This window comes from Palaemon carinicauda, chromosome 27 (genome assembly GCF_036898095.1).
Source record: "Palaemon carinicauda isolate YSFRI2023 chromosome 27, ASM3689809v2, whole genome shotgun sequence".
In the NCBI taxonomy this organism is placed as follows: Eukaryota; Metazoa; Arthropoda; class Malacostraca; order Decapoda; family Palaemonidae; genus Palaemon; species Palaemon carinicauda.
In genome coordinates, this window is record NC_090751.1 from 78,608,470 (window position 1) to 78,680,558 (window position 72,089).

General features: G+C 40.3%; 4 protein-coding genes across 4 annotated transcripts; all 4 read right to left on the reverse strand.

Annotated features, from left to right (window-relative positions):
- Positions 1-18,852: 18,852 nt before the first annotated feature.
- On the reverse strand, positions 18,853-19,671 carry LOC137620984 (uncharacterized). Its single transcript, XM_068351426.1, has 2 exons — positions 19,395-19,671; positions 18,853-19,343 (listed from the first exon to the last, which is right to left on the reverse strand). Exons 1-2 carry the CDS (start codon positions 19,669-19,671, stop codon positions 18,853-18,855), a joined length of 768 nt encoding a protein of 255 aa, XP_068207527.1.
- Positions 19,672-25,733: 6,062 nt separating this feature from the next.
- On the reverse strand, positions 25,734-27,026 carry LOC137620986 (uncharacterized). Its single transcript, XM_068351427.1, has one exon. It carries the CDS (start codon positions 27,024-27,026, stop codon positions 25,734-25,736), a length of 1,293 nt encoding a protein of 430 aa, XP_068207528.1.
- Positions 27,027-32,965: 5,939 nt separating this feature from the next.
- On the reverse strand, positions 32,966-34,258 carry LOC137620987 (uncharacterized). Its single transcript, XM_068351428.1, has one exon. It carries the CDS (start codon positions 34,256-34,258, stop codon positions 32,966-32,968), a length of 1,293 nt encoding a protein of 430 aa, XP_068207529.1.
- A 21,409-nt stretch (positions 34,259-55,667) lies between these two features.
- Positions 55,668-56,972, reverse strand: LOC137620988 (uncharacterized). The gene has a single exon (XM_068351429.1). The coding sequence runs from the start codon at positions 56,970-56,972 to the stop codon at positions 55,668-55,670; it is 1,305 nt and encodes a 434-aa protein (XP_068207530.1).
- Between the last annotated feature and the right edge of the window lie 15,117 nt (positions 56,973-72,089).

Consider the following 72,089-nt stretch of genomic DNA (forward strand, 5'->3'; position numbering starts at 1 on the left):
CTTTTGTAGATGCACCTTTAGCTACTAATAATGCAGCATATACGACTTTAGCCAACATTCTATTGAAAGCTCAGGTTCTCAATATAAGTGACAAAGAAAAGGCTGTGAGATGCCTCAGGAGGCAAGAAAAGCTCTCCATCTAGCGATGCATATCAGTGTATTGAGCAGTTATCATATCCATAAAACCAGACATCTGTTGTTGTACATTTACCTTCATCTCTTCTATGTTGATGCTTAGTCTCGTCATGTCATCCCTGGATTGCCTGGCCCATGAACCATTGGGATTTGCAGTCTCGACACATCTTGGACATTTATAAATGATGTTCCTGCTTTTTGAAAGAGTACTTGTACCATCCCTTAAATTAGAGCAAGCTACTTCATCATGGTACCATCTTCGGCATTCATCGCATTGTATCCCATCAGCGACATAGGACTCACAGTGCCCACACATGCCATGATTGCCCAAGTCATCACATTCTTCATAAGCTGCTGCCATTATATTTTCCTCTTTTCCTTGGAGTACTGTGTCGATTTCAGTCACAAATAGATCGAAATCATTCACGGGATTAAGTTTTACTTTTCGTTTTCTAGAGAAGGGCATATTAAGTCGTTTTTCAATGACTTTTCAAGTAGCCCCGCCCCAACACAAAAATGCTGGGTCAGGCCTTTCACTACAGACCTCACATACAAGGAAACCACTGATTTTTAGCACTATATTTCACTAATATCAATACTAGCAAACACCCACAAAGAGATTTTTCATAGTATAAACAACGTGATACACAATGATTCCGTTTAAAGCCAGATTCGATACAGAGCATTGAAACACACGTCCACACCCACGGACGACTACACAGTGTATGAATTCTTTGGTCTTTTGGATCTATAAAATGATGGAACTCCCGCCTAGCAAAGACAATTTCATAGGTTACAATATTCATATCAGAACCTCCGATAGCCTCTTGGTTGTATAGCTTATTTACTGTAACCGCTGAAAAAAAAGATATACCAACTAACCCTTGTCTTTGATGACCATTTTAGGGTACTGTTTATCTTGCCGTGACTAGAACTATATATAGAAATTATTTACAAATAGAGCAGTTAAACAAGATGGTAAGTTCCCTTAAATAAGCTAGCACTATAATTACCGATTCCTTTTTTTTTTCTTCTTTTGTGTAGGTAGCCTACAAAGCTACCACAATAAAGGACTTTTTCTCCTTGTCATAATGTAAAAAGGTAACATGCAATTATCACACAAAAACACCAGTCTGTATAATACTGTGAGATTTCAAATACTCCAAGAAGTTAGATTTATTTGATAATATAGTTACTTTTTAATAACTATTCAGTGATAGGTTCAAATCATGTAAAATTTAGCTTGTAACTTTGAGTTTTCGTCATGCTAGGTTGATAACAAGGTCATGACAAATTATTGTGCATGGGGTTTTTGCAATCCCGTTTTAAATAATTTGACTGCTACGGTGCATGGTATCCTTAAGCATTTTTCCACCATTGATTTTTTATATCTCTAAAAAGAGAATTTAAGTAAAATTTAATGAGCTACTGTAACGGGTCCCTTAGACTGCCAGGCTCAAGGAATCGAGGACCATTTCTCTTCATGCCTTGGCCTTGAACTAACAGAAACACACATAAAACATGTTTTCTATGGAAAATATAATGATTTCCTGAATAATTTTTCTAAATAAATGATAAAAAATCTATTTTTGTATCAGAGCATAAAAAAGGATTCAATTAAAGAAATAAAAGAATGCATTATAAGAACTGGAACCTATGGGGGAGTTTCTTCACTGTCAAATCTTACAGTTCAAAGGCTGCTGTTAACCTTAAATTTTGATACTAAAATATGCGGTGTCTCAGAAATTTCTACTTATAAGTTTTATGTATTTCCATTTACCTACCATATGGGCTTTTTTTAGGATTATGGTCCTCAAAATAATATTGTTTAATATATGATATTTTTGCTTTAGCGTAACTGGAGATTTATGTTTGTTAATTTTGAATAAAGAAAGCAGTGAAGATTACATCATGGCCTGTATAATCGAAACCTACCCTGGTCAAGATGGTCATATCAGATCTGTGAAGGTACACACCTCTGACAAAATATACGATCCCATTAACCATCTCATCCCCTTTGGAGTTAAATATCGCATTTTCCTATATCACTGAAATGAGTTAAGGTGGCACTGACGGGGTCCTTATGACTGACCAGGTTCCAAATCCTCCTTCTGATGTCCCTGATACCTCTCAAGATAAAGATTTTTCTGATAAAGCCATTCTGCATCATAAACCTGATCCTGTGCTCTCTTGAGGTTAACCTCGTAGAAGCGTGGCACATAAAGCCCGTGCCCTGTTCTAGGAAGTGCTTTAAGCCCTGTCATCAGGATCAAGCATGCCCGACGGGCAAACAATGATACCAGGGCACAATAGCTAGTGAAAATGAGGGTTGATGACGTCAGAAGCGGGAAACCAAAAGGCAGGGATCTTGCAACACTGTATAATGTCAGATCCATAACTGTGGTTTTCCCGCTTCTGACGTCATTACCCTCATTCTTACCAACTATCGTTGTCTGGTATCACTGTTTGCTCGTCGGGCATGCTCGATCATGTGGACAGGGCTTTAGATTAGTAAAACCGCTTCCTTAATCCACTCACCCTCATTTTGTACACCCCCTTCTCTCACGCTTTTACTTGGTATGGTGTGAAATTTTTTTTCATGCTTTGATTTAGTTACTCCTATTATTCCAATTTTTTATTTTTTATGTTATTCCCTGAGTTTTGCACACCACAATTTTACTTTGTTTCCTTAGTAACCTTCATTCCATATACCCTTATTAATCATTTCTTATACCTTTGCTATTCATTTCAGCTGACGTGTTCATCATTCCCCATTTACTGTCTTACATTTCATCCCCGCACTCCTCTTTAGATAATATTGTCTCATCTTCTTGAGCTCTGATATGTACGTTTTAGCAATAAAAAGTGCTGATGATTTGAAGGACACTGAGTTGTGTAGTATTCTGTTCATTAATACTCATGTAACATTGGACGTTTTAAGTAACTCGTTAATTTGCATACTTCATTAATTTTAGCTAGTAATTATTTACGTATCTGTACCCATTCATAAGTCTGATTAGCTAGGATTGTTAACAGTCATAGCCGTTGAAGGCCACTCAATTCTTTTGTTAGTATTAAAAATTCTTATGCTAGACTGTAGGATTTTGTTCTATTTATTTTCTCCTGTAGCTGCAAGAATACTCCTTGCATTTATATCAGCAGCAATCAGCCCTTTGGGAAGAACAAAATTAGAGAACCATATTTTGCCCTGTTGATCTTTCCTAAGGCTCAATAACGGGAAGCTTCAACGGCCCAATTCAAGTCGTGACCCAGTTGCGGCAGGTTAATAATGGTTGATAGGCGGTAATTTATGGTGACCAGAAGTCCCAAGAATGGTTTCCTTTCAACGGGTGACAGTTAAGGGTCTTGACATTAGTTTCCTTCAACAGGCGCCTGACTTTGCTTGTTGTTGGGAAAAGGGGCATTCATTATTTCTTACAGTTCGTGTGGTCCTTTATACAGCTGTTTCAACCTTGACCTCTTGTTGACCCAACTGGTGCCTGACTCGCTTGTTAAATCCGGGCATCCTTTCCGTTGCTTTAATTTCGTGAGGTTAATCATGAATTTAAAATGAAGTTTCTGAACCCGTGTTTCTCAATAAGATATGATTAAGGTGAGTTTTATGTTTTATTGAGAAGAAACGTTATCGATGTCAATCCCATTTTGTATTGCTCTATAGTATCGCCTCCCAGTAGTCCTCAGAACGATTAACGTTTACGGTACTGATCCCCGTAAAGCATTTCTCTTCACTGTCTCTTGTTAAAGTACTCTGTCTCATCCCACTTGATTTGGGTTTACTGCTCTATTCCCTGAGTAGTGTAGAAACATCAAGGGGATATTGGGGTTGACAGTCCCAATATATCTTTGGACTTGAGCGTGTGTAAGGTTAGCAAACCGTGTTTTCTCTAGTTCTGGTTTGTTGAATGCAAGAGTATTGGTGCTCTATTCCTCCACACCCAGGTCTGGAAATCAGATCGGGGAGGCTTTACTGAAATTATTTGCCACATTCTTTTGTAAGGGTCATTTCCTCCAAATTTCTTATTGTACCGATTTTTATTTTCTATTTATAAATCCTTCCTGCTCTTCCATAGTATTTGTAGTTATGGTTATAGTTATATAATTTACATTGGCACCCCTAAAAGCACTTGAATGTATTGTAGTTCTAATCTATTGGCTGTGTGTATATAACATTGAGGCATACAGCATAATAATATCACTATTTACCGTATCTAAACAACTCTGTTATGCTGTTAACTTGCATTTTGTTTATTAAAATTTAGTGTTTTTTTAACAATTGGAGTGTCGATTACCATAACTCATAACTATTTAAGTTATCATGTCAATATTTGTGTAGAGAACATTGGCTATTTCTGGACATTATTATCTCATAGGTTTCTTATTCAAAACGAATAGAAGTCTAAGCTAAGCCTCTTGGTTTCGTTTGTTCAACATTAAGGTATACAATACATTATCCCAATGTTTCAATTATGATATATTCATGAAAGAATAGGATAGAGACGTTTCATTGACTTACTCAATGCAGTCAAAAGTTCAGTATTTCACACATCTCGATAATCTCTTTAATAAGAATGCCAGAATGAAAAGGTGATATATTTGGTTGGTGGTTTGAGAATATTTTTGGAAGATCTTTTCTAATCAGTTCGAAACTAATATGTTTTATCATAACCTTTTGGTTACATGTTGTTAACATCGTGTAATTCAATAAAACCACTAATATTTTAATTATGACATTCATGATAATAGTGTACGGTACCAACGTACCTCCTGGATATTAATTCTGAAAGAAGGAAATTGAAATTAAACCAATGTCTAATATTCAAACAGATGTTTGGACACAAAACATTACAATTCCCACCTTGTTTTATTTATAATTTTCAAAATTTTCAGAAATATTTCTTTAATTAGAGCATTAGTATTGAAATATGATATACGTTGTTACCTCAGTCATATTTCCTACCTTAGTTGCATAGGGAATAAATTTCAATTCAAAACAGGCCTTTCAGTTAGAGCGATATCCAAGTCCTAATGTTATAAGCCTATACTGCTAGCTCATTAGTAGATTGTGTACATAGTTGGGTCATATGATGTAATCATGCCTTCCCATTTGGAATCAGTGATAGAGATAGTTTAGGTTTGAACCACTGTGTTTAGAATATAGAAGCTGCTAACGTTAAATGGTAACCAAAGACAGGTATAGGTTCGAACAATATAAGACATATGGCTATACGTACTTGCTCTACTTTGACAGCTGCTTTTAGTCTTGGGGCCGCATATTTAAAGGCTCTGGAGCCTACAGTAGATATATATCTAGGTTCCCATCGTTTGAAGCCATCTGTAACTATTCTTGTGGTGACACGATTTGTTGGCTGCGCAATATGTAGCAATTCTCTTAAGTATTTTGGATGACTGATTTTGATAACTTGGTGGGTTATTGTACATATTTCAAATTCAATTCTCGATTTTTTTCGGCAGACAGTGTAAATCAATTGGAATAGGGTGACCGTTTCTCTAAGAGGAACACCTTTTACTAGTCTTGCTCTTCTGTTTATTGTGTTTTGTAATTTCTTAAGGTGCACTTTTGGTAAACTGTAATAGATGAAGTTGCAGTAGTCAATAACACAGTTTATCACATTTTTTTTTTACAGAAATTCCATCTATGTACTTTCTTAAAACGCAATATTTCTTAGATGATGAACAGCAGTTTTTATTACATTATTTATTAGGGCATTGAGAAAAAGGATACAGTTAAGAAATACAACTAGATCTCTAGATATCGGCACTGGGTCATTATATGTGTTCATTTGAATATCACCCATGTTTCTCACGCTGTTTCTCTAACCCACCACCATGAATTTCGTTTTGTTCTCATTTAATTTTAGTTGTATAAATGTCATCCATTCTCTAACACTATCAAGGATTTGATTCACAGTTTCAGTTGTGTTATATATATAATTTATGGAGAAGTAAAATTGTCTGTCATCCCCATATAGTTTGAAGTTAACAACATGCCTTTTTAGTATTTCCGATAGACCTATAGTGTAGAGGCAGAATAAGATTAGGCCAAGAACACTCCCCTGGGGTACCCCTCTGTTGAAGGGTTCATATGATGAATAAGAGTTTTCAATTTTTACACAGTAATTTCTACTAACTAAGTAGTCTTTCAGGTATTCAAAATCTTGATCTAAAACGCCAATGGACCGTAGATCATTTAGTAGCAGTTCATGCACAACTGTATCAAAAGCAGCACTGAGATCGGGCAATATTAAAATACCACATATATTTTCATCCATCATTCCCAGCATATCATTTCCAACAGAGTAGATAGCTGTCTCCATAGAGTATAGTTTTGTGTAAGCAGATTGGTTGTCAGGCAAAGCTTCTATCACTTCTAAGTAACCTACTTGTTGTTCAGGAATTACGTATTCATGCACTCTTGAAAAAAAAATATATGTTCGGAGGAGGTTTTATATGAGCCTAATTCTTGGTAGTCCAGTGCATTTCTCAGATTTAGGAAACTTACATTCATCAATGTTTTCATTTGCCATTCTCATTATTATTTCGGCTCGACTAGAAAAGTTTCTCTCTTCAATTACTCCAGATATTGGCATAGGATCGATCGCACAGTTTTAACTTTTCGAGTTTTCGTATGGCTAGGTTAATAACAAGGTCGTGCCAATGTCCTGTGTGTGGGGTTTCTGCAATCCACTTTTAATTGCACGTTTTGGGGTTTCTTGTCAGGTCTCGTTGACTTTAGTTTTGATGGGCCCATGCCAACAAGAGATTTAAATTTGGTTAATAGTATACAAAAGGTCTGCCCAGATCACTCTCCTGGCCTCAAATAAAGCAATTAGAACTGTTCGCCTGGCTTACCTAAGATTGGTCTGACTGTTTACTTCTCTCATACCCAAGCCTCCTGATAGAAACAACGTTGAGATTTTCGTATTTTTTTTTTAAATGTTCATAATGATTACTGTCTCTGTAAAGTACAATGGGTGTGAATGCGCCCATTTTTTATGTCTAAATGTTTCAACAAATAAATCTAACTTCTTGGAGTATTTGAAATCACACAATTTTATACAGAATGGTGTTTTTGTGCGATAATTGCATGTTATCTTTTTACATTATAACAAGAAGAAAAATTTCTTTTATTGTGTTAGCTTTGTAGGCTACCTACACAAAAGAAGAAAAAAAAAGAAATCGGTAATTATAGTGCTAGCTTATTTAACCCTGGATAGGTACGCTCCTCGGACACCCCTTTAAGGGTATACTCGGACGCGAACGACCCCGACGCCAAAAAAAATTCTTGAAAAATCAGTTTTTGCAGTAACCTCCTTTTTTCTTTTGACAAAAGAAATTTCAATGAATGCTTAAAACAACTGTAAAAATAAATACTACTCATCTGCAGAAAAACTATTTATTATAAATATTTTAAAAAATTAAGTAGAAAAAAAAGACCTGACATAAAAATTCATAAAAAAAAAAGTTTATACATATATACACAAATCCTTTTAGGAATTGATTCTTGAATGTTTAGGACACATCTTGATGTATTTTGGATGAAGTCAGACCCATGGAGGTGAAGATCTGAAATGAGAAAAAAAGAGTAACTTTTTTTGGCCAAAAAAATTTGTCCAAATTTCATGAATTTTTTTGGGTACCCAAATGAAATAGGAAGTGGCTAATTTTTTTAGGGAATAAACATATGTTATCCTAAAATAGAAATATGTAAAAAAATCTTCATTATTTTGTAAATTACATTTATATCAGGGGCCATATCTAAAGGTAATTTTTTGAGTACTTAAAAATTTCGTAAAAAAATACATATATTTAATATATAATATGATATTTATGCAGGTAAAAATATACCAAAATATCAAAAATTCTATAGGGAACAAGAATATATATAGATAGGGCAGCTTACGCTTCGGATATGTCCACAAAATGGCCGCCAACCACACTGACTCAGACTCCCTAATCTGCCACTTGAAATGTAGGAAGGGTATGTCAATTTCAAGGTGTTATTTACTAATCTAATTATTATTGGATATGCATAAAAATTGTATGGTGGGTTGCTGGATAATTGTCGATTATTTTACGACTATAAAATTGAAATTCTGACCCAAAAAAATTTTTTTGAAGGGAAATAAAATCGAAAAAAAAATGTAAAACAATATAATATTTTAGCTAAAAAAATTTGATGATATTCAATAAAAAAAAAAGCAAAAAAAATTTTCCGACAAATAAACATCTAGAGGAATCATTACTCTGTGATAGTTCCTTAGTACGTAGTAATTTTGAAAGAATTGGGAAAAAACGAAAAAATAGCAATCACCGGAAAATCGAACACATACCTATATATACGCCATATCTGGCTAAAAAAAAGATAGGCATGGGTAGCCAGATCATCTAGAAACACTTTCCAACACTATAAAAATATAAGTTTTGCGACACTACTTGCCAATTCCTTACGGTAACATGACTAAGCAAAAAAATGCAAAACAAATAAAAAGGGGCACTCGCGGAAAAATGGCTAACATTCTAATATACGGCATTTCAGAAAAAAAAAATTCAGCCACGTGCTAGGCAAACCATCAAGGCACATTTTCCGACAAATAAACATCTAAATGAATCATTACTCTGTGATAGTTCCTTAGTACGTAGTAATTTTGAAAGAAATGGGAAAAAACGAAAAAATGGCAATCACAGGAAAATCGAACACATACCTATATATACGCCATATCTGGCTAAAAAAAAAAAAGATAGGCATGGGTAGCCAGATCATCTAGAAACACTTTCCAACACTATAAAATTATAAGTTTTGCGACACTACTTGCCAATTCCTTACGGTAACATGACTAAGCAAAAAAATGCAAAACAAATAAAAAGGGGCACTCATGGAAAACTGGCCATTCTAATATACGGCTTTTCAGAAAAAAAAAAATTCAGCCACGTGCTAGGCAAACCATCAAGGCACATTTTCCGACAAATAAACATATAAATGAATCATTACTCTGTGATAGTTCCTTAGTACGTAGTAATTTTGAAAGAAATGGGAAAAAACGAAAAAATGGCAATCACAGGAAAATCGAACACATACTTATATATACGCCATATCTGGCTAAAAAAAAAATAGGCATGGGAAGCCAGATCATCTAGAAACACTTTCCAACACTATAAAAATATAAGTTTTGCGACACTACTTGCCAATTCCTTACGGTAACATGACTAAGCAAAAAAAAGCAAAACAAATAAAAAGGGGCACTCGCGGAAAAATGCCCAACATTCTAATATACGGCATCTCAGATAAAAAAAAAGACATGCACGTGTTAGCCCAACCATCAAGGCACACTTTCTAACACATAAACATGAAAAAAAATCAATATTATACGGCAATTCCTTACTACGTAGTAAATTTTTACAAATATTGAAAAAAAAACAGAAATTGGCAACCGCAGTTAAATACCCAATATACCAATAACTACGTCGTATCTGACAAAAACAAAATCACGCATGGGTAGCCAGATCATCTAGACACACTTTCCAACACTAAAAAAGCAAAAGTTTTACGACACTATTTCGCAATATCTTACGGAAAAATGACTTGGCAAAAAAATGAAAAAAAATGAAAAAGGGGTACTCGCGGTAAAATGCCCGACATTCTAATATACGGCATCTCAGATAAAAAAAAAAAGACATGCACGTGTTAGCCCAACCATCAAGGCACACTTTCTAACACATAAACATGAAAAAAAAATGAATAATATACGGCAATTCCTTACTACGTAGTAATTTTTACAAATATTGAAAAAAAAACAGAAATTGGTAACCGCAGTTAAATACCCAATATACCAATAACTACGTCGTATCTGACAAAAACAAAGTCATGCATGGGTAGCCAGATCATCTAGACACACTTTCCAACACTAAACAAGCAAAAGTTTTACGGCACTATTTGGCAATATCTTACGGAAAAATGACTTGGCAAAAAAATGAAAAAAAATGAAAAAGGGGCACTCGCGGTAAAATGGTCCTCGTGGTGATGAACGACATTTTAACTAAAAAAAAAATCCTGCACATGGTAGCCAAACAATCCACCAAGACTTTCCACAACTGATAACCTATACAAGTTGCACCATTCTACGACAATTTCATAATACGTAATAACTTTGATAATTATGCAAACTACCTTAGAAGGGTAAACTAGGTCGCGCTCGACCCCGACGCGTCTCAGAAATCGGGGAAGGAGTACAGCTACAGCAATACACATCTGGACACTACTAGAGCGTGTAGGGGAGACACCTCCTGCAGGTCGATCACCCACAAATTCAGTCACGGGGGTGAGTCACGTGAGAAAAACCTGTTTTTTTTTGACGCTCGGGGTCGCGAACGACCCATCGTACCTATCCAGGGTTAAGGGAACTTACCATCTTGTTTAACTGCTCTATTTGTAAATAATTTCTCTATATAGTTCTAGTCACGACAAGATAAACAGTACCCTAAAGTGGTCATCAAAGACAAGGGTTAGTTGGTATATCTTTTTTTCAGCGGTTACAGTAAATAAGCTATACAACCAAGAGGCTATCGGAGATTTTGATATGAATATTGTAACCTATAAAATTTTCTTTGCTAGGCAGGCGTTCCATCATTTTATAGATCCAAAAGACCAAAGAATTCATACACTGTGTATCGAACGACAGTAGAAGACCGTTAAGGAATGGTCGAGGAGGCTTAAATGGGGGATGAATATTTTTTTCAAGATTTAGAAGTAATTTTTCTCGATACATATCCTCTCAATCTCCTTTAACACTTTTTTTTTTTTTGGGGGGGGGGACTATATAGACCACAAGGAAATCATCCCCGACCTCCTGCTTTTGACTCCGAAGAAGAATCTGCCAATTCTTTAGACAATTAAGGCAAGATAACAGTTTCACTTTTGTATACATTGTATTTATGTGAGGTTAGAATATCGTCATGGAATATTATGTAAATCCATAATAAATCATTCATCATTGCTTGATCACTTTTCACAATTCTCTCTATTCAATTACAGGGACCATGCAAGCCTCCACCAATCCCTCAATTGTCAACCCTGACCATAAATTTGTCATATATGCTTTTTTTTTTTTGTTGCTTACGGTAACTTTATTCCCTACGGAAATGTTCTCCGTTATGTTTATGTTACATTTATTTGAGTTTGGGGGAGGTTAGGTTATTGTCTTGAAATCATATGGAAAACCATTACAAATTATAAACCCTACATGGTCATCTTTCATTGATACTTTATACCATTACAGAATCCATGCAAGTATATACCCGTTTTCTATCACCTAGATTTTGCAGTCTCTCCGATCTTTTATTTTTTAGATTGGTTCACGTTAGATTATGGGAGTGTCTACCAAACTTCAAACCCTTGCAGTGGCTACTTTCCTCTTCGTAAGGCTAGAAGAGACTCTCTAGCCATGGTAAGCAGCTCTTCCAGGAGTAAGACACCTCAAAATCAAACCATTGTTCTCTAGTCTTGGGTAATGCCATAGCCTCTGTACCATGGTCTTGTACTGTCTTGGGTTACAGTTTTCTTGCTTGAGGGTACACTTAGGCACACTATTCTATTTAATTTTTATTCCTCTTTTTTTGTTAAAAATTTTTATAGTTTATATAGGAGATTTTTATTTTGATGATGTTACTCTTCCTCAAATATTTTATCTTTCCTTGTTTCCTTTCCTCACTGGGCCATTTTCCCTGTTTGAGCTCCTGTAGCTTAGCAAGTAACAATAACAATAACAATAACAATATCAACAATATCAACATTATCATTATTATTATTATTATTATTATTATTATTATTAATAGTAATAATAATAATAATAATAATAATAATAATAATAATAATAATAATAATAATAATAATAATAATATTATTATTATCATTATTATTATTATTATTATTATTATTATTATTATTATTATTATTAATAATAATAATAATAATAATAATAATAATAATAATAATAATAATAATAATAATAATAATAATAATATTATTATTATTATTATTATTATCATTATCATTATTATTATTACTAGCCAAGCCACAATCCCAGCCGGAAAATTAACTATAAAATATTCTAAAAACAGTAAAAACATCAAAACAGATATGTCATATATAAACCATAAAAAGACTTATGTCAGGCTATTTAACATAAAAACATTTGTTGCAACTTTGAACTTTGGAAGTTCTACCGAATCAACTACCCAATTAGGAAGATCATTTCACAACTTGGTCACAGGTGGAATAAAATTTCTAGAATTTTGTGTAGTATTGAGAATGATCATGAATGGGAGGTAAATCAGTTGTTGTTTGCGGATGATACTGTACTGGTAGCAGATACAGAAGAGAAGCTTGACCGACTAGTGACAGAATTTGGAAGGGTGTGTGAGAGAAGGAAGTTGAGAGTTAATGTGGGTAAGAGTAAGGTTAGGAGATGTACGAGAAGGGAAGGTGGTGCAAGGTTGAATGTCATGTTGAATGGAGAGTTACTTGAGGAGGTGGATCAGTTTAAGTACTTGGGGTCTGTTGTTGCAGCAAATGGTGGAGTGGAAGCAGATGTACGTGAGAGAGTGAATGAAGGTTGCAAAGTGTTGGGGGCAGTTAAGAGAGTAGTAAAAAATAGAGGGTTGGGCATAAATGTAAAGAGAGTTCTATATGAGAAAGTGATTGTACCAACTGTGATGTATGGATCGGAGTTGTGGGGAATGAAAGTGATGGAGAGACAGAAATTGAATGTGTTTGAGATGAAGTGTCTGAGGAGTATGGCTGGTGTATCTCGAGTAGATAGGGTTAGGAACGAAGTGGTGAGAGTGAGAACGGGTGTAAGAAATGAATTAGCGGCTTGAGTGGATATGAATGTGTTGAGGTGGTTTGGCCATGTTGAGAGAATGGAAAATGGCTGTCTGCTAAAGAAGGTGATGAATGCAAGAGTTGATGGAAGAAGTACAAGAGGAAGGCCAAGGTTTGGGTGGATGGATGGTGTGAAGAAAGCTCTGGGTGATAGGAGGATAGCTATGAGAGAGGCAAGAGAGCGTGCTAGAAATAGGAATGAATGGCGAGCGATTGTGACGCAGTTCCGGTAGGCCATGCTGCTTCCTCCGGTGCCTTAGATGACCGCGGAGGTAGCAGCAGTAGGGGACTCAGCAGTATGAAGCTTCATCTGTGGTGGAAATTTGGGAGGGTGGGCTGTGGCACCCTAGCAGTACCAGCTGAACTCGGCTGAGTCACTGGTTAGGCTGGAGGAACGTAGAGAGTAGAGGTCCCCTTTTTTGTTTTGTTTCTTGTTGATGTCGGCTACCCCCCAAAATTGGGGGAAGTGCCTTTGGTATATGTATGTATGTATTGAGCTTCATGGTGGAAATGGCCTGACTATTAAAATTAACTGCCTGCCTAGTATTACAAACAGGATGGAACTGTCCAGGAAGATCTGAATGTAAAGGGTGATCAGAATTATGAAAAATTTTATGTATCATGCATAATGAACTAATTGAACGACGGTCCCAAAGATTAATATTTAGATCAGGAATAAGAAATTTAATACACCGTAAGTTTCTGTCCAACAAATTAAGATGAGAATAAGCAACTGAAGACCAGACAGGAGAACAATAAAACAATTAAAACACTTTCAGAATAGATTGATCACCGAAAATCTTTGAAGACTTTTTCAATAAGCCATTTTTATATTTTGCAATTGAAGAAGACACATACCTAATGTGTTTCTTACAAGTAAATTTTCTGTCAAGAATCACACTTAGAATTTTGAGAGTCATACAGAGTTAAAGGGACATTATCAATGCTGAGATCCAGATGTTGAGGAGCCACGGTCCTTGACCTACATACAATCATACTTTTGAGATTTGTTAGGATTCAGCTTCCTATCCCATAATCTGTACCATGCACTAATTGTGGTTAGATCTCTATTAAAGGATTCAGCAACCCCAGATGTACCTTCAGGAGTTAGAATTGATGCAAAGAGAGTAGCATCATCTGCAAATGCAACTAGCTTGTTTTATAGGTCAAGCCAAATATCATGTGTATATAGTATGAAAAGATATGGGCCAAGAACACTAGCCTGTGGAACACTAGATATCACATTCCTATACTCACTATGGTGCCCATCAACAAGAACTCTTTGAGATCTGTTACTCAAAAATTCAATAAGAATGCTAAGAAACGACTCATCCATTCCCAACTGTTTGAACTCTTTGAGATCTATTACGCAAAAATTCAATGCGAATGCTAAGAAACGACTCATCCACTCCCAACTGTTTGAGTTTGAAAAAAAAGGCCTCATGATTAACATGGTCAAAGGCAGCACTAAAATGGAAGCCAATCATACGAACTTCCTAACCACAATCAAGGGATTTCTGTACAGCATTGGAGATTGTAAAAAGGGCATCACATGCTCCAAGGCCTTTACGAAAACCAAATTGCAAACTAGGGAGTAGATGATTACCTTCAACAAACCAATAAAGACGTTTTGCCAGAAGACGTTCAAAAACTTTAGATAGTATGGAGTTATGGAAATCGAGCGGTAATCCGTTGGGCTTGAGCTACCACAATCACATTTACATAATGGAAAAACATTACAAATTCTCTAACAAGTGCTAAAAGCCACTCTTCTTACTAACCTGCATAAAATAACAGGTAATTTTGGATCTAAGGAATCTGCAGTTTTTACAAAAATAAAAAAGCAATGAAAAACACCTTTTGGGTCTACACCTCCATAAGCATCAAGGTCCATCAATAGAGCTTTAATTTCATAAGATCAAAAAGCTAAGCTAGTTAGTTTAGCCTCAGGAAAACAGTAATGAGGAAGTTCGAATTATCCATTACTCTGTTTACTGTCAAACACATTAGCCAAAAGGGTTGCCTTGTCATATGGACTGTGAGTGCCTGAGCTATCTGGTTTAAGTAAAGGAGGAACAGTTGCATCTACACCAAAGAGTAGAGATTTAATAATAATAATAATAATAATAATAATAATAATAATAATAATAATAATAATAATAATAATAATAATAATAATAATAATAATAATAATAATAATAATAATAATAATTTTTTTTCACGTTCGAAGTAAAGTTTAGACAGTTCTATAAAAGTGTTCCGATGACAGAATCTTTTTAGGGTCTCCTTATTGGTGGGTGTCAACGCCTTCATAAAAGAATTAGTGGTCAATTGTAGATGGGTTATTCGGGCGTTCCCCATGGAAGTTTGAGAGCGAAGCCCCCGAAATTGAAAATGAATGTGTGGTTTATTGTGTTGAATGTTGTCACTATCACTTTAAAATGGTTTGTTTTCCGGTGATTTTGAGATATTAGTGATGTTTTTTTAAAGGAGATTACTGAAGGGTGGTTACAAAAACATCACATACAATTATTGTAAGTTTTCGTGCATTTCTTCTTCTGAGTTTTTCCGTTATTAGTAGTTTTTTTTCTTATTTAGAATGTAGAACATTTTTGAGCAGTTAGAGTGGCGACTATTATGACTCTAAATAAACGGGTTTCCGCCACTTATCGACATTAGCCTCGTTCGAAACGTCCAAGAATGCAATATGTACCGGACTTTCTACACCTTAAAGCGATATTTGTTATTGTAAATTACTAGAAATTTCTAGAATTGCAAAATTATAGAATTTATTTTCACAAAGAGCAGCTAGTTATATAGATAAGAGCTAAGTAAATTTCGCAGTTACTATAAAATGCGTTCAAATTAGAGTATTAGGACTGGCAAATTCTTTTTTGTATAGTATATGTTTAAGTGTTAGCATGAATCGTTTTCTATAAACGTGAATAGCCATAATGCCTTTTTAACGGAAACTTAGATAATTTTATTATTACTGTTCCAGAAGATTATTGGGTAAAATTGTAATGTATTACAGGGTCTGATATCGGTAAAGTTATATTGTATTACAGGGTCTGATTTCAAACAGAATATTTGTTTTCCTGTAGTAAATAACGTGATTTAACCGAATTTGACCTTCACTTCAACCGTAAACCAACGGATCAACCAATTCGACTAACTTTAAGTTGGCAAATTGGTTGCTGTTATTACGGATGAAATGAATCTAAAACCAGTTAAATCAGGTTATTTGCTACAGGAAAACATATTTTCTGTTAAAATGATTAAATATAATGTCTTTTATTATATATATTGTGTTAAAATACTTAAATATAATGACTTGTTCAAATTCGGTGTCACTTAACTCACGTATGTACTGCGAACAGTAACATTAGCAACGTTACCAACGGTACACAGCGTTACCAACGTTACGGTGGTACACAGCATTACCAACGTTTCGGTGGAATTACTGACGTTAGCAATACATACATATACCAAGGCACTTCCCCAATTTTGGGGGGTAGCCGACATCAACAAATGAAAAAAAAAAAAAAAAAAAAGGGGGGACCTCTACTCTCTATGTTCCTCACAACCTGACAAGGGACTCAACCGAGTTCAGCTGGTACTGGTAGGGTGCCACAGCCCACCCTCCCCAGTTATCCACCACAGATGAAGCTTCATAATGTTGAATCCCCTACTGCCGCTACCTAGGCAGTCATCTAAGGCATCGGAGGAAGCAGCAATGTCTACCGGAACTGCGTCACAATCGCTCGCCATTCATTCCTATTTCTAGCACGCTCTCTTGCTTCTCTCACATCTATTGTCGTGAATTTTCTCCGACTTATTGAAATTAATGATTCTAGGCCCGATGGAATGGGCCAATGACAAGACCTTGAAGAGGTTTGCTTTCCAAAACTATTCAGGATTCAATAAAATATGATCACAATTTTCAAGTTTATTACAAAAATAATCATTTGATAGAGAAATAACACACAATGACACTTTAAGCTAATTGAAAAATAGAATTGTCCCCCTAAGGGGGTCTGCAACATGTGCTCATGAAACACAGAGTCCACGTTGGACTAAATAAGACTAAGTTTTCGTAATTACAACAATTATTCCTTGGTAAATCATATACCAAGGTCCACATGCATATTCTGATGCATAAAACTAATCCCCAGTCCCAGGGATGACAATTTTACAGATCAATACAAAGTTACATACAAAACTCACAAAAGGAACCGACCAGGTATCAGGGTGGCTTGGAGCCGGAGACGGAGACCCTAACAATATAGTTTAACTTACTCGGTTGGATGTTTAGGCAGGAATGAACGAGCGTCGTGCTGGACAGCTCCGAGGAAAACTACGATCTCCTGCGCTAACAAAAGTGTCCTTGTGAGATGCGAGGGAACTCTTATGTTATTTATTCAAAAGGGGTTGGATAAAGCTTCTTTATCGACCACAAGACAGAGAAACAATCAAAGTGTTACTTTAGATCAAAGGGTAAACTTAATAGTTCGGCTGAAGGCCATAATTTGCCGTAATCAAACAAGCTAGAGAGTCCTTGGCTCTAAACATATACATCAATATTTTTGTTGTGGTAAACCAGTACAATATTATTTTTGTAATTCGTAAATAATAAATACTTTGTCTCTCTGACACCCGCTCCTTCCCCACCAAGTGGTTGAAATTTATGCCACAATACCGTCGCGTATTGGACAACACTCATTCGCAAAAACGACCGCGAGATCTTCCAATCTTATCTTAATTTAACGCAACGTTCGTGGAGTTAAATGGCGGGGATTTCGAATGATCAGTTCGAAACTCCCGACATCCTCCACACCCGAAATAAAGGGGCGTTGAAACGTCGGTCAATTAGGCAAGACTGAACTCGGGGGAGGAGTAACCACCCCAAGACTCTGCTAGGCTCGTTGCGTAGCGCTCCACAACGACTCTAACGGAGTACACACAATATACATCAACAGAAATATTACCCTGGGGCAATCAACTCTTACAAGTGTACACACAGAATGGCAATGCAGAAAAAAAATATAACCAGACATATAATACATACATGAATCAATCAATGGAAAGGCAAGTAGGCAATGGGCCTGCAATAATATCTCAAATAAGCAATGTATATTAGTACAATCATAAATTGAATAAACTTATGCAAACATATTAAATCATAAGGCAATCTGTCCTTTATCGATCAAGGGAATTACCCTTCCCACACTGCCACACCTTGGCAATTACTCTAGGGGAAACAAGAGGGGGGGGGAGGTGGCTCTGTACAATGCTCAACTTGTATGTACGAGAGAGACCCTCCCATCCCCGTACTCTACACCAGACGCACTTCCAACCTCTGTGGATTCAAACTCACCTACACTTACTTCTTTCCACCCTCCCTACCTACCAGAAGGGACTCTCCCATTTTCATTTACTGATTGTAGTTATGAGTTATATGTCCTCATTTTGAAGTAATCGTTCCATCAAATCTCGCTGCTTCGCAGCAGCCTTTCTCAATGAGCGTGCGGAATGTCCTTGTGCTCCCGTTGTCTCTGATTCTACGTCACTTTCACTCATCTCACTTACCGTATTGTTATCACTATTTGCGTCACTATCTAAGACCTCTGTGGCTGGTTGTCGAGATGTCGTAGCCTGAACCATCTCCTGATTGTCCCCAGACGTCTCAACGATCCCTGACAGTCCTGCTGGGGAACTGTACGCACCCTTCTCTTCAACGTCGCCATCGTCTTATCCAACACCATCATCGTCATCAGAGGGGGCAATTTCCAGGGGAACTAGGTGGCTAACAGCTCGCAGGGACTCGACATCCTCGGATAACACCTTGCTAAACGCACGACTCCGTCGTCGTCAAGATATGTCTCCACGAAACGTCCAAGGGTCCACGTAGCCCTTTTTTGATTGTCTTGTTTGACCAGCACGATGTCTCCAGGGTGCAGCTTGGAAGGTTCCCCAGATCGACAATTGTGTTTGGCTCTCAGGGCACTCAAATACTCTTTTCTCCTCTCTCGGAAGGCTTTCAAAGAGTCTGTCAGCTTCATATAACGATCACGGAGCCTCCGGGAAATGAAGGTTGCATTGAGGTGGGCATCTGGCAAGATCGGTGCCTTGAGGTTGATTGGGCTTCCTCTCACTAAATGGGAGGGGGTAAGGACCTCATCCTCGCACTTATCGCCGCTGTACATTAGAGTCCTGTTATTAACCACCGCCTCGGTCTCCTTCACTAATGTTAGTACGTGGGCGTCCGGCAGGTACTTCTTCCCGGGGGCTATCTGGAGGACACGATTTGTCACTCAGATTAGGCGAACGAAGAACCCACCTTTCCAAGGTGCACGGGTTGTCTGAAAACTCCATTCAATTCCAGTTTTCCTCATTAACTGCTGGACTTCATCCTCTTCATAAAGTCCCTGAAGGAGGTTGCTGGCAGTCTTGAACGTTTGATGATTTTCAGATGTGATGAAAGACGGAGCACCGTGGGTAGCACAAAAACGACGTAAGGGTAAGAAAAATTCCTCCGCTTCAAGGGAGGGGCAGAAATCGAGGTACACGGCCCTGCTGGCCATGCAAGTCACGATCAGTATGTAGCCTGGCTGCATTTCAGTCTGTATGGCCGCTGTGTGGTTCACTCCGACTGCTGTAAAGGGCTTCGTTGGGTTGATCCTTTCCTTCGGTAAGGGGTTTGTGGTGGCTGTTTCAACAGTAGCTGGAAGGCTAGCACGCATTTAGACACTGCCGCACGGTTTGCCTCGCAATGGAACGTAGGTCTGGCGACCAGCTTTTCTGTTGAAAGATACCCATTAGTGTATTCACACCACAATGTAAATGCAAACTATGCAAATATCTTAGATAGGCCCTAACTAAGTGCCCTTTGGCTGGCAAAAGAATCAAATGTTTCATTTCCTCTACTTGGGACACTCGTCCCCTAGTGCAAATTAACTTATTATCTAACACTAGATTTAATTCTCTGACAAAATTAGTAACTTCACGAGGGGGTCTGACTCCACCCTCCAAGTAAGCATAAACTGTAGGCAAATAATGTTTTTGCTCTAATTGAACAACAATACTGAACGGATGCCGTTTTAATTTGGCAAATTTTAGGATTATCCTAGTAACTCTCAATAAGAATCAGAACTATTTCCCTCAGTAGAATTTCCCATATCTCTCCTGGTGGAACAGGTCTTATTTCCTCCCTCATTTCTTGTACCGCCACCACTACGGTTCTTTCATTGGTTGGATCGTCCTCCTTGTAAGGAATAGGCTCTCCCGTGGTCCTTACGAACTCTGGACAATTCCGCCAAAGAGTGTTTTGTAGCAATTGTTGCGTTGTTGCTCCTCTGGACAGGACATCAGCAGGATTCTGTTTGCTTGGGACATGGCTTAGGCTGAAACGGCAAACCTGATGGAGAAAAACAATCTCTGCCACTCTGTCATATATAAACACATTTTTGTTGTCCTTGGTATCGGGAGATGCTACCCATGCCAACGTGACCTTACTGTCGGTCCACATGACTATCTCTCGTGGCTCTATCAGCCCTTTGAGTGTCCTGCCTAATCTACATCCTAACAACAATGCTAATAGTTCTAGCTTGGGAATTGTCAACTTGTTCATCCCCTTTGGAGTGATCCTCATTTTACTAGTGAGAAGGCTTACTTGATTGCAATTGTCCCTAGTATATGCTACTGCGCCGTATACCTTACTGCTGGCATCGGTGAATACATGGAGCTCTAAACCTTTCTTGCCTACCGCTCTTGGAAATATGATGTTGCTTACCACTTTCATTTCACACAACAACTCACTTGCTTCTCTAGCTTTCTCTCTCTTTAACGCGTCATCCCAACCTACTTTATCCTCCCGAAGTCGTTGGAGGAAATGCTTTCCTCGAACAGATGATGGGCTTATCAAGCCTAGAGGATCATAAATGGAGACCAACATGGAAAGTACCCTATGCTTCGTAGGTACCCATCCCTCCCCCAATTCACTGATTCTCTTACTCTCTTTCACACACAATTGGTCGACGTCTCGGGCCCATCGCAGCCCAAGTACGTTCACATTCACCTGCTCACTCCACTGCTTCTCGCTATCGAAGGCTAAGTTATTGGACGCCCACCCTTCTAAAGGCATACCAGCCCCTTTTAAGATCTTGTTGACAGATTCATGCTCCTGCCTCATGCTCTCTACATCCTCGAAAGTACTAAGATAATTATCTACGTAAAAAGACTTCGCCAAATCTGGCCTACATTCCCTTTCGAAATGACAATTTAAAACTTGTTGCAACAAAAACGGAAAACAGACTCGCCGTGATGCCGAACACCACGACTCTAAACGCGAAGGTGAGCGCTCGACCTGCTACCTCGCGCCACATAAATCGTGTGTATTTGGCATCTCGGGGATCTAACAAGACACGGTGGAAGGCCTTGCTGATATCGGCTATCATGCCATATTCGTTCAATCTGAACCTAATAAGCAAATGCTATGCTAATTATACTAGATTGGGGCCGGGTCAGAGGCATTCATTCAACGATTTATGACCCTTAGATTTTGCTGAGGCATTAAACACGATTCTGAGGGGGGTCGTGCGGCTATCTTTCTTAATTCCAAAATGTGGCATGTAATACCCTTCAATCTTGGGTTCCTTTACTTCTGATATAAAGCCTGCTTCTAGATACTTATTTATCACTCCCTGATACTGATCAAAATATTCCCTGTCCTTCCTGAACTTAGTTTGCAACAATTCTAACTGCGCTACAGCGTTTCGATAGTTCGTATCTGGCCTAGCATCCGACCCGAATGGTAGGCTAACCTGATATCCCTCAGGCTTCTTTAAGACACTTTGCGACACCTTTCGCATGGCTTCCACTTCGCGAACAGTATATTGCTCTGATGGGGCGATGTCAACACGGTCCAAATGCCACCATTCATCTACGTCAAACTGGTTTGGTTCACTCGTAATTCTACAGACACTGAGCGTTTTCACATGTTCGATCTTTTTTCCTTCCAATAGCCACTGCGGCACTTTCCCATATGGCGACATACCATTATGAGTCAGGAAAAGACTTATCCCATCAACTTTCTCGATGCCTATGATGAAGTAGCTAAAATAATCGGCACCCACTAAAATGAGGACTTTTTCAACTCATCGGACTTATTCTCTGGATTGGCCAACGTGACTCCCTTACTAAACAGATGCTGTCTTAACTTGTACATAACCAGCGTTATGTAATGGGACGTCAATATTCTCGTGTGCCAGCAGCTTCATTCGTACTACTCTTCTTCCTATCTCTACCCTGCAGCTTACAACTTCATATTGTCCACTTATTTCTGCGGTGCCAAGCGGAGCTACCACCGGTAGGCCTAATTGCCTCATGATTTTCGCGGATATGAAGCTTTTTTTGGCTTCCCGTATCGAGAAATAAGCGGACTCGCTTACTACCTTGCTCATGATTGATTTCGGCCAGAGCCGTTGGCAAGATTGTACATGGGAGGTCTACGTTGGAGATCTGTGCGATTTTTGCACTTTTGCACTGTTTGGATTCCACTTTATCTTTAGATGGATGAGCGGCAGTTTCGTGCTGTCAAGGCGTCGCATTTACTACGGGGCGGGATGTTGTAGACTGACTACTACTATTACTTTGGGCTGAAGTGGAGGGAACTGATTGCGGGCGTTTTCCCACATTATAATTATCACAAATGGCTGTGTTGTGGTTTCCATTACAATTCTTACAAGAGTTAGGGACGGGACACTTATCACTTCGATGACCAAACTTAGTGCAAGTTACACATAGTCCCTTCTTTAGCAAAATGCGACATCTGGCAGTCACGTCAGTTACTTGGCGGCATCCATGAGGCGGGTGCCGTTCGTTACAAAATGGAAAAGAATTATTCTAAACTGATTTCGACTTCACTCTAACACTGACGTCTACTCTCTTGTCAGGTTCAAGTTTATCTCCTCGTTGCAAGGCATTGTCCTCGAGCATTCTAATAATGAAATCGATGGCATCGAAAAATTAATCTAGCCTATAGTCACACTTTCTCAGATGCTCAACTAATTTCCTCTAGAGCTTCCCTTTTGACAACTTTTGATTAATGAGGCTCATGACAATACCATGGCCTATATCGTTACTACTTAGCTTCTTGATCTGCTCAATTATGATTGTTAATTCAAAACGAAACCTTTTCAGCTCTCCAGGATCTAAGGAGGGTACAAAGATATTAACCAACTTTCTGTGCAGAATTATGAGTGTCTGATGGACATTACCATATTGTTTGTCTAAGAGATCCAACGCTATCCTATAGTTCGCGGTGGTTACACTTAGGGATTTTACGATCCTAAGCGGATCCCTGCCTAAAGTCCCCAACAGATATGTGAATTTAGATACATCATCCAAATCTGCTCTTCGATCCACATGTATCGTAAAGAGCTCTCGATATGAAGCATATTCCTGCACTTCCCCTTCAAACGTGGGGAGAGGCAGCGGTTTCAATCTGGGGAGGGAAACATTCCCCGTCGAAGTGACTTTCACTCTATCAATTCGATTATACAGAAGGGTAGAAGCTTGCGTAGCTTCTCCTAATGTGTGCCTGATTCGGGCTTCTAAACCAGGTTCTAGTTTAACAGATTGTTTCTTGTACAGCTCTCTTAGCTGTCTTTCCTCCTCTTGCAATTGCGTGACTAGATTTTGGTACACGGATTCAGAGTTGGTCTTAACTAACGCACGCTGAGTTTCAACCAGTAAGTCTAGTATGAGGGCCATCGATGCCTCGATGTATACGATCGTGGCCACCGCCATTTTGACTGGCTTTACTCTATTTCGGGGGCTTCGGCAAACTAGGAAGGAACAGAATTAGGTTTAAGTTACGAAGAACCGGGCACAAAAGACTAGAGTCACACGCGGTCGGTCGCACAACGGGACACTGAGGGCTTTGTTTAGTCTCTCCCTCTATCTCCTATTAGGGTTACTCTAAAGACCATACCTCATTGAATTTCCTTTCAAGCTCTGGAAAGCACTTGTCATCCGGTTCGAAGGACCAAATGTCGTGAATTTTCTCCGACTTATTGGAATTAATGATTCTAGGCCCGATGGAATAGGCTGATGACAAGACCTTGAAGAGATTTGCTTTCCAAAACTATTCAGGATTCAATAAAATATGATCACAATTTTCAAGTTTATTACACAAATAATCATTTATTTGATAGAGAAATACCACACAATGACACTTTAAGCTAATTTAGAAATAGAACTGTCACCCTTAGGGGGTCTGCAACATGTGCTCATGAAACACAGAGTCCACGTTGGACAAAATAAGACTAAGTTTTTGTAATTACAACAATTATTCCCTGGTAAATCATATACCAAGGTCCATAGGCGTATTCTGATGCATAAAACTAATCCCCAGTCCCTGGGATGACAATTTTACAGATCGATACAAAGTTATATACAAAACTCAAAAAAGGAACCGACCTGGTATCACGGTGGCTTGGAGACGGAGACACTAACAATATAGTTTAACTTTCTGGGTTGGATGTTTAGGCAGGAATGAACGAGCGTCGTGCTGTACAGCTCTAAGGAAAACTATGATCTCCCGCGCTAACTAAAGTGTCCTTGTGAGATTCGAGGGAACTCATACATTATTTATTCAATAAGGGGTTTGATAAAGCTTCTTTATCGACCACAAGACAGAGAAACAATCAAAGTCTTACTTCAGATCAAAGGGTAAACTTAATAGTTCGGCTGAAGGCCATAATTTGCCGTAATACAACAAGCTGGAGAGTCCTTGGCTCTAAACATATACATCGATATTTTTGTTGTGGTAAACCAGTACAATATCATTTTTGTAATTCGTAAATAATAAATACTTTGTCTCTCTGACACCCGCTCCTTCCCAACCAGGTGGTTGAAATTTATGCCACAATACCGTCACATATTGGACAACACTCATTCGCAGAAAGACCCACAATTTCTTCCAATCTTACCCCAATTGAATGCAACGTTCGTGGAGTTAAATGGCGGGGATTTCGAATGATCAGTTAGAAACTCCCGACATCCTCCACACCCGAAATAAAGGGGCGGTGAAACGTGGTTACTCCTCGGGGGAGGAGTAACCACTCCAAGACTCTGCTAGGCTCGTTGCGTAGCGCTCCACAACGACTCTAACTGAGTACACACAATATACATCAACAGAAATATTACCCTGGGGCAATCAACTCTTACAAGTGTACACACAGAATGGCAATGCAGAAAAAAAATGTACCCAGACATATAATACATACATGAATCAATAAATAGAAATGCAAGTAGGCAATGTGCCTGCAATAATATCTCAAATAAGCAATGTATACATGTACAATCATAAATTGAATAAACTTTTTCATACATATTAAATCATAAGGCAATCTGTCCTTAATCGATCAAGGGAATTACCCTTCCCACACTGCCACACCTTGGCAATTACTCTAGGGGAAACAAGCGGGGGGGGGGGGTGCTGGTTCTGTACAATGCTCAACTTGTATGTACGGGAGAGACCCTCCCATCCCGGTACTCTACACCAGACGCACTTCCAACCTCTGTGGATTCAAACTCACCTACACTTACTTCTTTCCACCCTCCCTACCTACCAGAAGGGACTCTCCCATTTTCATTTACTGTTTGTAGTTATGAGTTATATGTCCTCATTTTGAAGTAATCGTTCCATCAAATCTCGCTGCTTCGCAGCAGCCTTTCTCAATGAGCGTGCGGAACGTCCTTTTGCGCCCGTTGTCTCTGATTCTACGTCACTTTCACTCATCTCACTTACCGTATTGTTATCACTATTTGCGTCACTACCTAAGACCTCTGTGGCTGGTTGTCGAGATGTGGTAGCCTTAACCATCTCCTGGTTGTCCCTAGACGTTTCAACGATCCCTGGCATTCCTGCTGGCAAACTGTACGCAAACTCGTCTTCGACGTCGCCATCGTCTTCTCCAACACCATCATCGTCATCCGAGGGGGCAATTTCCAGGGGAACCAGGTGGCTAACAGCTCGCAGGGACACGACATCCTCGAATAGCACCTTGGCTGAACGCACGACTCCGTCGTCGTCAGAATATGACTCCACAACACGTCCAAGTGTCCACGTAGCCCTTTTTTGATTGTCTTGCTTGACCAGCATGACGTCTCCGGGGTGCAGCTTGGAAGGTTCCCCAGATCGACAGTCGTGTCTGGCTCTCAAGGCACTCAAATACTCTTTTCTCTTCTTCTCTCGGAAGGCTTCCAAAGAGTCTGTCAGCTTCATATAATGATCACGGAGCTTTCGGGAAGTGAAGGTTACATTAAGGTGGTCGTCTGGCAAGATCGGTGCCTTGAGGTTGATTGGGCTTCCTCTCACTAAATGGGAGGGGGTAAGGACCTCATCCTCGCACCTGTCGCTGCTGTACATTAGAGTCCTGTTACTAACCACCGCCTCGGCCTCCTTCACTAATGTTAGTACATGGGCGTCCAGCAGGTACTTCTTCCCGAGGGCTATCTGGAGGACACGTTTTGTCACTCTGATTAGGCAAACGAAGAACCCACCATTCCAAGGTGCACAAGGCGTCTGAAAACACCATTCAATTCCAGTTTTCCTCAGGAACTGCTGGACTTCATCCTCTTCATAAAGTCCCTGAAGGAGGTTGCTGGCAGTCTTGAACGTTTGATGATTATCAGATGTGACGAAAAAAGGAGCACCGTGGGTAGCACAAAAACGACGTAAGGCTAAGACAAAATCCTCCGCTTCCAGGGAGGGGCAGAAATCGAGGTACACAGCCCTGCTGGCCATGCAAGTCACGATCAGTATGTAGCCTGGCCGCGTTTCAGTCTGCATGGCCGCTATGTGGTCCACTCCGACTGCTGTAAAGGGCTTCGTTAGGTTGATCCTTCCCTTCGGTAGGGGGGTGGTGGGGGCTGTCTCAAGAGGGGCTGGAAGGCTAGCACGCATTTTGGACACTGCCGCACGGTTTGCCTCGCAATGGAACGTAGGCCCGGCGACCAGCTTTTCAGTCGAAAGATACCCATTAGTGTATTCACACCACAATGTAAATGCAAACTATGCAAATATCTTAGATAGGCCCTAACTAAGTGCTCTTTGGCTGGCAAAAGAATCAAATGTTTCATTTCCTCTACTTGGGACACTCGTCCCCTAGTGCAAATTAACTTATTATCTAACACTATATTTAATTCTCTGACAAAATTAGTAACTTCACGAGGGGGTCTGACTCCACCCTCCAAGTAAGCATAAACTGTAGGCAAATAATGTTTTTGCTCTAATTGAACAACAATACTGAACGGATGCCGTTTTAATTTGGCAAATTTTAGGATTATCCTAGTAACTCTCAATAAGAATCAGAACTATTTCCCTCAGTAGAATTTCCCATATCTCTCCTGGTGGAACAGGTCTTATTTCCTCCCTCATTTCTTGTACCGCCACCACTACGGTTCTCTCATTGGTTGGATCGTCCTCCTTGTAAGGAATAGGCTCTCCCGTGGTCCTTAGGAACTCTGGACCATTCCGCCAAAGAGTGTTTCGTAGCAATTGTTGCGTTGTTGCTCCTCTGGACAGGACATCAGCAGGATTCTGTTTGCTTGGGACATGGCTTAGGCTGAAACGGTACCCCCTGATGAAAAAAAAACAATCTCCGCCACTCTATTAGATATGAACACATTTTTGTTGTCCTTGGCATCCGGAGATACTACCCATGCCAACGTGACCTTACTGTCGGTCCACATGACTATCTCTCGTGGCTCTATCAGCCCTTTGAGTGTCCTGGCTAATCTACAGCCTAACAACAATGCTAATAGTCCTAGCTTGGGAATTGTCAACTTGTTCATCCCCTTTGGAGTGATCCTTATTTTACTAGTGAGTAGGCTTACTTGATTGCAATTGTCCCTAGTATATGCTACTGCGCCATATACCTTACTGCTGGCATCGGTGAATAAATGAAGCTCTAAACCTTTCTTGCCTACCGCTCTTGGAAATGTGATGTTGCTTACCGCTTCCAATTCACACAACAACTCACTCGCTTCTCTAGCTTTTTCTCTCTTTAACACATCATCCCAACCTACGTTATCCTCCCGAAGTCGTTGGAGGAAAAGCTTTCCTCGAACAAATAATGGGCTTATCAAGCCCAGAGAATCATAAATGGAGACCAACATGGAAAGTACCCTATGCTTCGTATGTACCCACCCCTCCCCCAATTCACTGATTCTCTTACTCTCTTTCACACACAATTGGTCGACGTCTCGGGCCCATCGCAGCCCAAGTACGTTCACATTCACCTGCTCACTCCACTGCTTCTCGCTATCGAAGGCTAAGTTATTGGACGCCCACCCTTCTAAAGGCATACCAGCCCCTTTTAAGATCTTGTTGACAGATTCATGCTCCTGCCTCATGCTCTCTACATCCTCGAAAGTACTAAGATAATTATCTACGTAAAAAGACTTCGCCAAATCTGGCCTACATTCCCTTTCGAAATGACAATTTAGAACTTGTTGCAACAAAAACGGAAAACAGACTCGCCGTGATGCCGAACACCACGACTCTAAACGCGAAGGTGAGCGCTTGACCTGCTACCTCGTGCCACATAAATCGTGTGTATTTGTCATCTCGGGGATCTAACAAGACACGGTGGAAGGCCTTGCTGATATCGGCTATCATGCCATATTCGTTCAATCTGAACCTTATAAGCAAATGATATGCTAATTATACTAGATTGGGGCCGGGTCAGAGGCATTCATTCAACGATTTATGACCCTTAGATTTTGCTGAGGCATTAAACACGATTCTGAGGGGGGTCGTGCGGCTATCTTTCTTAATTCCAAAATGTGGCATGTAATACCCTTCAATCTTGGGTTCCTTTACTTCTGATATAAAGCCTGCTTCTAGATACTTATTTATCACTCCCTGATACTGATCAAAATATTCCCTGTCCTTCCTGAACTTAGTTTGCAACAATTCTAACTGCGCTACAGCGTTTCGATAGTTCGTATCTGGCCTAGCATCCGACCCGAATGGTAGGCTAACCTGATATCCCTCAGGCTTCTTTAAGACACTTTGCGACACCTTTCGCATGGCTTCCACTTCGCGAACAGTATATTGCTCTGATGGGGCGATGTCAACACGGTCCAAATGCCACCATTCATCTACGTCAAACTGGTTTGCTTCACTCGCAATTCTACAGACACTGAGCGTTTTCACATGTTCGATCTTTTTTCCTTCCAATAGCCACTGCGGCACTTTCCCATATGGCGACATACCATTATGAGTCAGGAAAAGACTTATCCCATCAACTTTCTCGATGCCTATGATGAAGTAGCTAAAATAATCGGCACCCACTAAAATGTGGACTTTTTCAACTCATCGGACTTATTCTCTGAATTGGCCAACGTGACTCCCTTACTAAACAGATGCTGTCTTAACTTGTACATAACCAGCGTTATGTAATGGGACGTCAATATTCTCGTGTGCCAGCAGCTTCATTCGTACTACTCTTCTTCCTATCTCTACCCTGCAGCTTACAACTTCATATTGTCCGCTTATTTCTATGGTGCCAAGCGGAGCTACCACCGGTAGGCCTAATTGCCTCATGATTTTCGCGGATATGAAGCTTTTTTTGGCTTCCCGTATCGAGAAATAAGCGGACTCGCTTACTACCTTGCTCATGATTGATTTCGGCCAGAGCCGTTGGCAAGATTGTACATGGGAGGTCTACGTTGGAGATCTGTGCGATTTTTGCACTTTTGCACTGTTTGGATTCCACTTTATCTTTAGATGGATGAGCGGCAGTTTCGTGCTGTCAAGGCGTCGCATTTACTACGGGGCGGGATGTTGTAGACTGACTACTACTATTACTTTGGGCTGAAGTGGAAGGAACTGATTGCGGGCGTTTTCCCACATTATAATTATCACAAATGGCTGTGTTGTGGTTTCCATTACAATTCTTACAAGAGTTAGGGACGGGACACTTATCACTTCGATGACCAAACTTAGTGCAAGTGAAACATAGGCCCTTCTTTAGCAAAATGCGACATCTGACAGTCACGTCAGTTACTTGGCGGCATCCATGAGGCGGGTGCCGTTCGTTACAAAATGGACAAGAATTATTTTAAACTGATTTCGACTTCACTCTAACACTGACGTCTATTCTCTTGTCAGGTTCAAGTTTATCTCCTCGTTGCAAGGCATTGTCCTCGAGCATTCTAATAATGAAATCGATGGCATCGAAAAATTAATCTAGCCTATAGTCACACTTTCTCAGATGCTCAACTAATTTCCTCTAGAGCTTCCCTTTTGACAACTTTTGATTAATGAGGCTCATGACAATACCATGGCCTATATCGTTACTACTTAGCTTCTTGATCTGCTCAATTATGATTGTTAATTCAAAACGAAACCTTTTCAGCTCTCCAGGATCTAAGGAGGGTACAAAGATATTAACCAACTTTCTGTGCAGAATTATGAGTGTCTGATGGACATTACCATATTGTTTGTCTAAGAGATCCAACGCTATCCTATAGTTCGCGGTGGTTACACTTAGGGATTTTACGATCCTAAGCGGATCCCTGCCTAAAGTCCCCAACAGATATGTGAATTTAGATACATCATCCAAATCTGCTCTTCGATCCACATGTATCGTAAAGAGCTCTCGATATGAAGCATATTCCTGCACTTCCCCTTCAAACGTGGGGAGAGGCAGCGGTTTCAATCTGGGGAGGGAAACATTCCCCGTCGAAGTGACTTTCACTCTATCAATTCGATTATACAGAAGGGTAGAAGCTTGCGTAGCTTCTCCTAATGTGTGCCTGATTCGGGCTTCTAAACCAGGTTCTAGTTTAACAGATTGTTTCTTGTACAGCTCTCTTAGCTGTCTTTCCTCCTCTTGCAATTGCGTGACTAGATTTTGGTACACGGATTCAGAGTTGGTCTTAACTAACGCACGCTGAGTTTCAACCAGTAAGTCTAGTATGAGGGCCATCGATGCCTCGATGTATACGATCGTGGCCACCGCCATTTTGACTGGCTTTACTCTATTTCGGGGGCTTCGGCAAACTAGGAAGGAACAGAATTAGGTTTAAGTTACGAAGAACCGGGCACAAAAGACTAGAGTCACACGCGGTCGGTCGCACAACGGGACACTGAGGGCTTTGTTTAGTCTCTCCCTCTATCTCCTATTAGGGTTACTCTAAAGACCATACCTCATTGAATTTCCTTTCAAGCTCTGGAAAGCACTTGTCATCCGGTTCGAAGGACCAAATGTCGTGAATTTTCTCCGACTTATTGGAATTAATGATTCTAGGCCCGATGGAATAGGCTGATGACAAGACCTTGAAGAGATTTGCTTTCCAAAACTATTCAGGATTCAATAAAATATGATCACAATTTTCAAGTTTATTACACAAATAATCATTTATTTGATAGAGAAATACCACACAATGACACTTTAAGCTAATTTAGAAATAGAACTGTCACCCTTAGGAGGTCTGCAACATGTGCTCATGAAACACAGAGTCCACGTTGGACAAAATAAGACTAAGTTTTTGTAATTACAACAATTATTCCCTGGTAAATCATATACCAAGGTCCATAGGCGTATTCTGATGCATAAAACTAATCCCCAGTCCCTGGGATGACAATTTTACAGATCGATACAAAGTTATATACAAAACTCAAAAAAGGAACCGACCTGGTATCACGGTGGCTTGGAGACGGAGACACTAACAATATAGTTTAACTTTCTGGGTTGGATGTTTAGGCAGGAATGAACGAGCGTCGTGCTGTACAGCTCTGAGGAAAACTATGATCTCCCGCGCTAACTAAAGTGTCCTTGTGAGATTCGAGGGAACTCATACATTATTTATTCAATAAGGGGTTTGATAAAGCTTCTTTATCGACCACAAGACAGAGAAACAATCAAAGTCTTACTTCAGATCAAAGGGTAAACTTAATAGTTCGGCTGAAGGCCATAATTTGCCGTAATACAACAAGCTGGAGAGTCCTTGGCTCTAAACATATACATCGATATTTTTGTTGTGGTAAACCAGTACAATATCATTTTTGTAATTCGTAAATAATAAATACTTTGTCTCTCTGACACCCGCTCCTTCCCAACCAGGTGGTTGAAATTTATGCCACAATACCGTCACATATTGGACAACACTCATTCGCAGAAAGACCCACAATTTCTTCCAATCTTACCCCAATTTAATGCAACGTTCGTGGAGTTAAATGGCGGGGATTTCGAATGATCAGTTAGAAACTCCCGACATCCTCCACACCCGAAATGAAGGGGCGATGAAACGTGGTTACTCCTCGGGGGAGGAGTAACCACTCCAAGACTCTGCTAGGCTCGTTGCGTAGCGCTCCACAACGACTCTAACTGAGTACACACAATATACATCAACAGAAATATTACCCTGGGGCAATCAACTCTTACAAGTGTACACACAGAATGGCAATGCAGAAAAAAAATGTACTCAGACATATAATACATACATGAATCAATAAATAGAAATGCAAGTAGGCAATGTGCCTGCAATAATATCTCAAATAAGCAATGTATACATGTACAATCATAAATTGAATAAACTTTTTCATACATATTAAATCATAAGGCAATCTGTCCTTAATCGATCAAGGGAATTACCCTTCCCACACTGCCACACCTTGGCAATTACTCTAGGGGAAACAAGCGGGGGGGGGGGGTGCTGGTTCTGTACAATGCTCAACTTGTATGTACGGGAGAGACCCTCCCATCCCGGTACTCTACACCAGACGCACTTCCAACCTCTGTGGATTCAAACTCACCTACACTTACTTCTTTCCACCCTCCCTACCTACCAGAAGGGACTCTCCCATTTTCATTTACTGTTTGTAGTTATGAGTTATATGTCCTCATTTTGAAGTAATCGTTCCATCAAATCTCGCTGCTTCGCAGCAGCCTTTCTCAGTGAGCGTGCGGAACGTCCTTTTGCGCCCGTTGTCTCTGATTCTACGTCACTTTCACTCATCTCACTTACCGTATTGTTATCACTATTTGCGTCACTACCTAAGACCTCTGTGGCTGGTTGTCGAGATGTGGTAGCCTTAACCATCTCCTGGTTGTCCCTAGACGTTTCAACGATCCCTGGCATTCCTGCTGGCAAACTGTACGCAAACTCGTCTTTGACGTCGCCATCGTCTTCTCCAACACCATCATCGTCATCCGAGGGGGCAATTTCCAGGGGAACCAGGTGGCTAACAGCTCGCAGGGACACGACATCCTCGAATAGCACCTTGGCTGAACGCACGACTCCGTCGTCGTCAGAATATGACTCCACGACACGTCCAAGTGTCCACGTAGCCCTTTTTTGATTGTCTTGCTTGACCAGCATGACGTCTCCGGGGTGCAGCTTGGAAGGTTCCCCAGATCGACAGTCGTGTCTGGCTCTCAAGGCACTCAAATACTCTTTTCTCTTCTTCTCTCGGAAGGCTTCCAAAGAGTCTGTCAGCTTCATATAATGATCACGGAGCTTTCGGGAAGTGAAGGTTACATTAAGGTGGTCGTCTGGCAAGATCGGTGCCTTGAGGTTGATTGGGCTTCCTCTCACTAAATGGGAGGGGGTAAGGACCTCATCCTCGCACCTGTCGCTGCTGTACATTAGAGTCCTGTTACTAACCACCGCCTCGGCCTCCTTCACTAATGTTAGTACATGGGCGTCCAGCAGGTACTTCTTCCCGAGGGCTATCTGGAGGACACGTTTTGTCACTCTGATTAGGCAAACGAAGAACCCACCATTCCAAGGTGCACAAGGCGTCTGAAAACGCCATTCAATTCCAGTTTTCCTCAGGAACTGCTGGACTTCATCCTCTTCATAAAGTCCCTGAAGGAGGTTGCTGGCAGTCTTGAACGTTTGATGATTATCAGATGTGACGAAAAAAGGAGCACCGTGGGTAGCACAAAAACGACGTAAGGCTAAGACAAAATCCTCCGCTTCCAGGGAGGGGCAGAAATCGAGGTACACAGCCCTGCTGGCCATGCAAGTCACGATCAGTATGTAGCCTGGCCGCGTTTCAGTCTGTATGGCCGCTATGTGGTCCACTCCGACTGCTGTAAAGGGCTTCGTTAGGTTGATCCTTCCCTTCGGTAGGGGGGTGGTGGGGGCTGTCTCAAGAGGGGCTGGAAATCTAGCACGCATTTTGGACACTGCCGCACGGTTTGCCTCGCAATGGAACGTAGGCCCGGCGACCAGCTTTTCAGTCGAAAGATACCCATTAGTGTATTCACACCACAATGTAAATGCAAACTATGCAAATATCTTAGATAGGCCCTAACTAAGTGCCCTTTGGCTGGCAAAAGAATCAAATGTTTCATTTCCTCTACTTGGGACACTCGTCCCCTAGTGCAAATTAACTTATTATCTAACACTAGATTTAATTCTCTGACAAAATTAGTAACTTCACGAGGGGGTCTGACTCCACCCTCCAAGTAAGCATAAACTGTAGGCAAATAATGTTTTTGCTCTAATTGAACAACAATACTGAACGGATGCCGTTTTAATTTGGCAAATTTTAGGATTATCCTAGTAACTCTCAATAAGAATCAGAACTATTTCCCTCAGTAGAATTTCCCATATCTCTCCTGGTGGAACAGGTCTTATTTCCTCCCTCATTTCTTGTACCGCCACCACTACGGTTCTTTCATTGGTTGGATCGTCCTCCTTGTAAGGAATAGGCTCTCCCGTGGTCCTTAGGAACTCTGGACCATTCCGCCAAAGAGTGTTTCGTAGCAATTGTTGCGTTGTTGCTCCTCTGGACAGGACATCAGCAGGATTCTGTTTGCTTGGGACATGGCTTAGGCTGAAACGGCACCCCCTGATGAAAAAAAAAACAATTTCCGCCACTCTATTAGATATGAACACATTTTTGTTGTCCTTGGCATCCGGAGATACTACTCATGCCAACGTGACCTTACTGTCGGTCCACATGACTATCTCTCGTGGCTCTATCAGCCCTTTGAGTGTCCTGGCTAATCTACAGCCTAACAACAATGCTAATAGTCCTAGCTTGGGAATTGTCAACTTGTTCATCCCCTTTGGAGTGATCCTTATTTTACTAGTGAGTAGGCTTACTTGATTGCAATTGTCCCTAGTATATGCTACTGCGCCATATACCTTACTGCTGGCATCGGTGAATAAATGAAGCTCTAAACCTTTCTTGCCTACCGCTCTTGGAAATGTGATGTTGCTTACCGCTTCCAATTCACACAACAACTCACTCGCTTCTCTAGCTTTTTCTCTCTTTAACACATCATCCCAACCTACGTTATCCTCCCGAAGTCGTTGGAGGAAAAGCTTTCCTCGAACAAATAATGGGCTTATCAAGCCCAGAGAATCATAAATGAAGACCAACATGGAAAGTACCTTATGCTACGTAGGTACCCACCCCTCCCCCAATTCACTGATTCTCTTACTCTCTTTCACACACAATTGGTCGACGTCTCGGGCCCATCGCAGCCCAAGTACGTTCACATTCACCTGCTCACTCCACTGCTTCTCGCTATCGAAGGCTAAGTTATTGGACGCCCACCCTTCTAAAGGCATACCAGCCCCTTTTAAGATCTTGTTGACAGATTCATGCTCCTGCCTCATGCTCTCTACATCCTTGAAAGTACTAAGATAATTATATACGTAAATGGACTTCGCCAAATCTGGCCTACCTTCCCTCTCGAAATGACAATTTAGAACTTGTTGCAACAAAAAGAAAAAACAGACTCACCGTGATGCCGAACACCACGACTCTAAAGGCGAAGGTGAGCGCTCGACCTGCTACCTCGCGCCACAGAAGTCGTGTGTATTTGGCATCACGGGGATCTAACAAGACATGGTGGAAGGCCTTGCTGATGTCGGCTATCATGCCATATTCGTTCAATATGAACCTTATAAGCAAATGATATGCTAATTCTACTAGATTGGGGCAGGGTCAGAGGCATTCATTCAATGATTTATGACCCTTAGATTTTGCTGAGGCATTAAACACGATTCTGAGGGGGGTCGTGCGGCTATCTTTCTTAATTCCAAAATGTGGCATGTAATACTCTTCAATCTTGGGTTCCTTTACTTCTGATATAAAGCCTGCTTCTAGATACTTATTTATCACTCCCTGATATTGATCAAAATATTCCCTGTCCTTCCTGAACTTAGTTTGCAACAATTCTAACTGCGCTACAGTGTTTCGATAGTTCGTATCTGGCCTAGCATCCGACCCGAATGGTAGGCTAACCTGATATCCCTCAGGCTTCTTTACGACACTTTGCGACACCTTCCGCATGGCTTCCGCTTCGTGAACAGTATATTGCTCTGAGGGGGCGATGTCAACACGGTCCAAATGCCACCATTCATCTACGTCAAACTGGTTTGGTTCACTCGCAATTCTACAAACACTGAGCGTTTTCACATGTTCGATCTTTTTTCCTTCCAATAGCCACTGCGGCACTTTCCCATATGGCGACATACCATTATGGGTCAGGAAAAGACTTATCCCATCAACTTTCTTGATACGTATGATGAAGTAGCTAAAATAATCAGCCCCAACTAAAATGTGGACTTTTTCAACTCATTTGACTTATTCTCTGGATCGGTCAACGTGACTCCCTTACTCAACAGATGCTGTCTAACTTGTACATAACTAGAGTTATGTATTGGGACGTCAATGTTCTCGTGTGCTACCAGCTTCATTCGTACTACTCTTCTTCTTATCTCTACCCTACAGCTTACTACTTCATATTGTCCGCTTATTTCTGCGGAGCCAAACGGAGCTATGTTCAACGCTACACTTCCTACCACCGGTATGCCTAATTGCCTCACAGTTTTCGCAGATATGAAGCTTTTTTGGCTTCCCGTATCAAGAAATAAGCGGACTCGCTTACTACCTTGCTTATGATTGATTTCAGCCATAGCCCTTGGCAAGATTGTACATATGAGGTCTACGTTGGACATCTGTGTGATCTTTGCACTTTTGCACTGTTTGGATTCCACTTTATCTTTAGATGGACGGGAGGCAGTTTAGTGCTGTCAAGATGTCGCATTTACTACGGGGCGGGATGTTGTAGACTGACTACTACTACTACTTGGGGCTGAAGTGGAGGGAACTGATTGCGGTCATTTTCCCGCATTATAATTATCACAAATGGCTGTGTTGTGGTTACCATTACAATTCTTACAAGAGTTAGAGACGGGACACTAATCACTTCGATGACCAAACTTAGTGCAATTAAAAAACAGGCCCTTCTTTAGCAAAATGCGACATCTGGCAGCCACGTCAGTAACTTGGCGGCATCCGTGAGGCGGGTGCCGTTCGTTACAAAAGGGACAAGAATAATTCTATACTGGTTTCGACTTCGCTCTTACACTGACGTCTACTCTCTTGTCAGGTTCAAGTTTATCTCCTCGTTGCAAGGCATCGACCTCGAGCATTCTAATAATGAAATGGATCGCATCGAAGAATTCATCTAGCGTATAGTCACACTTTCTCAGATGCTCAACTAATTTCCTGTAGAGCTTCCCTTCTGACAACTTTTGATCAATGAGGCTCATGACAATACCATGGCCTATATATTACTACTTAGCTTCTTGATCTGCTCAATTATGATTGTTAATTCAAAACGAAACCTTTTCAACTCTACAGGATCTAAGGAGCGTACAAAGATATTAACCAACTTTCTGTGCAGAATTACGAGTGTCTGATGGACATTACCATATTGTTTGTCTAAGAGATCCACCGCTATCCTATAGTTCACGGCGGTTACACTTAGGGATTTTACGATCCTAAGCGGATCCCTGCCTAAAGTCCCCAACAGATATGTGAATTTAGATACATCATCCAAATCTGCTCTTCGATCCACATGTATTGTAAAGAGCTCTCGATATGAAGCATATTCCTTCACTTCCCCTTCAAACGTGGGTAGAGGCAGCGGTTTCAATCTGGGGAGGGAAACAATCCACGTCAAAGGTACTTTCACTCTATCAATTCGATTATAAAGAAGGGTAGAAGCTCGCGTAGCTTCTCCTAATGTGTGCCTGATTCGGGCTTCTAAACCAGGTTCTAGTTTAACAGATTTTTTTTTGTACAGCTCTCTTAGCTGTCATTCCTCCTCTTGCAATTGCGTGACCAGATTCTGGTGCACAGATTCAGAGTAGGTCTCAACTAACGCAAGCTGCGTTTCAACCAGTAAGGTTACTCTGAGGCCCATCGATGCCTCGATGTGTACGATCGTGGCCACCGCCATTTTGCCTGGCTTTACTCTATTTCGGGGGCTTCGGCAAACTAGGAAGGAACAGAATTAGGTTTAAGTTACGAAGATGGGGGCACAAAAAACTAGAGGCACACACGGTCGGTTGCACATCGGGACACTGAGGGCTGTGTTTAGTCTCTCCTTCTCTCTCCTATTAGGGTTACCCTAAAGATCATAACTCATTAAGTTTCCTTTCAAGCTCTGGAAAGCACGTGTCATCCGGTTCGAAGGACCAAATGTCGTGAATTTTCTCCGACTTATTGAAATTAATGATTCTAGGCCCGATGGAATGGGCTGATGACAAGACCTTGAAGAGATTTGCTTTCCAAAACTATTCAGGATTCAATAAAATATGATCACAATTTTCAAGTTTACTACAAAAATAATCATTTGATAGAAAAATAACACACAATGACACTTTAAGCTAATTGAAAAATAGAACTGTCACTCTTAGGTGGTCTGCAACATGTGTTAATGAAACACAGAGTCCACGTTGGACTAAATAAGACTAAGTTTTCGTAACTACAACAATTTTTCCTTGGTGAATCACATACCAAGGTCCACAGGCGTATTCTGATGCATAAAACTAATCCCTAGTTCCAGGGATGACAATTTTACAGATCGATACAAAGTTATATACAAAACTCACAAAAGGAACAGACCTGGTATTACGGTGGCTTGGAACCAGAGACGGAGAGACTAACAATATAGTTTAACTTTCTGCATTGGATGTTCAGGCAGGAATGAATGAGCGTCGTGCTGGACAGCTCCGAGGAAAACTACGAAATCCCGCACTAACTAAAGTGTCCTTGTGAGATGCTAGAGAACTCTTACGTTATCTATTCAATAAGGGGTTTAATAAAGCTTCTTTATCGCCCGCAAGACAGAGGAACAATCAAAGTGTTACTTTTGATCAAAGGGTAAACTTAATAGTTCGGCTGAAGGACATAAATTGCCGTAATCCAACAAGCTAGAGATTCCTTGGCTCTAAACATATACATCAATATTTTTGTCGTGGTAAACCAGTACAATATTATTTTTGTAATTCGTAAATAATAAATACTTTATCTCTCTGACACCCGCACCTTCCCACCAGGTGGTTGAAATTTATGCCACGATACCATCGCATTTTGGACAACATTCATTCGCAGGAATGCCCGAGAGATCTTCCAATCTTACCCCAATTCAACGCAACGTTCGTGGAGTTAAATGGTGGGGATTTTGAATGATCAGTTCGAAACTCCCTACATCTATCCTCCTATCACCCAGAGCTTTCTTCACTCCATCCATCCACCCAAACCTTGGCCTTCCTTTTGTACTTCTCCATCAACTCTTGCATTTATCACCTTCTTTAGCAGTCAGCCCTTTTCCATTCTCTCAACATGGCCAAACCACCTCAACACATTCACATCCACTCTAGCAGCCAACTAATTTCTTACACCCGTTCTCACCCTCACCACTTCGTTGCTAACCCTATCTAATCGAGATACACCAGCCATACTCCTTAGACACTTCATCTCAAACACATTCAATTTCTTTTTCTCCATCACTTTCATTCCACATATTCAATTTCTGGGTCTCCATCACTTTCATTCCCCACAACTCCGATCCATACATCACAGTTGGTACAATCACTTTCTCATACAGAACTCTCTTTACATTCATGCCCATTCCTCTATTTTTTTACTACTCCCTTAACTTCCCCCCAAACCTTTGCAACCTTCATTCACTCTCTCACGTACATCTGCTTCCACTCCACCATTTGCTGCATCAACAGACCCCAAGTACTTAAACTGATCTACCTCCTCAAGTAACTCTTCATTCAACATGACATTCAACTTTGCACCACCTTCCCTTCTCGTACATCTCATAACCTTACTATTACCCACATTAACTCTCAACTTCCTTCTCTCACCAACCCTTCCAAATTCTGTCACTAATTGGCCAAGCTTCTCTTCTGTGGCTTCAACCATTACAGTATCATCCGCAAACAACAACTGATTTACCTTCGATTCATGGTAATTCTCGTCTACCAGTTTTAATCCTCGTCCAAGCAATCGTGCATTCACCTCTCTCACCATTCCATCAACATACAAGTTAAACAACCACGGCGACATCACACATCCCTGTCTCAGCCCCACTCTCACCGGAAACCAATCACTCACTTCATTTCATATCCTAACATATGCTTTACTATCTTTGTAGAAACTTTTCACTGCTTGCAACAACCTTCCACCAACTCCATATAACCACATCACATTCCACATTGCTTCCCTATCAACTCTATCATACGCTTTCTCAGATCCATATACCCAACATACACCTCCTTACCTTTTGCTAAATATTTCTCGCATATCTCCCTAATTGTAAAAATCTGATTCATACTACCCCTACCTCTTCTAAAACCACACTGTACTAAGATTACATTCTCTGTTTTATCCTTAATCCTATTAATCATTACTCTACCAAACACTTTTCCAAATACACTCAACAAACTAATACCTCTTGAATTACAATGCTCATGCACATCTCCCTCACCTTTATCTAGTCGTACAATACATGCACAAACCTAATCTACTGGTACCATTGAAAATGTAAAACACATATAAAAATAATCTAACCAACCATTCAAGTACAGTCACACCCCCTTCTTTCAAGATCTCAGCTCTCATACCATCCATACCAGATGCTTTTCCTACTCTCGTTTCATCTAGTGCTCTCCTCACTTCCTCTATTGTAATCTCTCTGTCATTCTCATCTCCCATCACTGGCACCTCAACACCTGCAACAACAATTATATCTGCCTCCCTATTATCCTAACATTCAGTAAACTTTCAAAATATTCCGTCCATTGATACGGTATTATTATTGTGTGTATTTTAAAGAATTTTTCTATATACCCTTTACACAATATATAAAAAAGTACAAAAAGTGTACAGAACCTAACAAACCCACCTAACCTAACCTAGAAGTTTCCATGTCACAAACCCAATATAATGCCCTTTGTTATATCACTTCACTCACGCTACGGTAACGCTAGTACTATTACGATAACATTATATATAATGGTTCTTGTTTCGTCATTATCTCGCTTCGCTCCCATGAAAATAAAACATCAAGCTCGTTTGTACTGGCAAGCGGTAATGTTGAGCTGCGCACGCTAACATTAGTAATGTTACGCTAACATTATCAACATTAAATATAATGGTTCTTGTTCCTCACTTACGATCACAGGGAAATAAAACATCACCCTCGTATGCATTGGCAATTGGTAATGCTGAGCTTTGCACTCTAACAAAATATGATAAAACTAACACATTAAAGTTAAAGAAATTAATGGCTAATGGCTTACTTTTATGACCGTGACGTCGTAACTTAGGGGTCACGGGGGGTGTTGTGACTGAGTCTGTGGTATCTTAAGTTTTTTGGCTTTGATTAGCACTGCACATGGAACACTGTAAAAGTTGGTATATTACATTACGTGATTTAAGAACATTATCAACATTGGAATACACCAAAATAGTTTCAAGTATAGATTACTAAACCAGTTACAATTTTTTAATACTTAGATCGTAAATTACGCAAAATACGACACTTGAACTAACAAAGACCTGACTTGGGCAAAGGTTTCCTCGGAAAAGGGCTAGTTGGAAGGTGATGATTTGTAAATATTAACCTCCCTGTGCAAACTTTACATACGTATGGGTTCGTGATTGGCTAACGGAAAAGCAACGGAGTCTAGAGAGTAAACATGAATGAACAGAATGGAAAACTTGTCCAAAGCAAGTATTTATGTGAAATATGGGAGTGAAAAGGTAATAACAAAAAGTATAAAAGTAATATATGAAGATAAAATGATATATATGACAAATAATATTTGATGGGTATATAAAATGAGGTGATTTTATAAGGTACCGGATATTAAAACGAGTAATACTGGGGTCGAACGTACTATGTATACGAGGCTATTATATAACTCAAGTAATAGACTTGAACAGAGCTGGTAAAGAGACAAACGGTTACATTTCACGATTAGAGAAGAAGAAATGCTATTGGTGGGGGAAAAGTCTCTGTGCAGGGAGGCGGGGCTTTTGCGCAGAGTCAAAACCTGCTATGCACAAACGTATGTACAAATGATATGTTAACAATTGATCTACATTACACGTTGGCAGCACTGGTTACTGTATTTTTTCAAGAGACATGGTCTTTGCAACGGCGGCTCCAAAGTTTATTCAGCTATACTGTTTTGTATTTTCCTCCGTTTATTATACATTCAAGAAGGTAATGTATAGAGAAGAAAAGGCTTGTTTTACGATTATATATCGTTTCCCCGGTATGTTTTCCTCACTCAAAACCCTGAGTTCCCAATAGGGGCCCCCATTATCGTAGGATATATATATATATATATATATATATATATATATATATATATATATATATATATATATATATATATATATATATATATATATATATATATATATATATATATATATATCTGAAACTATTCATTTATGACGGGAACGAGTGTCATTTCCGAAGAGCGTAATTTTTTCTATAAGAAAAAGTAGTTTTTTTCCTAGGTTACATTATCCTGTAATACACTAACTAAAATAATACCCTGATTTCAAACAGAGTATATGTTTTCCTGTAGTAAATAACTTGATTTGACGAAATTTGACCTTCATTTCAACCGCAAAACAACAGAACAACCCACCGACTTGCTTTAAATGTCTGGACTGGTTACTGTTATTATGGATGAAATGAAGATGAAAACTGGTTGAATCACGTTATTTTTTTTACAGGAAAACATATTTTTTCTGTTAAAATGGTTAAATATGATTTCTTTTATTATATAAATTTTGTTAAAATAGTTAAATATAATGACTTGTTCAAATTCGGTGTCACTTCACTCACTTATGCACCGCGAACAGTAACATTAGCAACGTTACCAACGGTACACAGCATTACCAACGTTACGGTGGTACACATCGTTACCAACTCTACGGTGGAATTACTAACGTTAGTAATGGTACGGTATTATTATCGTGTGTATTTTAAAGAATTTTTCCATATACCCTTTACACAATATATAGAAAAGTACAAAAATGGTACAGATCCTAACAATCCCTCCTAACCTAACCTAGAAGTTCCCATGTCACAAACCCAATATAATGCCCTTTGTTATATCACTTCATTCACGTTACGCTAACGTTAGTACTGTTACGATAACATTATATATAATGGTTCTTTTTTTTCTATTACCTCGCTTTGCTCACATGAAAATAAAAAACCAAGCTCGTATGTACTGGCAAGCGGTAATGTTGAGCTGCACACGCTAACATTAGTAATGTTATGCTAACGTTAGCACTTACGATCACAGGAAAATAAAACATCACCATGCTATGCATTTACAATCGGTAATGCTGAGCTTTGCACTCTAACAAAATATAACAATACTAACACATTAAAGTTAAAGAAATTAACGGATTTTGAGCGAAGCGAGAAATCTATTTTTGGGTGAGATGGCCATGACGTCTTAATGAAAGGTTCCTTTAATATCTTCCCAAGGGTATATATGACTACAGTGATATTCCCAGAGAATCAAACTAAAGGTTTCACTTCTGCCGCGAGTACCCCTAAGATTACTCTCAAGGGTATCGTATTTAATCAGGGGACGTATTCGAGGGGGATACGTGGCAGAATTAGAAGGGTAGCCGCAATAGAGGTTACCCTTGTTCCCCTACTACAATCGTATCACAACCGCGCCAACTCCCTCTAGCGGTCATTCCTTGTAGCGTTGAGCATGATGCTACAGATACAGTAGTTCAGGAAGGGAAACCGTGAAGATCTTTTCATATAAAAGAAGGGTGGGTCCATCAGTACGTCATGGCCATCTCACCCAAAAATAGATTTTTCACTTCGCTCAAAATCCGTTTTTTGGGCTCAAGCCATGACGTCCAGATGGAAGCATACAGAGAATTAATGTATCTGTGAATTTTCATCAGTGCCTTAACCTTGGGACAATATTTCTACGGCCAAAAGGGCCAATTGAGACAAATAACGTTACCGTTAAACGTCGTTATCACTAAGCATAACAATGTTAGTGCTTCCTGCCCCCTGCAGGGAAGAGTCATTTTTAGACGTTAGAAATGGGGCCTCAAGTTAGCATATATTGTATGAACAAACATAAGTATACAGTGAGAATACAAACGGTCTCAATACTTGTATATATTGCGGAACCAAAATCAGTGTCCTCATCCGTTGTTTGTAAGCATTCAACGAAATGAGAAATACTTACATGAGTAAGTCAAGGAACTCTTGCATTTTAAACATGCAATTGTTGGGCGAATTAGGATGTATCTGCATTTTAATAAACATTTATTCCTAATAAATGACTACATGCCAGATTAATGTAGCATGATATGGAAATTATACAAGAGACATACACAGAAATTAATGTTCCCTTTTTTGAAAGGGGAAAATTGATGAGTGTCACTCTCAGACTGAAGAAAAACTCTTTTAACAAGACTTTTCTTTTTAATGTCTGTACATGAAATAGTCTAACAATAATGTGTACTATGTACACACGGCACTAGTGGCATCCGTATAATTTCACACCTGAGATTCTGAACAGATTTGGTGTTACCATGGCAACACTTACTCAAAGGGAGGTCAAACAAAAAATGCTGACCCCTTCTCCTTTTAATTGATAGTCCCAAATGTGGCCCTCATCCATGATAGGGCCACTATTTCACTAACTCTAGCCCCAGAGGCTATAGCGAACCGAAAAATAACCTTTTTGGGCTGAAGCCATGTCGTCCTGATGGAAGTTCCTAAAGGGTAGCTTCCTTGGGTATATATAACTACGGCGATATTCCCAGAGAATTTACCTTAAGGTACCCAGAATTTTAACTCCTGGAGCGAATATTTATAATAAAAGAACCAGGGATATCGCGAAATATCAGAGGACGTATTCTTGACACGCCGCATAGCAATCTGCACTCACAACAGAGTTAACACTTCGAAGGGGCAATTGGCAAGAAAACGAAAACAAGAAAGAAAGGAGAGCCGCTTCGCAAGGAATCTCTCCTCTCCCGTTTTGTAAGCGTGCATTGCGCCACTCATGGCGCCATCTGTATTCCTTTTTGCTTAGCTCAACAACTGTTTTTCCCTGTGTTTTCTCGCAATTCTTGGATTATTTCAACGTTATAATGCTTTCTCCAACTTCTTCTGCTTCTGATAAGTTGAGTATTATTTCTTTTATGTATAAATGTAAGTTCTTGGTAATTTCAAAAGTGATTCGATAGTGATATCGTTGATACAAGAGCTGTTGCCTACCGGAGGCGTCCTGGATGCTGTCGCTCGCTATGTATGAGTTATTTAGTTAGCCAGAGCGACGTTCCCGGCTGTTTTGCTTTAATAATTTTAGCTATTCAGCGTTACATAGGTTTTCTTTATATGATGCTTTTAGTATTTCCATTTTGGTGAAGGATTTGCCGATTCTGGCCTACGCTAGACTTTGTAGCCTAGTCGTTTGGCGCTAGTACTTTCCTGCATGATATTCAGATTTCCGAGTGTTTTAAAATTTTATTGAAGCTTTAGGCAGTTTTATACATTTAAGATTTTGTTGATTTTCTTCCAAGAGAGTATACTTGTGAGTTTCGGTGATTTAGGTAATCGATTCTCTTTGCGCATAGGCTAGTTGTCTGTGGGGCCTTAGTATACTTTCTAACACTCCCCGGTTGCTCTCTTCTCTTCGGAGAAGGTGTGCAATCCCTTTCCCTCTGTTTAAGCCTTGGGCTTAACCCTCATGGTGTATCTGAATTGATTTTAGATACAACTATATTAGGGTGTTTCTGTTCTTTCTTGTTTCCAGTGAGTCTGGCTTCAGGAAGGGGGCAGGACATCAGAGTTCTTAGTCTGAGTCTGTTTCTATCTAGCTTGTGGTTGAGATTCCCTTGCTAGGCTGACAGCAGACATAGGAGGCTTAGCCTCCTTAGTTCACTTTCGAAGGTTTCTGTACGAGATAATTCCTTCTTTTGGTGATCTAGCAGACTAGTCCAGTGCTGTTGTTCTCAGTGTGGAGGATGAGATCCTCTTTTCTGTGAATAGCAACGCCTTCCTTGCTTTGGTTCTGAGGGAGTTGGTAAGTATTGCTGGTATCCCTCCTCAGATCTCCCCTTGGATAAGATGAGTTTTCTTGGCTGCGGGTGATTCATTACTAGAGCAAGGTTGGCAGGACCCTCTTCTCCCTTTTCCCCTCTTTCCTTAGTGATGGCCTAGCCATTGCATTCATGTCCGTCATTCTACATCTGTACCTAGCATAGGTTAGGATGTGGGGTTGACTCAGTCCTTTGCCGGCCGGCAGTGCTTGCCAGCCGGCAAGGGTCTTCTGCTTTGAGTGCTGCCCGGACCTCCCTTGGTCTCTCATCCTTGTTTGTCTGAAGAGCCAGATGACATTGGTCAGGAAGCCTGAAGTTATATTCTCCCCTTCCTTTTGTGCACTCTTTCGGGTTGCCGGGTTATGAGGCAGTACAGTCTCTTATCCCAGCATCCATTCTGTTTTTCTTCTGGTGTTGTTCCCTAGCCCGGCTGCTGGCCTGAGTGGCCGGCAGCCGGGCAGTTGCAGTTCTCTGGTTCTTTTGCTGCTGGCCGGCATTGGTTATATACCTTTGCCGGCTGGCTATATATCATACCATTGTCTACCGGCCGCTACGATTAGTGGCCGGCAGCAGGGTGTGGTTGTTGTTTAGCTGCCAGCCGGCTTGCTACGTTTGGCGGCCGGCAGCCGGGTGCTATCTTGTGTAGTGTCCGCCGGCACACGCATTTGAACCAGCATTCTTCCACCTTATAGTTTATAAGTAGTATACTTTGGAACTAGTTAAGGTGTGTGCCGGCTGGCACATTACCTTCTATACTATAGCCAGTATTTTCAGTATAGTATATACTGTAGGGAGAAAGCTATAGTATAGTATTTGTTACAACACTAAGTTTTTCTAACACTTTTGTGTTGTCTTGCACAGCCCTTTGGTGTAACCTTACAGATAAAGAAAGTGAGTTCTTTCTTGTCTACTATCCAGTATTTTAAAATCACTTTTTTGGGTGTAAGCTACACCTGTTTCCTCTGGAAATTATTTATCGGTTGCTCTAGAATAGTTTAACCATACGATTTTATTATCTGGAAGGTTGCAGCAACTGACTGTGCGGGAAATACAAGTGTGTGTCTTTCCTTTATAGCTTAGTTATGCTAAGCTATGTATATCCAGTGATACGTAGTTCACTTGATACTCATGGAATTTTCTTCTCTTTACAGGAGAACCATCCGAAGTGTGGAAGCGTTTTCTGCAACGTCCGCAGCAATAACTTTTGTGGACATGATTTGTGTAGGAGGCACGCAGCATGTGCAGTCTCCAAAGGTGATCTCTGGTATTGGGACCCGCAGGTATGTACCGTGTGCACAAACGTGATTACTGAGGCTTTTGATTCCCCTAAGACAGAGGAGTCAAGGGACACAGAAAGGGAGAAGCTTCGTACCTAGGTAAGGAGCTTTCAGAAGAACATTTCTGGGCCATCTCTTCCAAGTGAAAAGATGAGGGCTTACCTTTTCCCCAGGGCGTCAGCTGAGGCAGTGATTCCCTAGCCTCAAGTGGAGATACCAGTGGTTCAGATCCCCGTGGATGCTGAAGTCGCGGACACCCTGCAGGACACCCAATTGGACGATAGGATGTCGGAGGTGTCCGAGCGTCTGGAATATGACCTTCTGGCAGAAGACCAGGATGAAGAGCAGGCTCCGGACAATGAAGAGGAAGAGGTCGAAGAGGTGTCGGCTACTTCGGTTCAGGGCCCTGAACCTATTCCCTCAACATCGTGTTCTCTCCCAGATGAGCTGGGAAAGACCCTTTCCTCCATCGTTGGAATGATCCAACAGATGCAGAGGGAAAATAATGAGAAGGCTGCTGCAATGAAGCTGGAGATGGGGAAACTTGCAGCATCACGTGGGCCCCAGAAGAAGCTCAGCGTAAAAGACCTTCCCTTGTGCTCAGATGCAAACCCTTGGAAGTATGCTGAGCACATGCCTATGACGACAGGAAAAATCGTCATTTCAGAGAAGTTGGGCTTAGTCCCCCTTGAGGAGGTGGAATTCTGGCCCAGCCAGGAGTCGTATCCAGACTGTTATGTCTGTCTAAGGAAGGAACCAGCCTCAAAGGAAGAAACGGAGCCAAAGGAGGTCATAGTTTTGGACCACGCTAAGGCTCAAGCTTTACTGTCAAGCTCGATGAAAGAGAGGGGCTTCACAAACTCAAAGGTACCTGCTTTGAGTAAGAAGCACCCTTCCTTTGTGTCCTCTCCTTCTAGAGCCTTCCCCTTTATGCAGAAAGGGTTTACGGCTGTGCTGAAAGCAGTCGAGGCAGGTAAGCCATGCCCCTCCTTGGAGTAGTGTAAACCTCTGTCTTTGGCCCTACGCATGGACCACAAGGACTGGAAGGACGTCCATCTTACTTTCTCAGTCAGGAAGTTGGAGGCTGATATTGCCAAGCTGTCTGACTTTCTTTTGCGAAGGGAGCTTGAAACAAAAGAAAGACTTGCTGCCTCAATGTCTCATCAAACGACTCTAGAGACAACGGCAAGTGACCCCAAGGTCCATGAAATGTTCATGGTAGTGGCTAGGACACACCTAGTCACAGTGACGAAGGACCTTTATAGCTTCGTCAAAGCTAGGAGGGCTTGTAGGGAGTTCGTGTTCGCCTCGGCTGCGGTGAGGCACGAACCAAGGAAGCTAATCTCCTCCAACATTTGGGGCAAAGACCTCTTCCCTAGTGAAGCGGTCAAGGAGGTTGTAGATAAGGCCGCCACGGAGAATAAAAACGTTCTCCAGAAGTAGGGCCTATCTCTCAAGAGAAAGTCTTCCCCGGATGAGGGTCCCCAACCAAATAGGAAGACTAAGAAGACTAGGCTACCCTCTCGGAGAGCCAAGCCATTCAGACAGCAGCAGCAACAGCAACTTCCTATGCCTACAGTGCCCCAGATGGTGGCACAAACCCAGACCACGTACCAGTGGGTACCCCAAGCCGTGTCGACGCAGTCTCCGGCATTTAACCCAGCCTTCGAAGGGCAGTCAACTACCTTTCGAGCGAAGCCTAGAGGAGCAGCCAGAGGTTCGTCTAGACGCCCCTCAAGGGGAAGGGGATTCAGGGGTGGTCGTTGTCAAGGAGGCAAGGCCTCAGGGCAACAGCAGTCAAAGTAAGATGATACCAGTAGGAGGGAGACTTCTGAATTTTCGGGATCGGTGGACCTTCGATCCCTGGGCCCACAGCCTACTCAAGAATGGACTAGGTTGGAGCTGGTACAGCACTCCACCCCCGTGCCCTCGATTTTTCCAACACTCCACCCCCGTTCTGGAGGAGTAAATTCAAGAACTGTTGGAGAAAAGAGTAATCCGAAGGGTAAAGTCCATCAAATTCCAAGGGAGGCTGTTATGTGTTCCCAAGAAGGACTCAGAAAAACTCAGAGTCATTCTGGACTTGTCGCCACTCAACAAGTTCATAGTGAACTGCAAGTTCAAGATGCTAACACTGCAACACATAAGGACCTTACTGCCCAAGAGGACATTTACCGTCTCCATAGATTTGTCAGACGCCTATTGGCACGTTCCAATCAATCGTCAACTCTCCCCCTACCTAGGGTTCAAGCTACATCGAAGACTCTACGCCTTCAGAGCCATGCCATTCGGGCTAAACATAGCCCCAAGGATCTTCACGAAGCTTGTGAGCGTAGCTCTCAAACAATTACGCCTAAAGGGAATCCAGGTGGTAGCCTACCTGGACGACTGGCTGGTGTGGGCAGCATCCAAGACAGAATGTTTGCAAGCTTCCCTACAGGTGATCCAGTTCCTAGAGTATCTAGGCTTTAAGATCAACAGAAAAAAGTCTCGACTTTCTCCATCTCAAAAGTTCCAGTGGTCGGGAATCCACTGGGACCTCGTGTCACACCAACTCTCCATCCCGGCGAAGAAGAAGAAGGAGATAGCTGGTTCTGTCAAGAGAATTCTGGATTCCTAAAGGATATCAAGACGCGAACAGGAGAGAGTGCTGGGTTCTCTCCAATTTGCTTCAGTAACAGACCCGGTGCTAAGAGCACAGCTAAAGGATGCAACCGGAGTTTGGAGAATTATGCATCAAATGCGCGAAGAGATCTGATAAGACCAGTTCCGCTTCGTCTACGTACGCTTCTCAGGCCTTGGTCCCAAGTCAGGCAACTAAAGAAGTCGGTACTTCTTCAGCCACCTCCCCCCTCGTTGACTATTCACACAGACGCCTTGAAGGAGGGGTGGGGAGGTCATTCTCATCGGAAGAAGGCCCAAGGGACTTGGTCCAATCTATTCAAGACATTTCACATAAACTTTCTGGAAGCTATGGCAGTACTCCTTACCTTGAAGAAAGTCTCCCCTCGTCGCTCAATCCACATAAGGTTGGTGCTGGACAGCTAGGTGATTGTGAGATGCTTGAATTGACAAGGATCGAGGTCACCACCACTCAACCAGGTGATGTTGGCCATCTTTCGACTGGCGGAAAAGAAGAAGTGGTACCTGTCGGTAGTTCACCTTCAAGGAGTCCGCAACATGACAGCAAACGCTCTATCCAGGTTCACACCAAAATAGTCGGAATGGTCCCTAGACGCAGGATCATTCTCCTTCATCGTGAGTCAAGTCCCAGAACTGCAGATAGACCTCTTTGCAACGAAAGACAACAAGAAGTTACCCCTTTACGTGTCCCTGTACGAGGATCCCTTGGCGGAAGCAGTGGACGTGATGTCCCTCAACTGGAACAGATGGTCCAGGATTTACCTGTTCCGTCCTCACAACCTTCTATTGAGGGTCCTCAACAAACTGAGATCTTTCAAGGGAGTAGCGGCAATAGTGGCTCACAAGTGGCCGAACAGCGTGTGGTTCCTTCAGGCATTGGAATTTCAGCTGAAGTGTCTACCGTTACCAGATCCAGTTCTGACCCAGCGAGTTCAGTAGTCGACTGTCTGTGCTTCATCACAGAAACCCGGAACCTGCAGCTCATGATTTTCTCTCCCTAGCGGTGAGAAAACATTTCGGGATTTCGAAAGACACTATTGACTTCCTAGAGGAATATAAGAGCAAATCTACTAGAAGGCAATATGAGTCATCATGGAGGAAATGGGTGGCCTTTGTCAAGGCGAAGAATCCGCAAAAGATCTCGACGGACTTCTGCTTATCTTTCTTCATCCACCTCCATGGTCAAGGATTAGCAGCCAATACAATATCAACGTGTAAGTCTGCTTTGACAAGACCCATTTTATATGCCTTCTAGGTCAACCTCTCTAACGATATTTTTAATAAATTCCGAAAGCCTGTGCTAGGCTCAGACCATCAGCACCTCCAAAACCCATTTCATGGTCTTTAGATAAAGTTCTTCATTTCGATTTGCTGTTGAACAATGAGGAGTGTGCTTTAAAGTATTTGACCCAAAAAGTTATTTTCCTGTTTGCACTCGCGTCGGGGGCCAGGGTTAGTGAAATTGTAGCCCTCTCGAGAGAGAAGGGTCGTGTTCAGTTCTTGGATGGGGGAGAACTGAACCTGTTTCCGGATCCTACGTTTCTCGCCAAGAACGAGTTACCCACCAACAGGTGCGGTCCCTGGAGAATCTGCCCTCTGAAAGAAGATGCATCTCTATGTCCAGTGGAATGCCTAAAGGTCTATCTTCGTAGAACTTCAGACTTCAGGGGTGGTCAACTATTCAGGGGAGACACATCAGGCTTAAATTTATCACTGAAACAACTAAGGGCAAAAATCACCTATTTCATTCCTAGAGCGGATCCAGACAGTACACCCGCAGGTCACAATCCGAGGAAAGTTGCCTCATCCTTAAATTTCTTTAATTGGATGGATTTCGATCATCTTCGTTCATACACTGGCTGAAAGTCTTCCAGAGGGTTCTTTCGTCACTATGCGAAGCAAGTGGAGCAACTAAAGAGGTCTGTGGTAGCAGTGGGTAGTGTCGTTAGCCCTGCTGTTTAACTCTGTGAGGAACAGTGGATTTAATTGGGTCGATTAATTCCGGGGTGAGTGTGTAGTTACGAACTGTTCTACAAACTAAGTGTTAGGGCACTGGGTTGCCCACATTGACTGCTCCACATTCAAAGGTGAACCTAGCATAAGTTCAGACATGTGTGCCGAGCGTTTCCAACGCTAATGTAACTGATTAGTAATACAAACTTTTATGATTTTGATACCTCGGTATGTTAAAAGTGGCGCTAATGTTTTTCTGTCAGATAAACAAGTTTTCTGTTTACTATCATGCTTATGCTTATTTATTGCTTATCCTTCTCTTATATATATATATATATATATATATATATATATATATATATATATATATATATATATATATATATATATATATATATAATGGTTGTTTAACCTGTTTTATTTATTGTTTGTCGATAAACTAGTTCTTGTGAACCTTGCGTCTCCTTCACCTGTGTCAATTTATTTGAAATAATTTAGCATTACGCTTGTATGTATATTTATCTGGGATAATTCTAATAGATTGTTACTTTATGCAAGCATTCTTTGCACTGGTTTATGCTTTCCCTTGGCGGGAGGACTCCACGCCCTAAGGGGACGGTGGCGGATATGCAAGTTTTCCTAATACTCGGATATAAACCTTTGTCCAATCTAGTATTGAACGGGGAACTGGTCGATATTTCATATTGACTCAGTGGTTCTTTACAAACTATGCTTTACATGATATAGGGTGAGACCACTATATTGGCTTGTCTGTTATGCATACATAGGTATATGTACTCTTCGAGACTTTTCCAGAGTCTAGTATGACTCTTCCCTGTAGGGGGCAGGAAGCACTAACATGGTCTATTGTTAGTTGAAAAGATGTATAACGGTAACATCTTAGGTCTCTAGGTCTAGTTGGCCGGGAAATACCTTTGGGGAGAACGGCATGTTTTGAGAATCCACAGATACAGTAATGCTCTGGTATACTTCCATCAGGACGACATGGCTTGAGCCCAAAAAACGGATTTTGAGTGAAGCAAAAAATCTATTTTTGGGTGAGATGGCCATGTCATCCTGATGGACCCGCCCTTCCCTTTTTACTAAAGGGCTGTAGGTCCCCTCCCTACATACAGTATTTGTAGCACGTCGTGTATTGCTACAAGGAATACAGATGGCGCCGTGAGCGGCGCAATGCACGCTTACGAAATGAGAGAGGAGAGATTCCTTGCGAGCGGCTCTCCTTTCTTTCTCGTTTTCGTTTTCTTGCCAATTGACCCCTTCGAAGTGTTAACTGTTCGGGGAGCAGATTGCTATGTGGCGTGTCAAGAATATGTCCTCTGATATTTCGCTATATCCCTGGTTCTTTTATTAGGGATATTCACTCCAGGAGTTAGAATTCCGGATACCTTAAGGTAAATTCTCTGGGAATATTGCTGTAGTTATATATACCCAAGGAAGCTACCCTTTAGGAACTTTACATCAGGACGACATGGCCATCTCACCAAAAAATAGATTTTTCGCTTCGCTCAAAATCTGTTTTTAGGTTAGATCCTTGAGGGAACAATCCTCTTTGTTCACAGGTGAGGCATAATATATGACATTGTCCAAAGACCATGAGATGGGCTTTAGTGGTGCTGCAGGCCTAAGTCTGCATATGTTTTCGGAATCTTATTAAAAATTTCATTCGTCAGATCCATTTAAATGGCATATAGAAGAGGTCTAGTCGGGGTTGACTTGCACATGGTATGGAAAAAATTTTACTTGAATCATGCAATGATATACAAATTAATGGTGACAGGGTAATAGAAAATTTATAACTGAGGAAAATAAAATTTAATCCCTTTCCTTGAGAGAATCTTTGTCCTTTGTGCACTGTAACCCATCCAAACCGTGCTATATTTTTGGAGAGATGACCTTACGCCAGACACCACTCCAGCACAACATGGTCACCACTGAATTTTTCCATAACCTGACAATTACAATGAAATATCTATAATAAAGGTCATGGCCATCTAGCCTTAAATGTTTTCACTTAAATGTAAATATATAAAATGTAATAAATTAGATAGCAAAGACCATAATATTCTTAGTATTTAGAAAAGTTTTAGGCTAGCCTGATACAAATTTAAAGTTATTTACTAGGTTAAGTGCCGAACTTAAAATTTAGTATAAGTTTTTTCCACTGCTTAGTCTACTTAGCCAAGCTCAATAGCCCAGTCTAAAGTTTTTAGAAGTTTTTTAACGTTAATATATGAAAGAACTGAGTAACTCATTAGCTTAAATTGTGATACTTGAACCTCGGCAAGTTTTACCAAAGTTAACGAGATAATAACAGTGTAATGACAATCATCAAGTTCCTTCTAAATATCACGAACTATTAGGTAATATTTTATAGGATGTGCAAGTTAGGTTAATGAACCGACTAAGTCCATATATAAGCAATTTGAAAGTCGACTGAAACACGTGTAAATGTGACTCGATTCCTACCTCCAAACTGCTAAAATCCCGTCTCCTTTCTCTCCCCAAATCCTTCGGTAGTTTTGTTGAATTTTGCCTTCATCATCAATGGCAGCTGTCCTCGGCAAACTTCTTAATAGTAAATCTTCATATTAATTATACCATTAATCTCTGTGATCAATGGAGACTATATGCAGATCGGCTGATACACGAAACACATGTAAGATGGTTCAACTACAGGTCCTGTCGTTCTGGTCTTCAAGTCATAACTGTTCTTCTGCGTTTTGGCAGTTATATCGTCACCTCTTCTTCAAGACATTATATGGTCGCCTCTGCTAAACTTGTTTGTTCGTTTATAGCTTCGGGTTTGAAAAGGTTAGTCAAGAAAACATTTACCATGAATCAGCCAAATTAACTTTATGAACATGAACTTTAGCCACAATAAAGTAATAATAGTAAATATGAATATCTAATCACTACTTGGTGATTACGATTCATGAGAAGTAGAAGGAACTCAAAAAACAAACTCCTAAACCACATGCTTAACAAGAAACAAAATATTTTAAAAGGTATCCGGGAGTTTATGTAAATTAAAGAGAAATAACATACTGTCAAGGAGACAATAAATGTGAAATATATCTTTGATATATTTTGTATACTCCCAGCAAAAATTTGATTAAAGTTTACTAAGTTTAATCAAAGAAAACATTTGTTCACCTTTTACTCACTCCAAGCAACAATTTCATTACACACTCTTTATAGCGTATGTGTATCTTACCCCAAAGAATATTGTAATATACATAACCAGATAAGCCTATTATACTAGGCCGTCTTGAACCAAGAATTCTGTGTTTCTCATAGATTCAAGTGCAGCGGCCCGTTTACTTCTCTCTCTGACTTTTAATAGATCAATAGGTAATTCAGTTTCAACTTCAACAACAGTATGAAATCCTTCTTTGGGAAGAAGCAAAATTAGTGAATCTGTTGTCCTGTACACAATTTCACGAGACTTACCCTTAAGCATACGAGCTGCTTTTACTTCCCCTAGGTGATTTACTTCTGCCTTCTTTACTATACCAAGTGGATAAGTACTTGGTTTGCTTGCGTCCTCTTTTAACAGAACAATATCTCCAACAGCCAAGGTTTTATGATTGACAGGTCTGTAACGATCCCTTTTATCTACTGCTTGATTAATGGGAGTTACAAAAAAATCTGAATGATATGCCTCAACTAGTCTGTTTCTAGCTTGTCTAAGCTTATAGTAATTATCCTTAACATCATCAATAGCACTACTACCAGGCACCCAATTGGTGTCATATGAAGAAGAATTCTGCAACTCGGGAATAATGTTCACTGATACCAGATCAGAGCCTTTAAGTAAACACTCAGGAGTTATTGGGTTTTCTACAATATCAATACAAGCTTCTCTCAGACTATCCTTAAAAGCAATTGGTCTTTTGTTAATAAGATGGACAGTTTGACAAATAAGGAAGTAAAAATCTTGATAATCAAGCACAGTGTTCCTAATAGAATTAAAAATTAGCTTTTTCACCATTTTTACACAGCTTTCAACTAGCGAACCCAAAGAACTATTACCTTTGGCATAATGCTCGAACTTCAGGGGCTTAATGTCATTTTCTTCAAAGAAGGCATGGGTTTCAAAATCGTAGAGAAAGGTTCCAATGATTCTACTACCAGCAGTTAGCTGGGATCCCAAATCAGATATGCAAAATTCCGGGATGCCAAACTCATATATGTGTAGTTGGAAGGCCTTGAAAAAGGCTCGAGTATCAGCAGATAAACATATCTTAAAGTTGATGGCTCGACTCCACAAACATGTCACGCTTAATAACCAAATCTTCTCCCTTTCACCATTCCATATTACTCTATAAGGACCGATGTAATCTATGAAAATATACCTGTATGGAATAGGTGGTGGATTGTTCCGAAAACCCCTATAGGCACTCTGATTTGCTTTGATTGGTCTCTCATTAAGCCTTCTACAAGTTATACATTCTCTAAGTACCTTCTTTACTGTGGAATAAAAGTGGTTTATCCAAAATTGCTTACGCAACTGAACCAAGATCGAATGCACACCAGCGTGTCCTAGACTAACATGCATATCACGAATAAGCAATTTAGTTAGTATACTATGCTCAGGTAACAGCACAGGAAAGAAAATCTGTTCGTTTCTTCCGAATTCACTCTGGATTATTAGCAGTGTCTTTGCTCTGGAAAATATTCATTTGAGTTACCAAATTGGGAATGTTTCTTTTTAATGTATGACTTTTTTTGAAGAATTCACATACTTCTGGGAAGTTATTTTCCTGTTCTATACCTGTTATCTGCCGACATGCTAAAGCATAAAGATTTTTCTCCTTGACACAATTTCCCTAATGAACGTCGATTCCTTTATTTGTTAGTTTTTCTCTGATGTTCTTGATGAATTTCAACACCATACTATAAACAGTTTCTCGCTTATGGAAACTGGAAAACTTAGTCAGGGGTATCAAGTGTTCAATGCTATTAATGTCCTTCTTGTTAATTTCTTTACTTTCAGAATCTGTTGAGACAGTGATTAAGGAAGTATCTTCCCTTTCAGGGCCGGGTACTTCATCTCTCTTTTCAAGGGAGTTTGGCACCTTGAAACTAAACTGAACCTCATCTTTCTGAGGTTTCTTAAGAAACTCGGGTCCACTATGATACACATTCATCTGAAGTCTCCTGTATGAAACACATCTACTAATATAATCTGCAGGATTATCATATGCATTCACAAATGAAAATGTTATTGGGAAAACTTGGCACAAGTCACCTATAGCTTTCAACCTATTTTGAATGACACTCCTTTCTTCTGCAATTTATCATACTTATATGTATAAGAGTAAAGCCAATTAAGAGCAACCATACTGTCTTAATATATCGCCATGCTAATAATTTTGATTGGAGTAACGACTGATTGACCCGCAAGTTCTTGAAATAAACTGATTACAGTGTCTATGGCTAGTCCCAAAGCTTGAAATTCAATTACTGGAATGGTTTCCTTCTCTAACTGTTTGTTAACGACCCTGCTCTTTGCTGTCAAAAAACTTGTATTTCCATTGTAGATATTTACAATATACAGACTGCTTTAGCTTACCCTTTTTGTTAAAAATAGCATAGGATGAATTAGTGTTGGCTTCTTGAACTTTGATACTCGCCAGTGATCTGTTGGAAATCAAGTCAACATCGTTATCTCGAAGTTCAGACTGAGAGACTGCCAAAAAGCTATGTCTATCGAGGAATTGTAATTGTCTATTAGTCTGGGCAGCTTCCCCTACCATACAAAGTGTGTTTCCTTGAGTGCTAACCGCAGTATGTGAACTATTTCCAATAATAATGTTGGATAAATAATTATCAAAGTTTTTCATCATTCTGTTAATATTACCTGTGAGCATGACACCAACTTTAGTGTCAAGATACACATAGGGATTGCTTAGTCCAAACTTGTGTGTAGTTAGCGACAGCAAAAAGTCAGCATCATTTCCCAAGATAAGACCAATGTTACCAATAGTGTCCACACTGCCACTAAGAAACATCTGCTAAAATGTAATGTCTATCTTGAAATTCTTTAACAATGATATTTTAGCCCTCCAGTTTCAACTCTATATCAATACTGGGTACAACAACTGCTTCGATGGAATGCCATTCCCTACCTAACTTGAGAGGTACATTAACAATATCAGTTACAAGGTCCCTAGTAGAATTAAAATAATGAATAGTCATATAGACGTTTTTTTGCTAGGACAGGGAACTTCCTTTTGTTTACATACTTATCACAAATAAAATCTCTCTGGCTACCACAATCTCGTAAAAATCGCACAACATTATCTTCTTCAGCCACAGAACATGTAAAAGTTGGTAAAATTGCAGCACCACTAGTAACATTTTGATGAATTTCAGCTAATATGAGGCTATTTAAAGTATGCTTCGGTTCATGCTTTTTCCCACTAGTATGCATGGAGGTTTCAGTGGATTCAGTATTACTAGAATCAGAAGCTTTAGTACTGGAACTATTAAGCCTCTCCTTAGCAACACACAGGTATGTAAAATGCCATCCACTGCAATTTCTATATCTTTACGTAAACTTAAATTTACACTGACGAGTCACATGATTATGATAGCCACACCTAACACAAGCATTCAGCTCTTTAAGTTTCTCTACTTTCATTCTAGGATTCACTAAAACTGGGCAATTTACGAGAAAATGTGCGGTATCTTGCTTACCATCCTTTGTACATAGGATACATGACTAATATTTAGGGCTAACACTAACTTTGGTAGCGAGAGTTGTGCTCGATTCTATATTCTTAGTCCTAGTTTTCTCTTTTTGCTCAAATTTTCTTTCATTCGTTCTGTTATGCCTCTCAACAGCCTCAAATATGTTACTTTATATTTCACTTAATGAGGGTTTGCTTTCATTTGTTATCTGAATTAGTGAAGATTGGAAGCGATCATTAATACAATGCCATATGAAGTACTGGCGAACATCGTCAACTTTGACGTCAAGCTTTATAAATGCATTCTTAATAGTTTTCATCGAGGCTGCAAAGGCATATGGATCACCTGATAAAGTTAACTTCAATTCTACAAGTATCTTAATTGCATCATATTTTTGTGTTAATGGAGTTGCAAATGCTTGCAATAATAATTTCTTTGCCTCTGCATATGACTGGTTATCAATATCAAGAGAATCCATAAGTGCCTTTGGAGACTTTGACAACTGATTTCGTAGATACATAAACTTTAAGTGATTTGACCAATTTTGTTTGTCAGTCAATTTTTCAAATTCATAAAAGAACTTCACTAAACACTGACCCTTGGTGTTGTCATATTCAGGTAAAGGAACTTGAGGCCTCCTTAACTCATTCTTAAGGTTAACTACAGGGGTAGGTGTGGTTACAGTTTCTAAAATAGAAGCCTGTTGCGTTTGTAAACTTAAAAAAGCCGACATTATCTTTTTCTGGTAGTCTTCATCTGTGTTAATCTTTTGTTCAATGGAGCTTTCGTCTTCCTTATCTATGACATAGTTCAATATTCCCTGGTCTAACCCTAACAGTTCTTTTTCTAACTGTTCAAGTCTGTGAATATAAAAAAGTCTATCTTGTTCAAACAATCCTTTGAGATTCGATTGAACTGTATTATATATCTTTGTTAGTCTTTGCCGAGCGTAAGAACGCCGCTTCTTCAATATATCCTCAGACATGTTAATAATTCTATAAAGTTAATCTAATACCAAACCTGATAAACACAAATCAAAGTTTCTAGCAATTACGAATATTTATCCGTGTTACAAAAGACATATATTCACTTCAATAAAAATATTCAAATACCGAGCACAAATTTGATGCTTTCACTACATATACCAGTAAGCCTATATCAAATATGAATAACAAAGAAACCGAGGACAGCCCCACCCACAATAAAAGGCTTATCACATGTGACGAAAGAAGGAGCACCGTGGGTAGCACAAAAACGACGTAAGGCTAAGACAAATTCCTCCGCTTCCAGGGAGGGGCAGAAATCGAGGTACACAGCCCTGCTGGCCATGCAAGTCACGATCAGTATGTAGCCTGGCCGCGTTTCAGTCTGTATGGCTGCTGTGTGGTCCACTCCGACTGCTGTAAAGGGCTTCGTTTGGTTGATCCTTCCCTTCAGTAAGAGGGTGGTGGTGACTGTCTCAACAGGGGCTGGAAGGCTAGCACGCATTTTGGACACTGCCGCACGGTTTGCCTCGCAATGGAACGTAGGCCCGGCGACCAGCTTTTTTGTCGAAAGATACCCATTAATGTATTCACACCACAATGTAAATGCAAATTATGCAAATATCTTAGATAGGCCTTAACTAAGTGCCCTTTGGCTGGCAAAAGAATCAAATGTTTCATTTCCTCTACTTGGGACACTCGTCCCCTAGTGCAAATTAACTTATTATCTAACACTAGATTTAATTCTCTGACAAAATTAGTAACTTCACGAGGGGGTCTGACTCCACCCTCCAAGTAAGCATAAACTGTAGGCAAATAATGTTTTTTCTCTAATTGGACAACAATACTGAACGGATGCCGTTTTAATTTGGCAAATTTTAGGATTATCCTAGTAACTCTCAATAAGAATCAGAACTCTATTTCCCTCAGTAGAATTTCCCATATCTCTCCTGGTGGAACAGGTCTTATTTCCTCCCTCATTTCTTGTACCGCCACCACTACGGTTTTTTCATTGGTTGGATCGTCCTCCTTGTAAGGAATAGGCTCTCCCGTGGTCCTTAGGAACTCTGGACCATTCCGCCAAAGAGTGTTTCGTAGCAATTGTTGCGTTGTTGCTCCTCTAGACAGGACATCAGCAGGATTCTGTATGCTTGGGACATGGCTTAGGCTGAAACGGCAAACCTGATGAAAAAAAACAATCTCCGCCACTCTGTTAGATATGAACACATTTTTGTTGTCCTTGGCATCCGGAGATGCTACCCATGCCAACGTGACCTTACTGTCGGTTCACATGACTATCTCTCGTGGCTCTATCAGCCCTTTGAGTGTCCTGCCTAATCTACAGCCTAACAACAATGCTAATAGTTCTAGCTTGGGAATTGTCAACTTGTTCATCCCCTTTGGAGTGATCCTCATTTTACTAGTGAGTAGGCTTACTTGATTGCAATTGTCGCTAGTATATGCTACTGCGCCGTATACCTTACTGCTGGCATCGGTGAATAAATGTAGCTCTAAACCTTTCTTGCCTACTGCTCTTGGAAATATGATGTTGCTTACCGCTTTCAATTCACACAACAACTCACTTGCTTCTCTAGCTTTCTCTCTCTTTAACACATCATCCCAACCTACGTTATCCTCCCGTAGTAGTTGGAGGAAAAGCTTTCCTCGAACAAATAATGGGCTTATCAAGCCTAGAGGATCATAAATGGAGACCAACATGGAAAGTACCTTATACTTCGTAGGTAACCATCCCTCCCCTAATTCACTGATTCTCTTACTCTCTTTCACACACAATTGGTCGAAGTCTCGGGCCCATCGTAGACCAATAACGTTCACATTCACCGGCTCACTCAACTGCTTCTCGCTATCGAAGCCTAGGTTATTGGACGCCCACCCTTCTAAAGGCATACCAGCCCCTTTTAAGATCTTGTTGACAGATTCATGCTCCTGCCTCATGCTCTCTACAACCTCGAAAGTACCAAGAAAATTATATACGTAAATGGACTTCGCCAAATCTGGCCTACCTTCCCTTTCGAAATGACAATTTAAAACTTGTTGCAACAAAAAGAAAAAACAGACTTGCCGTGATGCCGAACACCACGACTCTAAAGGCGAAGGTGAGCGCTCGACCTGCTACCTCGCGCCACAGAAATCGTGTGTATTTGGTGTCACGGGGATCTAACAAGACACGGTGGAAGGCCTTGCTGATGTCGGCTATCATGCCATATTCGTTCAATATGAACCTTATAAGCAAATGATATGCTAATTCTACTAGATTGGGGCGGGGTCAGAGGAATTCATTCAACGATTTATGACCCTTAGATTTTGCTGAGGCATTAAACACGATTCTGAGGGGGGTCGTGCGGCTATCTTTCTTAATTCCAAAATGTGGCATGTAATACCCTTCAATCTTGGGTTCCTTTACTTCTGATATAAAGCCTGCTTCTAGATACTTATTTATCACTCCTTGATACTGATCAAAATATTCCCTGTCCTTCCTGAACTTAGTTTGCAACAATTCTAACTGCGCTACAGCGTTTCGATAGTTCGTATCTGGCCTAGCATCCGACCCGAATGGTAGGCTAACCTGATATCCCTCAGGCTTCTTTACGACACTTTGCGACACCTTTCGCATGGCTTTCGCTTCGCGAACAGTATATTGCTCTGATGGGGCGATGCCATCACGGTCCAAATGCCACCATTCATCTACGTCAAACTGGTTTGGTTCACTCGCAATTCTACAGACACTGAGCGTTTTCACATGTTCGATCTTTTTTCCTTCCAATAGCCACTGCGGCACTTTCCCATATGGCGACATACCATTATGGGTCAGGAAAAGACTTATCCCATCAACTTTCTCGATGCCTACGATGAAGTAGCTAAAATAATCGGCCCCTACTAAAATGTGGACTTTTTCAACTCATCGGACTTATTCTCTGGATTGGCCAACGTGACTCCCTTACTCAACAGATGCTGTCTAACTTGCACATAACCAGAGTTATGTATTGGGACGTCAATGTTCTCGTGTGCTACCAGCTTCATTCGTACTATTCTTCTTCCTATCTCTACCCCACAACTTACTACTTCATATTGTCCGCTTATTTCTGCGGAGCCAAACTTAGCTATGCTCAACGCAACACTTCCTACCACCGGTAGGCCTAATTCCCTCACGGTTTTCGCGGATATGAAGCTTTTTTGGCTTCCCGTATCAATAAATAAGCGGACTCGCTTACTACCTTGCTTATGATTGATTTAAGCCATAGCCGTTGGCAAGATTGTACATGGGAGGTCTACGTTGGACATCTGTGCAATCTTTGCACTTTTGCACTGTTTGGATTCCACTTTATCTTTAGATGGACGGGGGACAGTTTCGTGCTGTCGAGGCGTCGCATTTACTACGGGGCGGGATGTTGTAGACAGACTACTACTACTACTTGGGGCTGAAGTGGAGGGAACTGATTGCGGTCATTTTCCCGCATTATAATTATCACAAATGGCTGTGTTGTAGTTACCATTACAATTCTTACAAGAGTTAGGGACGGGACACTAATCACTTCGATGACCAAACTTAGTACAATTGAAAAACAGGCCCTTCTTTAGCAAAATGCGACATCTGGCAGCCACGTCAATTACTTAGCGGCATCCGTGAGGCGGGTGCCGTTCGATACAAAAGGGACAAGAATAATTCTATACTGGTTTCGACTTCGCTCTTACACTGACGTCTACTCTCTTGTCAGGTTCAAGTTTATCTCCTCGTTGCAAGGCATCGACCTCGAGCATTCTAATAATGAAATGGATCGCATCGAAGAATTCATCTAGCGTATAGTCACACTTTCTCAGATGCTCAACTAATTTCCTGTAGAGCTTCCCTTCTGACAACTTTTGATTAATGAGGCTCATGACAATACCATGGCCTATATCATTACTACTTAGCTTCTTGATCTGCTCAATTATGATTGTTAATTCAAAACGAAACCTTTTCAGTTCTACAGGATCTAAGGAGGGTACAAAGATATTAACCAACTTTCTGTGCAGAATAACGAGTGTCTGATGGACATTTCCATATTGTTTGTCTAAGAGATCCAACGCTATCCTATAGTTCACGGCGGTTACACTTAGGGATTTTACGATCCTAAGCGGATCCCTGCCTAAAGTCCCCAACAGATATGTGAATTTAGATACATCATTCAAATCTGCTCTTCGATCCACATGTATTGTAAAGAGCTCTCGATATGAAGCATATTCCTGCACTTCCCCTTCAAACGTGGGGAGAGGCAGCGGTTTCAATCTGGGGAGGGAAACATTCCCCGTCAAAGTGACTTTCACTCTATCAATTCGATTATACAGAAGGGTAGAAGCTCACGTAGCTTCTCCTAATGTGTGCCTGATTAGGGCTTCTAAACCAGGTTCTAGTTTAACAGATTGTTTCTTGTACAGCTCTCTTAGCTGTCATTCCTCCTCTTGCAATTGCGTGACTAGATTCTGGTGCACGGATTCAGAGTAGGTCTCAACTAACGCAAGCTGCGTTTCAACCAGTAAGGTTACTCTGAGGCCCATCGATGCCTCGATGTGTACGATCGTGGCCACCGCCATTTTGACTGGCTTTACTCTATTTCGGGGGCTTCGGCAAACTAGGAAGGAACAGAATTAGGTTTAAGTTACGAAGATGGGGGTACAAAAAACTATAGTCTCACGCGGTCGGTTGCACATCGGGACACTGAGGGCTGTGTTTAGTCTCTCCTTTTCTCTCCTATTAGGGTTACCCTAAAGATCATAACTCATTAAATTTCCTTTCAAGCTCTGGAAAGCACTTGTCATCCGGTTCGAAGGACCAAATGTCGTGAATTTTCTCCGACTTATTGAAATTAATGATTCTAGGCCCGATGGAATGGGCTGATGACAAGACCTTGAAGAGATTTGCTTTCCAAAACTATTCAGGATTCAATAAAATATGATCACAATTTTCAAGTTTATTACAAAAATAATCATTTGATAGAAAAATAACACACAATGACACTTTAAGCTAATTGAAAAATAGAACTGTCACCCTTAGGTGGTCTGCAACATGTGCTCATGAAACACAGAGTCCACGTTGGACTAAATAAGACTAAGTTTTCGTAACTACAACAATTATTCCTTGGTGAATCACATACCAAGGTCCACAGGCGTATTCTGATGCATAAAACTAATCCCCAGTTCCAGGGATGACAATTTTACAGATCGATACAAAGTTAAAAACAAAACTCACAAAAGGAACAGACCTGGTATCACAGTGGCTTGGAACCGGAGACGGAGAGACTAACAATATAGTTTAACTTACTGCGATGGATGTTTAGGCAGGAAAAAACGAGCGTCATGCTGGACAGCTCCGAGGAAAACTACGATCTCCCGCACTAACTAAAGTGTCCTTGTGAGATGCGAGGGAATTCTTACGTTATCTATTCAATAAGGAGTTTAATAAAGCTTCTTTATCGCCTGCAAGACAGAGGAACAATCAAAGTGTTACTTTAGATCAAAGGGTAAACTTAATAGTTCGGCTGAAGGCCATAAATTGCTATAATCCAACAAGCTAAAGAGTCCTTGGTTCTAAACATATACATCGATATTTTTATCGTGGTAAACCAGTACAATATTATTTTTGTAATTCGTAAATAATAAATACTTTATCTCTCTGACACCCGCTCCTTCCCCACCAGGTGGTTGAAATTTATGCCACAATACCATCGCATATTGGACAACACTCATTCGCAGAAATGCCCGAGAGATCTTCCAATCTTACCCCAATTTAACGCAACGTTCGTGGAGTTAAATGGTGGGGATTTTGAATAATCAGTTCGAAACTCTCGACATCTATCCTCCTATCACCCAGAGCTTTCTTCACTCCATCCATCCACCCAAACCTTGGCCTTCCTCTTGTACTTCTCCATCAACTCTTGCATTTATCACCTTCTTTAGCAGTCAGCCCTTTTCCATTCTCTCAACATGGCCAAACCACCTCAACACATTCACATCCACTCTAGCTGCCAACTAATTTCTTACACCCGTTCTCACCCTCACCACTTCGTTGCTAACCCTATCTAATCGAGATACACCAGCCATACTCCTTAGACACTTCATCTCAAACATATTCAATTTCTTTTTCTCCATCACTTTCATTCCACACTTTCAATTTCTGTCTCTCCATCACTTCCATCCCCCACAACTCCAATCCATACATCACAGTTGGTAAAATCACTTTTTCATACAGAACTCTCTTTACATTCATGCCCAATCCTCTATTTTTTTTACTACTCCCTGAACTTCCCCCAAACCTTTGCAACCTTCATTCACTCTCTCACGTACATCTGCTTCCACTCCACCATTTGCTGCAACAACAGACCCCAAGTACTTAAACTGATCCACCTCCTCAAGTAACTCTTCATTCAACATGACATTCAACTTTGCACCACCTTCCCTTCTCGTACATCTCATAACCTTACTCTTACCCACATTAACTCTCAACTTCCTTCTCTCACACACCCTTCCAAATTCTGTCACTAATTGGCCAAGCTTCTCTTCTGTGTCTGCAACCATTACAGTATCATCCGCAAACAACAACTGATTTACCTCCCATTCATGGTAATTATCGTCTACCAGTTTTAATCCTCGTCCAAGCAATCGTGCATTCACCTCTCTCACCACTCCATCAACATACAAGGTAAACAACCACGGCGACATCACACATCCCTGTCTCAGCCCCACTCTCACCGGAAACCAATCACTCACTCCATTTCCTATCCTAACATATGCTTTACTATCTTTGTAGAAACTTTTCACTGCTTGCAACAACCTTCCACTAACTCCATATAACCATATCACATTCCACATTGCTTCCCTATCAACTCTATCATACGCTTTCTCAGATCCATATACCCAACATACACCTCCTTACCTTTTGCTAAATATTTCTCACATATCTGCCTAACTGTAAAAATCTGATTCATACAACCCCTACCTCTTCTAAAACCACACTGTACTAAGATTGCATTCTCTGTTTTATCCTTAATCCTATTAATCATTCCTCTACCAAACACTTTTCCAAATACACTCAACAAACTAATACCTCTTGAATTACAATGCTCATGCACATCATCCTCACCCTTATCTAGTCGTACAATACATGCACAAACCTAATCTACTGGTACCATTGAAAATGTAAAACACATATTAAACAATATCACCAACCATTCAAGTACAGTCACACCCCCTTCTTTCAACATCTCAGCTCTCATACCATCCATACCAGATGCTTTTCCTACCCTCGTTTCATCTAGTGCTCTCCTCACTTCCTCTATTGTAATCTCTCTGTCATTCTCATCTCCCATCACTGGCACCTCAACACCTGCAACAGCAATTATATCTGCCTCCCTATTATCCTAACATTCAGTAAACTTTCAAAATATTCCGCCCAATGATACGATATTATTATCGTGTGTATTTTAAAGAATTTTTCCATATACCCTTTACACAATATATAAAAAAGTACAAAAAGTGTACAGAACCTAACAAACCCTCCTAACCTAACCTAGAAGTTCCCATGTCACAAACCCAATATAATGCCCTTTGTTATATCACTTCACTCACGCTACGGTAACGCTAGTACTGTTACGATAACATTATATATAATGGTTCTTGTTTCGTCATTATCTCGCTTCGCTCCCATGAAAATAAAACATCAAGCTCGTTTGTACTGGCAAGCGGTAATGTTGAGCTGCGCACGCTAACATTAGTAATGTTACGCTAACATTATCAACATTAAATATAATGGTTCTTGTTCCTCACATACGATCACAGGAAAATAAAACATCACCCTCGTATGCATTGGCAATTGGTAATGCCGAGCTTTGCACTCTAACAAAATATGATAAAACTAACACATTAAAGCTAAAGAAATTAATGGCTTACTTTTATGACCGTGACGTCGTAGCTTAGGGGTCACGGGGGGTGTTGTGACTGAGTCTGTGGTATCTTAAATTTTTTGGCTTTGATTAGCACTGCACATGGAACACTGTAAAAGTTGGTATATTACATTACGTGATTCAAGAGAATTATCAACATTGGAATACACCAAAATAGTTTCAAGTATAGATTACTAAACCAGTTACAATTTTCTAATACTTACATCGTAAATTACGCAAAATACGACACTTGAACTAACAAAGACCTGACTTGTGCAAAGGTTTCCTCGGAAAAGGGCTAGTTGGAAGGTGAGGATTTGTAAATATTAACCGCCCTGTGCAAACTTTACATACGTATGGGTTCGTGATTGGTTAACGGAAAAGCAACGGAGAGAGTAAACATGAATGAACAGAATGGGAAACTTATCCAGATGTTGTTGTTGTTGGGGGTATTAAAGCCAACACTTGTTGTTGGCACGGGCCTTTCCCTTGGTTGGCCCGTAGGCTTATCCAGAGCAAGTATTTATGTGAAATATGGGAGTGACAAGGTAAAAACAAAACGTATAGAAGTAATATATGAAGATAAAATGGTATGTATGACAAATAATATTTGATGTGTATATAAAATGAGGTGATTTTATAAGGTATCGGATATTAAAACGAGTAATACTGGGGTCGAACGTAACATGTATACGAGGGTATTATACAACTCATCAAGTAATAGACTTGAACAGAGCTGGTAGAGACAAACGGTTACATTTCACGATTAGAGAAGAAAAAATTCTATTGGTGGGGGAAAAGTCTCTGCGCAGGGAGGCGGGGTTTTTGCGCAGAAAGTCAAAACCTGCTATGCACAAACGTATGTACAAATGATATGTTAACAATTGATCTACATTACACGTTGGCAGCACTGGTTACTGTATTTTTTCATGAGACATAGTCTTTGCAACGGCGGCTCCAAAGTTTATTCAGCTATACTGTTTTGTATTTTCCTCCGTTTATTATACATTCAAGAAGGTAATGTATAGAGAAGAAAAGGCTTGTTTTACGATTATGTATCGTTTCCCCGGTATGTTTTCCCCACCCAAAACCCTGAGTTCCCAATAGGGGCCCCCATTATCGTAGGATATATATATATATATATATATATATATATATATATATATATATATATATATATATATATATATATATATATATATATATATGTATATATATATCTGAAACTATTCATTTACGACGGGAACGAGTGTCATTTTCGAAGAGCGTAATTTTTTCTATAAGAAAAAGTAGTTTTTTTCCTAGGTTACATTATCCTGTAATACACTAACTAAAATAATACCCTGATTTCAAACAGAATATATGTTTTCCTGTAGTAAATAACTTGATTTGACGAAATTTGACCTTCATTTCATCCGCAAAACAACAGAACAACCCACCGACTTGCTTTAAATGTCTGGACTGGTTACTGTTATTATGAATGAAATGAAGATGAAAACTGGTTGAATCACGTTATTTTTTTACAGGAAAACATATTTTTTCTGTTAAAATGGTTATATATAATGTCTTTTATTATATAAATTTTGTTAAAAGAGTTAAATATAATGACTTGTTCAAATTCGGTGTCACTTCACTCACTTATGCACCGCGAACAGTAACATTAGCAACGTTACCAACGGTACACAGTATTACCAACGTTACGGTGGTACACAGCGTTACCAACTCTACGGTGGAATTACTATCGTTAGTAATGGTACGGTATTATTATCGTGTGTATTTTAAAGAATTTTTCCATATACCCTTTACACAATATATAGAAAAGTACAAAAATGGTACAGAACCTAACAAACCCTCCTAACCTAACCTAGAAGTTCCCATGTCACAAACCCAATATAATGCCCTTTGTTATATCACTTCATTCACGTTACGGTAACGTTAGTACTGTTACGATAACATTATATATAATGGTTCTTTTTTTGCTATTACCTCGCTTCGCTCACATGAAAATAAAAAACCAAGCTCGTATGTACTGGCAAGTGGTAATGTTGAGCTGCGCACGCTAACATTAGTAATGTTATGCTAACGTTACCAACGTTAAATATAATGGTTCTTGTTCCTCACTTACGATCACAGGAAAATAAAACATCACCATCCTATGCATCGACAATCGGTAATGCTGAGCTTTGCACTCTAACAAAATATAACAATACTAACACATTAAAGTTAAAGAAATTAACGAATTTTGAGCAAAGCGAAAAATATATTTTTGGGTGAGATGGCCATGACGTCCTAATGAAAGGTTCCTTTAATATCTTCCCAAGGGTATATATGACTACAGTGATATTCCCAGAGAATCAAACTAAAGGTTTCACAGAATTCTAAATTCAGTCGCGAGTACCCCTAAGATTACTCTCAAGGGTATCGTATTTAATCAGGGGACCTATTCGAGGGGGATACGTGGCAGAATTAGAAGGGTAGCCGCAATAGAGGTTACCCTTGTTCCCCTACTACAATCGTATCACAACCGCGCCAACTCCCTCTGGCGGTCATTCCTTGTAGCGTTGAGCATGATGCTACAGATACAGTAGTTCAGGGAGGGAAACCGTGAAGATCTTTTCATATAAAAGAAGGGTGGGTCCATCAGTACGTCATGGCCATCTCACCCAAAAATAGATTTTTCACTTCGGTCAAAATCCGTTTTTTGGGCTCAAGCCATGACGTCCTAATGGAAGCATACCGGAGAATTAATGTATCTGTGAATTTTCATCAGTGCCTTAACCTTGGGACAATATTTCTACGGCCAAAAGGGCCAATCGAGACAAATAACGTTACCGTTAAACGTCGTTATCACTAAGCATAACAATGTTAGTGCTTCCTGCCCCCTGCAGGGAAGAGTCATTTTTAGACGTTAGAAATGGGGCCTTAAGTTAGCATATATTGTATGAACAAACATAAGTATACAGTGAGAATACAAACGGTCTCAATGCTTGTATATATTGCGGAACCAATATCAGTGTCCTCATCCGTTGTTTGTAAGCATTCAACGAAATGAGAAATACTTACATGAGTAAGTCAAGGAACTCTTGCATCTTAAACATGCAATTGTTAGGCGAATTAGGATGTATCTGCGACCCCGAGCGTCAAAAAAAAAAAAGAGGTTTTTCTCACGTGACTCACCCCCGTGACTGAATTTGTGGGTGATCGACCTGTAGTAGGTGTATCGCCTACACGCTTTAGTAGTGTCCAAATGTGCATTGCTGTAGCTGTACTCCTTCTCCGATTTCTGAGACGCGTCGGGGTCGAGCGCGACCGAGTTTACCCTTCTAAGGTAATTTGCATAATTATCAAAGTTATTACGTATTATGAAATTGTCGTAGAATGGTGCAACTTGTATAGGTTATCAGTTGTGGAAAGTCTTGGTGGATTGTTTGGCTACCATGTGCATGATTTTTTTTTTAGTTAAAATGTTGTTCATCACCACGAGGACCATTTTTTTTCATTTTTTTGCCAAGTCATTTTTCCGTAAGATATTGCCAAATAGTGTCGTAAAACTTTTGCATTTTTAGTGTTAGAAAGTGTGTCTAGATGATCTGGCTACCCATGCGTGACTTTGTTTTTGTCAGATACGACGTAGTTATTGGTATATTGGGTATTTAACTGCGGTTGCCAATTTCTGTTTTTTTTTTCAATATTTGTAAAAATTTACTACGTAGTAAGGAATTGCCGTATATTATTGATTTTTTTTCATGTTTATGTGTTAGAAAGTGTTCCTTGATGGTTGGGCTAACACGTGCATGTCTTTTTTTTTATCTGAGATGCCGTATATTAGAATGTTGGGCATTTATCCGCGAGTGCCCCTTTTTATTTGTATTGCATTTTTTTGCTTAGTCATGTTATCATAAGGAATTGGCAAGTAGTGTCGCAAAACTTATATTTTTATAGTGTTGGAAAGTGTTTCTAGATGATCTGGCTACCCATACCTAATTTTTTTTAGCCAGATATAGCGTATATATACGTATGTGTTCGATTTTCCTGTGATTGCCATTTTTTCGTTTTTTC

Bases quoted from the DNA above. Each gene is read 5' to 3' on its own strand.
- LOC137620984 (XM_068351426.1), bottom strand. From the start codon at position 19,671: ATGCAGCCAGGCTACATACTGATCGTGACTTGCATGGCCAGCAGGGCC. The intron at 19,344-19,394 runs GTGGGTTCTTCG...TCCTCCAGATAG, and splicing joins AACCCGTGCACCTTGGAAAG to CCCCCGGGAAGAAGTACCTG.
- LOC137620986 (XM_068351427.1), bottom strand. From the start codon at position 27,026: ATGCGTGCTAGCCTTCCAGCCCCTCTTGAGACAGCCCCCACCACCCCC.
- LOC137620987 (XM_068351428.1), bottom strand. From the start codon at position 34,258: ATGCGTGCTAGATTTCCAGCCCCTCTTGAGACAGCCCCCACCACCCCC.
- LOC137620988 (XM_068351429.1), bottom strand. From the start codon at position 56,972: ATGCATGTTAGTCTAGGACACGCTGGTGTGCATTCGATCTTGGTTCAG.